Below are 72,089 nucleotides of genomic sequence, written 5' to 3'. Positions count from 1 at the left end.
CTCTACGTGGCTTCTCTGTCTCCTCCTCCTCCTTCTTTTTGCTTTTCTCTGGGATAATTTCTCCTCTTAAGGATTTAGTGCGCTCCTCTTCAGCCTTACCTTGAAGAACAAGCTACCCATCACCTTCTTAGCAAATCCATGTGACCTTTCCAGACAGAAACACTTTCCTGTCTTATCTTCTTGTTTTGAGCATACTTGCCTTTCATGGACTATTGCTGCATCCCTTCAAGACCATAAAGCCACTTGAGGACCAGGACTTTTATCCCTCTTAACTAATCTAACCACTGAATAAAACAGAGACTTGAGATCCTACCTAGAACACCCCACCAGCTCAGTGAACTTTCTCTCTTAACAAGATATGGAGGGGGAAAATCCTGAGACTTTAGGGCCTTGCTCTAACTCTTTGGAGACCTAGCAGTTGTTTGTGCAAATATTTTGAGCTTACCACTGCTCTTTGCGGCAAGAATGAATGTGTAGGTTACAAAGACATTTTGAATTCCTGGGCTCTCTTGGCAGACTCATACTCTCTTCCATCCCCCAGTTACTAACCGGCTTTCTTGTCAGTCCCTCAATATCTGAAATTTGTCTTTCCCCATCTCCCTCTAGGCTGATGCTGCCTCAGGGCAGCACTTGTTCTTAGCAGTGTCCCTAAATATTCTAGTCTACTGGTCTCCTAAGCCAAAGGGGGACTTGTCACAGGCGGTGTGCTTAAAAACCTCGTTTATTGACCATTTCTCCAATTTTCCAGATGAGAAAACTTGAAGGTCCAACGAAGTTAAGTTTCCCAACTTCTCTTAACTTCTAAGAGGTGGAGTTAAAACCTGGCCTTAGGTTCCTGAACTCCCAAATCCATGGTTTTCCTTTTGCATAAAAAATATGGTTCTGCTCTCAGGGCTCTTTATGAACACCACATGAGATGCTAACAGCGAAACAGCTTTGGAATCTGAAACGTCTAGATGCTGGGTTTTAGAAAATGTGGGCTGGGGATGTAGTTCAGTTGGTAGAATGAAAGAGACATGAAGGGCTGGGTTTGTTCCTCAGAACTGTACAAACCAGGTACAGTGGCTGTATCTGCAATACTAGCACTAGGGAGGTAGAAGCAGGAGGATCTAGAAGTTCAAGGTTATCCTTACTTATGTAACAAGTCCAAGGCCAGCCTGGGCAACATGAGACCTTTCCTGAAAAAACAAAGAAAAGCATTAATTAGCTTGTCCCCAATATGCAGTATTCTTTTTTACATTTTTTGTGTATATTTTATGTGCTTATGTGTGTTTGTGTGTTAGGCACATGCCTATCACCATGAGCTTATGGAGGTCAGAGAACAACTTTTGGTGTTGGCTCTTGTCTTCAGTTTTGTTTTAGGCAGGGTATCATGTCTGACAAACACTGCCCACTCCAGGTTAGCTGTCACTGCACTGCCCACTCCAGGTTAGCTGTCACTGCACTGCCCACTGCAGGTTAGCTGTCATTGCACCACCCACTGCAGGTTAGCGTCACTACACTGCACACTCCAGGTTAGCTGTCAGTACACTGCCCACTCCAGGTTAGCTGTCACTGCACTGCCCACTCCAGGTTAGCTGTCACTGCACTGCCCACTCCAGGTTAGCTGTCACTGCACTGCCCACTGCAGGTTAGCTGTCACTGCACTGCACACTCCAGGTTAGCTGTCAGTGCACTGCCCACTGCAGGTTAGCTGTCACTGCACTGCCCACTCCAGGTTAGCTGTCACTGCACTGCCCACTCCAGGTTAGCTGTCACTGCACTGCCCACTCCAGGTTAGCTGTCACTGCACTGCACACTCCAGGTTAGCTGCCACTGTACTGCACACTCCAGGTTAGCTGTCACTGCACTGCACACTCCAGGTTAGTTGTCACTGCACTGCACACTCCAGGTTAGCTGTCAGTGCACTGCACACTCCAGGTTAGCTGTCACTGCACTGCACACTCCAGGTTAGCTGTCACTGCACTGCACACTCCAGGTTAGCTGCCACTGTACTGTACACTCCAGGTTAGCTGTCACTGCACTGCACACTCCAGGTTAGCTGTCACTGCACTGCACACTCCAGGTTATCTGTCATTGCACTGCACACTCCAGGTTAGCTGTCACAACACTGCACACTCCAGGTTAGCTGTCAGTGCACTGCACACTCCAGGTTAGCTGTCACTGCACTGCACATTCCAGGTTAGCTGTCACTGCACTGCACACTCCAGGATAGCTGTCACTGCACTGCACACTCCAGGTTAGCTGCCACTGTACTGTACACTCCAGGTTAGCTGTCACTGCACTGCCCACTCCAGGTTAGCTGTCACTGCACTGCACATTCCAGGTTAGCTGTCAGTGCTCTGCACACTCCAGGTTAGCTGTCATTGTACTGCACACTCCAGGTTAGCTGTCATTGCACTGCACACTCCAGGTTAGCTGCCATTGCACTGCCCACTCCAGGTTAGCTGTCACTGCACTGCACACTCCAGGTTAGCTGTCACTGCACTGCACACTCCAGGTTAGCTGTCATTGCACTGCACACTCCAGGTTAGCTGTCACTGCACTGCACACTCCAGGTTAGCTGTCACTGCACTGCACACTCCAGGTTAGCTGTCACTGCACTGCACACTCCAGGTTAGCTGTCACTGCACTGCACACTCCAGGTTAGCTGTCACAGCACTGCACACTCCAGGTTAGCTGCCCACATGTTTCCAGGGATTCTCTTATCTCTGCCCCCATCTCACTGTAGAATTTCAAACATGAACCACCATGCCTGACTTTTCCATGATCTCTGAGATCCAAACTCAGTATATCAGGCTTCAGAGTAAGGTCTTAGTCACAGAATCACCTCTCTGGCCCCTGTCCATATTGTTTTTTTAAAGAAATGTTCATTTTATTATTTTGTGTGTATGATTGTTTTGTCTGTCTCCATTCTTAAAGGAAAACAACGAAGGGGAAAGATTATCTACTCATGATAACAAATCAGCAGACAAAACAATGAGAAATTAATATGCTTCACTTCACCATTTTCAAATGCTCAGAATGAATGCCAGATTTATAAAATACTGTTTTGGTGAATGCAGACCTAAATGATGAGAGTCCAATACTCTCTCTCTCTCTCTCTCTCTCTCTCTCTCTCTCTCTCTCTCTCTCTCTCTCTCTCCCTCTCTCTCTCTTCCCCTCCCCCTCTCTGTCTCTGTCTCTGTCCCTCTGTCTTTCTCTCTCTTCCTCTCCTTCCTTCCTTTGCTGTAAAGCTGAAATGCAAACAGTCAAGTCATTGAATGAAATCCAGACCTAGAGTCCAGGTTTTTCACTCCGAATGCAAACTCTTAATACTGCCCCACCTTCAAAGACCCAAGCCCTCAGTCACAGCTCAGCATCTGTGGTGGAGGCCTCCTGCTCTGCTTATCAGTTGTGCTGAACGAAGAATCTCTCTTAATTTTTAAAAATGTATGTTCGTGCTCTAATCCTTTCTTCCCAAGGGCAATTATCTCTCAAAATCAACTTATTGCTTGTGAAAATATCTTCATTCTTAGTAGGAAGGAGATTCAGACTGTTTGGAACCTGGAGCAAATGAAGTAGGCAGCTTGGAATGTTAAATTTCATCTCTGCAGGAGAGCAGCTCAGTGTTTGATTTTGATGTATCTGGTTTTCCTCATTATTCCTCTGCTAGTCCAAAGGACTGCCTGGAGCTAATTTCTTTCTAAATATAATATTTCTAATCAGATTTTCTCCCCTATATGGATCGCATATGAAAATGATCCCTATCTTGAAAATTAAAAACATCCCTCCCCATCGACCACATCTCAATGTGCAGTGGAGGTCACAGCTTAGGAAGCCTTAAAACAAAAGACAAAATGACAGTTGATTCTTTTTAATGTTTTACAGCAGATCAGCAGAGAAAGCTTCCTATGTACTAGACACAGCAAGAGTGGGAAGAGAGGGAGTCAGATCTTGAATTAAGTGCTCAGGATTTGAGGTTAGGTTTGGTTCATGTGTCGGTAGTGACACTACCAACATTGCTACTCTAGGCAAATGGTTTTTTTTTGCAGTCTTTCTTTCTTTCTTTCTTTCTTTCTTTCTTTCTTTCTTTCTTTCTTTCTTTCTTTCTTTCTTTCTTTCTTTCTTTCTTTCTTTCTCCCCTTCCTCCTCCTTCTCCGTTTATTTCTCCTTCTCCTCCTTCCTCTTCCTCTTCTTCTTCCCCCTCCTCCTCCTCCTCTTCTTCTTCCTATTTTTTGTTTTTTTTTTGAGACAGAGTCTCACTATGTAACTCTGGCTGTCCTAGAAATCTATGTAGACCAGGGCAGCCTCAAAACTACGTAGACCAGGCTGGGCTCAAATTCACAGAGATCTACCTGCCTCTTCCTCTAGAATGTTGGAATTGAAGGTGTGGGTCACCATGCTCAGCCAGTGAAGTCTTCTTAAATTTGATGATTTTAAAGTCTGTGATGGTTGGTTTCAACCATCAACTTGCCATACTCTAACATTGCCTGGAAAGAGTCTTCATGTGGAAGTACCTAGATCAAGCTGATCTTTGGGCATGCCTGTGAAAGATTTGTTTTTATTTGGGTTAATAGAAGTAGAAAGAGCCACCTTAAATGTGGGCTGTGCTATTTCATGGGCTGGACCATGAACTCTGTGAGTGAAAAAAGTAAGTGGAGAAAATAAGCACACATACATCCAGTTCTCTCTGTTCTTGAGTATGGATATGATATGACTGATTTTTAAGTTCCTACTACTTTGACTTCTAGCTACAGTGGAATTGTGAGCCAAAATAAGTCCTTTCTTCCTTAGTTGCTTTCTGTGAGGTTATTTATCACAGCAGCAAAAATAAAATTACAACACAGTCCTGTGGGATCATTGTGAGAAATGAAAGAGATTAAAAGTGGCGGCAGTTAGTGGGACCTTACTCTGAGTGGGACATAATATTAAGTCCTTCATATGCATTATCTTATTTAACGATCACAACAATCCCATCAAGGAGTAATTGTGATTCATTATTTTATAGATTGAGAAATTAAAGCTTAAAGCTTAGGTTAATTAACCTACCAGTTTGTATAAAAATTAAGGTTTGGGGAGTAAGAACAGCTTCTTTTTCTTTCTTTTTTTTGTTTTTGTTTTTGTGTTTATTTATTTTTTTTTTTGAGACAGAATTTCTTGGTGTATCCCTGGTTGTCCTGGAACTTGCTCTATAGAGCAGGCTGGCCTTGAACTCACAGAGATTCACCTGCCTCTGCTTTCCAGGTACTGGGGTTAAAGGCCTACACCACCACTGCCCAATTCAAGACATGAACTTTGATCTGTTTGACTCTAGAGCCTGTACTTTCTCTGATTCTCTGAAAGTTTATATCTTTATATACTTCTGCCTCTAGACCTACTCGAATCTATATCTACACTGTTATCCAGATCCATAGTTCATCTATGTGGCCCACTATTCTCTATCTATTTCTCATAGCTCTTGTTTTAGTTAGGGTTTCTATTGCTGTGATGAGACATCATGACCAAAAGGAAGCTGGGAAAGAAAGGGTTTATTTCATCTTACAGCTTGTAGTCCACCATCCAGGAAAGTCAGGGCAGGAGCTCAAGGGATAACTTTGGAGGCAGGAACTGAAACAGGAGCCTTGGAGGAGTTCTGCTTCCTGGTATGCTCTTCATGGCTTGTTCAACCTGTTTTCTTATACCATCAAAGACCACCTGCCCAGGCATGGCACCGCCATCCTGGGCTGTGACATCCCACGTAAATCATCCATCAAGAAACTGCTTGGCAGATTTGCCTATAGGTCAATCTTACGGAGATATTTTCTCAGCTGAGAGTCGCTCTTTCCAAATGACTCTAGCTTGTTTTGAGTCAACAAAAACCTAGCTGGAACAACTGCCATCTCTGTTACAGAAACTATACATTAACACAATGCATGGAAAAAAACCACATTGGTGAGATAAGACTTCAGAGAAGAGAGAACACAGTTTGAAGTTAGGGGCTCTTCAAGGAAGAGATGGAAGTAGTGCCGAGCACCAAAGCTTGGCGTGACTAATGCAATTCGTTGTTTTCTTCATCATGATTTTTCTCCCTCCCTCTTCAGTAGCAGAATGCCCAATCAAATGATATACCTGTCAGCCTCCCCGTGAGCTAGGGAAAGTAGCTATATGTGATTCAGTTTGGTCAGGAATACGATATACAGAATCTCAGGAAGTCTGTTCAGAGAAGAGAGTGTGCTACTCTTGATTTCTCCCTCCATCTTGCTGCTTGGAATTTAGACAGTGACCCAGGATTGTAGCAATATCTCATACCCTGAAGATGAAGAGGATAGGCAAAAGAGTTGTTTGGTTATAGGTTCAGGACATTCTGAAATTCTATATTATCGTTGAGCTACCTGCCTTTGTGTATTTTTTTTATATGAAAAAAAATAATGTCCAACCTCCAAGTGGTTGTTATTTTGGGTCATATATAGCCCTAAATCTGATATAAAAGGGATTGGATTTGGTAAGTGAAGGCACACTAAGTTGAGGAACCTATGAATGTGAGCAAGATAGAGAGAAAGTGCTTTTGGGATTCTTGATAAGTCGAGTTTCCTTGTAGTGGAGATTTTAATCACGTACTAAAATGACACTGGTCTCTGGAATGGGATATATCTGCGTGGACATTCAGCTGCTCCCAGCACTGTCATGTGCTATCGTGGATGAGGCCCTTCATTTGCCCGAGTTTAGTTTCTCAGCCTGTAAAGTGAGGACCGTCATAGCTGCTGTGAGTGTTGTGAGCTTGGAAGAAAATACCTAATCTGAGTGGAGATCCTTCCTTTTCCAGCATCTTTGGAAACATTGGTGCCATGAATTGGTGTCTCATCATTATAATACCCATGCTAGCCAAGCCATCTGAGACAAGAGCTAAAACTTTAGTACTTTGGAATTACAGTTAGAAGATTTAAGTTTCTTTTTTTTTTAAAAAAAATTGCTATATATTCGCTATTTAGCTTTAAGCAAGCTAGTTTTTTGAACCTCGGTGGCTTTATCTGTAAAATGGACACAAGAAGCCTTCCCTGCCTTTAATGAATCTTCTGTGAGCTGTAAAAGAGCTCATGGAGAGGAGGTAAAGCTCTGGATGGGGTGGTCATCCTCACCATGACTCATGTTCTCAATTCTGCCGGTGCAGACCGTCCCAAAGCCCTGCCTTGCTCATCCAAGAGGAATCAGCACCAGCTGTAGCCCATCTCCAGCTGCCATTAGATTGAGGAGGATAGATAACTGGTGAGGTTAGAACCAGGGGCCCCCGCTCTCCTGAAGCATAAGACAGTAAGGTCTTACTGGCACCTGCTTGAATTATGAGGCAGCAACTCTTGTGTTTAAGAAAATCAGACTTCATTCTGAATTTAATTCTACTCTAAGAGCTACACTATCACATTGTGAAGCCAGAAAATCTCCTGATCAATTCTCAAACCTGAACTTTATTTCCCCAACTATGAAATAAGGACAGTGGTTATCACTCTCCTCTGTTCGCCTGAGCATTAGATAAGTTGGTGCTAGATGCTGCTATAATAAATGGAGTGGGGTTAATTTGATGTTCCTTCCTGTTTTCCTCTTGTGACTCAGCTTTTATGTGGACCCTGACTGAGATATACCAAGACTTAACCTGCATATTGGCTCATATACAAGAAACTTTTAGGAGGGATGCTGTTTCTATAACAACCATTTGTTGACTCTCCTGGAGATTCAGAAAAAGGCCTGGGATGAAGGGAACAGCTAAGTGATGGGGAGGAGCTGTAATAGGGGTACAATCAAAGCAGGAAGTCAAAGCTTGTAAACAGCTTGAGGGGGTCAGGAATATTTTCTAGAGGAGAGAAAGGGTGGGGTCAAGAGCAAAGTAGGAATTAGCCAGATGAGGAAGGATAAAGGTAGAAAACAGACCAGTGGAATAGAGTACACAAAGACCTGGATGGAGAAGACAGAACATTGATGCTCTTTCTAGAATTTAGAACAGGTTAGCCTGGCTGGATCAGAGTGTGAAGAGGAGCAGCATCAGATAAACCCAGAGAGGAAATGGCTAAGATCTAGATGAGAGAGAGCCTTGCCAGTCACGAGAAGTGACTCTAATTCCATTTTGTGGTCAGTTGTAACACAATTGCTAAATGGTCTTATTAATAAAAACAACAAAAACAAACCAGAGCCAGATATTGGAGTGAAAGCTGAAAGATCAGAGAAACCGAACAAGTCACAGCTAACCTCACCTCGCCAGTTCCTCAGCCAATCCTGTTTCCTCAGACTGAAAGCCTGAGTCCTCACCCCAAAGGATCTTAGCTGAACTGCCATTGAGTTCCTGTATCCTCACACCTTATATATAATTCTCCATCCAGTCATCACTTCCTGGGATTAAAGGCTCATGTGCTTTCCAAGCAAAGGCATGAGATCTCAAGTGCTGAGATTAAAGGCATGTGCCACCACTGCCTGGCTCTGTTCCCAATGTGGCCTTGAACTCACAGAGATCCAGATGGATCTTTGCTTCCCGAGTGATAGGATTAAAGGTGTGTGCCACCATTGTCTGGCTTCTATGTCTAATCTAGTGGCTGGCTCTGTTCTTTGATCCCCAGATGAGTTTATTATGGTACACAATAAAATATCACATTTCCCCTTTTTTGTTTAAAATAATAAAAGGTTATAACTAATATAAGAAAAACTATATACAATAAGTACAATAAGGATATACAATATATACACTTAAGAATTACATTCATTAACAATGTCTAGTCCATTAACATTTGACAGATTCAGACAAAAACCTCCATTATTTAGCCTATTTTGGTGAGTCTAAAACGTACCTAATTCACTTTCTGCTTGTTTTTATCTTATCATATGGGACCACTATTTCATGGCTTTGCTTCAAATTTGCTTTCTGAGAACTATCTTTATTTTTTTATTAGACTTGACAGCTACTTACAAAAATGCCTACATGTTTTATAGATCCAGATAAAACAAATATGACTAAATATTAACAGTTCTCAATGTTTTCTTATGTCTGGTAGGCAAACAGATGTTCATTTTATTATTTGGGGCATGAAATCTTTTTAGATAAGAATTAAAAAAATTAAACTGTAAGGCAAATAATTGGTTTGTTGCATTGTGGCCTTGGATTGGGTGGACAGTAATAGTCCATGGAGCTTCTGCGCTGTGTTTTTTCAAGGGTATGTCTAATAATGTTTTTATTTTAAGAACCTGAGTTATATCTTACAATTTTGGAACCTCCATCTTGTTTTAGGAAGAGGGACGAAGATAGCACATTAGATATGGCTTCTGCCCTCAGGAGAGTATTGCAGTTTACTTTGAGTGATAATTAGGTGAGGAAGTCATTTGAATACAGGGGACAAGCACACAAACTATACTGTTGGAGCATATGGAGAAGGCTGTTGATTAGAAGAGCTCTTCCCTGTTCTGGGATCCTTGTCATAGACATGCTGGGTGACTGGAGGACAGATGCTTGATCTTCATTATTCATGACAGTGTGAGAACCTTTTCTTTTTCCCCCTATCAAAGGCAGCTAGTATGGCAAGAACTCCTATTTCCTGAACTTCCACCCTCCCCTTTGAGATCATCAAGCCAGATTGTGAAGTAGAGATCCTCTCCTCAGATGAGATGCAGTCACCTCCGTCAGGGATAAAGGGCAAAGGACATCATGGCCGTGGGTGCTTGCTGGCTTGCTTTTGCTTTGTCTGCTGTTCCTCTGTGCCACAGTGAAATGGCTTTCTGTTTGTGTTTAACAATAGCAATTGAAAATTCCTATGTGAGCCTCTGAAATATGTGAGCCTGAATTAGTTGGGGCATCAACTTAAAAGTGAGAACATACGCCTTTGACTAATATCCTTCTCCAAACACAAAGCAAAAAAAAAAAAAAAAAAAAAAAAAAAAAAAAAAAAAAAATCCCTAATGGCAAGCTTGCCTCTTCTGTAACATCAATCTAATGATTTATTATGGGATATAAGTTGTTACAGAGATACAAGATGGGTCTGAGTTGAAAATATTTTAATATAGGCAGTGTGAAACACATGCAATTTTAAAATTCTCTGTAAACGGCCTAAAATGGTATTCTCTCTCAAGGTGACTGTGACTGCTGTTTTTTTAGGGCAAAATAAAATTCCTAACCACCAGTGAACAATTATGGAAACAGGCATAGAGGTGGGTAGGGAAAAATAATGACGCTTTATAAATTTTTTTATTTTTCAGCTCTTCTTTAAATGATTCCGGTGCCAAAGTTAAGCAAGTTTCTTACAAGTTTTTTTAATCAGTATTTTAAAATGAAGGGTTTTTTTTTATAAAAAATATTTTGTTATCGTTTAAGAAATCCATTTTCTTAATTGATTAAAAATGGGAAAAGAAAAAGAAAGAAGAGAAAGCAAGGAGATTCTTAAAGGTGTTGAGAAAACCATAGAGGTCCAGTTAGCTGCATAAATGCTCTTCCTTGAAAGAGGCATGGACAAGGTCAAGAAGATGGATAAGATGCAGCAGCTTGGGAGGAGCTACAGAGAAGAGCAGAAAATGTCAGAGGTCAGCAGCAGCGTGCAAAGTAGCTTAATGTGGAATTGCTTGAAGAGAGCTGTGTACATTGACAGAAGCTCTTTCCATAAAAATTAGAGTTTGGAAAAAAGAGGAAAGAAAAAAGGGAAGGTGAGTTTCCCTACGTGAGAAAGACCATCTAATGGGGAATGTTTCGCTCATCTTGCCTAGACGTAGCCAGTTCATCTATTTTTTGTTGCTGTGCCTCTGGTTGGATCAGAAACCTGCACAGCAATGTTCAGATGACATATCCATTACTTAGGAAAGAAAACTGCCCTTGAAGCAGCCAGAGTGGCTCCCTCTGCATCCATCATTCTTTAGCAATTGTTCAAGGTCAACAAGCCAATGATTCACTGGGGCTAATTTTGGAAAGAGTGCACAAGGTGCTATGATGGTTGTCCTTGCCCCACAGGGGAACTCTAACTCAGCCAGATGCTCATGTAGAATGTTTGGCTGTTTATTAAGAGATTATGAGAATTTGGAATGTTTCCAGATGGGGTCATAGATGTTCATAGGAATATCAAGCATTAAGCTGGCTATCAGGTGTCCTGCTAGCTGGTTTTCAGAATTGTACTATTTTACCATGGGTATTGACCACTCCATCTTGTACAGATACATAGAACAATAGCAATGTCTAAAGGTTCTGTCATCTTCAAAACCTGATAAGGCCAGTTGGCTGCAGTATTTTAGAGGCCATACCAAATAGAAACAGACATCTCAGCTTGGCCCTTTGCATATGTCAGTACCTAGGTATGTGCCCAAAGGTGAGTCATGGATACCTCTATGCCCACCAAGGATATCTGTTCACTAAGGGTGGGATCAGGTCCTATGAACCATTGAAATCATGCAAACATCCCCTCGCTCAGAATCTACACTGGTCAAACATTCTGATTATGATTCAGATGTTATATGGGGTCCTGAAGGTGAGCTAACTAGCTTATCTTATCCTCCAGCTAGCCATGCTTTCAATGTCTTTTAAAAACCGAGATTAAAATACACATAGTATAGAACTTGCCACTTTAAAGGGCACAGAACATTACTAAAAGACACGCTAAAACACAGGGCATTCCCATCATTCCCCCAAAGAAGCCTGAGATTGTTAGAGGTTTCTCCAAACTGTCCCTTGTTCCCCCATCCCTGGACCCTACTCATTTTACTTTCTGTCTATGAATTTACCTAGCCTGAACATTTCACACTAGTGGAATGGAATGTGGTACTTGGAATGTGTCTTGCTACTTTTGATTATTCTGAAGTTTCAAATTTTATTCACATTGGAGCAGATTATTGGTATTTCATCCACATGATGGAATATTATTAGGTGATCAATCTCATTTTAATTTATTTAATTCAGTTATTTTAAGTTATTTCCTCAGTTGATGGACATTTAGAGTATTTCTACTTTTGACAGTTACAAATAATGATAGTGCAATCATTTGTGTCCACGTGTTCTCAGTTCTTTTAGGAATATATCTCTCAGTAATTCCTGGGTTATATAGTAATGCTGTAATTTAGTTTCCAATCAATAAGTTTGCAGTGTCATTATTTTTGGTTTTTTATGAAGTTATTTGTGTAAATGCATCCCACAGAGATGGGGCTGTCTGGTGAATTGACAGAATTAAGCTCCAAGCCTTTAAGGAAGATGAAATTTGGGGCCCTACATTGGGGTGCCTCCGTGAAGATCTCTTAGGGCACTGTCCTTGATTTCCGAAAACTTTCGCAGGCACATTAAAAATGATCATATTGCCTGCAAATTGCCCTTCATAGAGAGAGAGAAAAAAAAAAAAAAAGCTTGACAATAACAATGCTTGTTCCCATGGAAATACAGCAGCCAGATTTAGCTTTGTGCAGAGACAGGCCCCGGAGCGTGTGTCTGAGATTCCTCCAGATGTTTGCTTTTACCACCTCACAGAAGCAGATGTGACCTAGAACACGGTGCTGTCAGTTTCTGCACAGGGTAGAGTCACCTGCTTTCCTGTTGTCCCTTCCTTAACCTTCTGAACACCCACTGCTTATTCAGCCTCCCCACTGCCTGTGTCCCCTGGCGCTCCAGGGGACAGAGTTAGGGCCATGGGAACACAGTGGGCCGTGACTAAGGGAGGACCTCATGGGGCATCCTGGAGCATCTGAGAGCAACACAGGATGCAGATGACCTTGAATGATTAAAAAACAAAAAAAAGCATGTAACTGTGGCTGCTGGAGAATTGCTCACTCTCTTGGGTACAGTGTACTGATTTTCTAAATTTAAAATGAAAACAGAAATACAGAAAGGACCAAGTGAACCCAAAAGGCCATCCAGCTCCAGATATGAACATGGCTGACATTCCAGGTGCGTGTTCTCCCTTCCAAGCAAAGAAGATCATTCTGTAACACTGTGCAATTTACATCCCGCTTCTTTTCTTGTTTGCAGTTCTGTACCCTATTCAGTATTCCTCAAAAACCTCAGTCTAAATAGCTGGATATGCAGTTTTGTGCTGGCAGTTTTACAGGGCTACTTTCTGAAGACTTTGTAGGTTTCAGAATGAAATTCCAACTTCTTTGTCCTCGGAGACAAAGCCTGCTTACTGTAACACGAATTGTTAGATGGTCTTATTAATAAAAACAAACCTGGAGCCAGGTACTGGGGTCAAAGCTGGGAGATCAGAGAAGCAGAACAAGCCACAGTCACCTCCCCTCACCAGTTCCTCAGCTGATCCTGTTTCCTCAGACTGGAAGCCTCTGAGTCCTCATCCAAATGGATCTCAGCTGAACTGCTGCTCAAAAGCCTAAAAGCTTAACCAGGCTCTAGTTCCTGGACCTCATGCCTTTATATACCTTTCTGCTTAATGCCATTACTTCACCATGCCTGGCTATTTCCAGTGTGGCCTTGAACTCACAGAGATCCACATGGATCTCTGCCCTTGGAATGCTAAGATTAAAGGTGTGTGTTTGTGCCACAATTTTCTGGCCTCTCTATCTAGTGGCTGTTCTGTTCTCTGACCCCAGATAAGTTTATTAGGATGCACAATATGTTAGGGAACACAATATCACCACAGCTTACTAGGTCTAATGCAATGGGCTCAGTATGTGGGGAGGAAGTTGTCACTAAAGGTATCATTTGCTTGGTTTTGATGTGGTAGCCTCACCTAGGCAGCAGCTGCCATTTTTTTTGATAACAATTTTGCCAATCTATGAGCACAGGACATTCTTCTATCTCCTACTGTCTTCTTCAAATTCTTTCCTCAATGTTGTAAAGTTTCATCGCAATTTTCTTCTTCTGTATGCTTATCCCTAGGCATTTTATTTTATTTTATTTTTTTGAAGCTACTGTGAATGAGCTACTCCTTTCTCTATTTCTTTCCTAACATGATCATTATTGGCAAAGAGAAAAGCTAATGATTTTTGAATGTTGATTTTATATTTAACAGTTTGAATTAAGAATGGCTGCCCTTGGATCCGTGCACCTGCTGCAGCTGTGGTCTGTGTTGATGTCTGTGGCTCCTTGTACTGTGGCTACTTTTATTTTAGTGAGAATACAGATGCACATATGCAGAGCTGGCCCTGCCCCTCACTGGCTGCAGTGCTAGGGGAAACTGGCCCTGTTCTTCACCAATTGTAACACTCTGGGGAGTGGGCCTGCACTTCCCCAGAGCAGCACAGTAGAGCTGTCCCTACTGGCCGGGGTGCAGGGGAGCTGGCCCTGAACACTGGACAGTGGAAGAGCTAGCTCCACAGTCTGTCATGCAGTGGTGAGGGCGAGGGAGAGATACCCCCCTTGTCCCTTGTCCCTCGCCACATAATGCAGGTGGGAAAAGTTGGCCATCAGAGTGGGAGGGCTGATCTCGCCCCTCACTGGTGGAGAGCTGGCCCTGAGGTCATGACAGTGGGAGAATTGGCATTGCCCCCCCCCCAACCAGCAGCACTTGAGAAAGCAGGCCCTGTACCTCACCTGGGCAGCACAGTAGAGCTAACCCTGTGATGGGGATGCAGTTGATTGGGCCTGGAGGGCATGAGAACAAGAGAGCTGCTCCCTCTCCTCCCTCTGGGACATGAGAATGGAATTGCTGGCCCTGCCCCTCACCAGGTGCAGCAATCCAGGGAGAGCACCATGCACCTCAGTTGGGCAAAAAAGTAGAGCTGGCCCTGGTGGTGTGAGTGCTGGTGAGCGGACCTGAGGGTGGGAGAGCAGGAGAACTGGCCAGCTCCTTGCTGTCTGCTGCATTGGGTGCGTTAGGCAGGCCAGTGCTGGAGAGCTCACCAGGTGGTGATGATGGGGGAAAGCGGGCAGAAGCAGGACTCTGAGGTAGCACACCCCAACACCTACCTCATCTGTGAACTGCTGGAGCATATAGAGGGGTGGGACCTGCAGATCCAAAGCTGCAGGATCTCCATGATATAAGGCAGCAAGAAGATACCCAAGAGGAGTCCCAGTGAGGGCCCAGTATCAGGGGTACAGCAGAAGCCAGAGCCTTCAAACCAGACCAATGACACATTGCAATGAACATTTACAAGTAAAGATGGATGGACTAAAGGGTAAACTGTGTGACTCACTGGGCCACATGAGAGAGCTTCCATGCAGATTTTTTTGTTTTTTGTTTTGTTTGTTTGGAGGAAGGTTGCAAGGGCAGAGGTCAGAAGCAAGGGGACAGGGAGATGAGTGGGACTCGGGTGCATGATGTGAAATATACAAAGAATCAATACAAAATTGAGAGAGAGAGAGAGAGAGAGAGAGAGAGAGAGAGAGAGAGAGAGAGAGAGAGAGAGAGAGAGAGAGAGAAACTGCCCTCATCCACTGGTTACCATGGAACAAGGTCTGGCTGCTCTGAATTTCTAGGGATGAATCAAAGATGAAAGGTTAAATTTTCTCACCTTTCCACCTTGGACAGGAATCTATCTTTTACACAAGATCCGGACATTTCTAACAGAGAATCTGAAGACAATGGGAAGCAATGTATGGTGAAAGCTCTTACTAGGGAAGGGATAAAGAAAATTAAATAAGGGATCAGCAAGAACCAGGAAGGTAACAGATTAGAGAAACAAAGAGAGGTTTTGAAAAGGAATCACGGGCCTTTAACTTTGTGTTGTTTGGGTAAATTAGAGTTTCCAGTTATTTTGAAATGACTTTTAGCAATATTGACTATGTATGCTTCTTCACTATACATGCCATAAGGAGAGGCAGGGAAATCCATTAGCAACCAATGAAGAGACTCCTCACAAAGATGTAGTTTGGGGTTGGTTTCTTTGATACTGCTAGGAACCCTGAGAGAAACAAGAATGTCGTCAGGACCAGGGCATCCAATATGTGTAGTCCCCCTTTGGTTGGATGATGGGAATTTTCTGGTGAGTGAAGTACTAGGAGATAAGACCCTTAGCTTCAGTACAGCTTGATCCATGACCTCACTTCTATGACTTTATCACAGGTGAGGCCCTTTGCTGACCATCAGGAAGTGCATTTACAACTCTTGAGGATACAGTAGTACTGACGGTGATAAGGCACTGAAGCTGTCTGGGCCAGGCAATGCAGGAGATGGTGACGGATGCAGTGACTGGTGAGGCAGAATGGACTTCTGGTTTATGTCACAAGAAAATTCAGTATATGCCCCTCTGATCTTCTGCGGCATACGAGGAACTTTCCAGAACAGGCTCACTGAAATGTTCATGATTGATGTTTTTAGTGTCACTACAGTACATGGTTTGATAGTTTCAAAAGAGAAATGGTTGATATAAAATTAGAATTTGGGGGCAAATAGAAATCTCTGGGAATCATAATTTATCTGATTTCTAGACAACAGTAGTAAGTTAAGCTGTCAAAATCCTTCAGCATAACTATATTTTGGTGTTATTAAGCAAGTCTCCCTGTCTAGTGCTGGAAACCAAATAGCTCACTAAAGTCTGTGTCTCTGTTTATTCATCATATCAAGGAGAGATAAAGGGGAATTTAGAACAGGGATATTAAATGGGGAGGGAGATGGGAGAGCAGGGTAGAGGAGGGGATGAAGGAGCAGCAACTAATGCTTCAGGCCTTTCAAAGAGCCACATGGAATCCTACCATTGTAGAAGCTTCCTAAATATATACATGCATGAATTTAAATGGAGTCACCATATAATGGGGAGACAATGCCCCAACTAGACATCTTATGCTACCAAATAAAACCTCCAGTGCCAGGAATGGGTTACATCTTGTTGAGTCATTGGCCAAAGGAGCCCTGTGGAACTCACCAAACATCATAAGCTAATGGTTGTTCTCCACAACCTGGTGGTTAGGCCCTATTGTTGAGGACAACACTTATTTATGTCATTGAACACAGAGAAGTTGAATTGATGACCAACTAGATGTTTCACCCTTGCTGACCAGCATCCTTGAAAAGTACTGGAAAGTACTCTGCACGCTATCAGAGGAGAAAGGGACTTGACAGTGCTATAGGAGCCTGCTGTGGGATGGTCTGTATGTCAAATTACTCTGATTGGTCAATAAATAAAACACTGATTGGCCAGTGGCTAGGCAGGAAGTATAGGCAGGACTAACAGAGAGGAGAAAAGAAAGAACAGGAAGGCGGAAGGAGACACTGCCAGCCGCTGCCATGTCAAGAAGCATGTGAAGATGCCGGTAAGCCACAAGCCACGTGGCAAGGTATAGATTTATGGAAATGGGTTAATTTAAGCTATAAGAACAGTTAGCAAGAAGCCTGCCATGGCCATACAGTTTGTAAGCAATGTACGTCTCTGTGTTTACTTGGTTGGGTGTGGTGGCTGTGGGACTGGCGGGTGACAGAGATTTGTCCTGACTGTGGGCCAGGCAGGAAAACTCGAGCTACAGGAGCCAAGAACCTGAGACTAGGTAAATCATGGGATGGAGTGAATAGCTGTTTTCACCATGCCCTGAAGCACGACCCCTAGTGAGGTAGCAAGTAACTGTTACACCTGCCATGACCTTCAAGTACATGCCCCCGGGCATGGCCGCTGGTGGGGGAACCCTTAAGACCTGGGATACATGTACTTTGGTGCTCTTTTCACTACCTCATGGTTTTGGATGCTGGGGTGGATTATGGCAGATCTCGCCAGAGAACAGTGTTTGACCATGCCTCACCCTTCTAGTATCCTGCAACAAATTCCTCTATTTTTGTTTTGTGAGTTTTTCTTTCACAAATAAATTCCTTTGCCCATTAAGCAGACTCCATGGATTGCTAGCGGTATAATCCCATTAATGAGCCTAGGAAAAAATTTATTACTATTATTTTGCTAAAGGATTTGCAATAAACTAACTCCTAATGACATTCTGTTGTACCTATAGACTAGTGCCTTACTCAACCCAGAGAAGCTTCTTTTTGCAGTAGATGATAATTAACACAGAGACCCACAACTAGACAATTTGCAGACAGTGACAGATTTTGGAGTACTCACTCCTAAATGGGATTGTAGATGTAACCAACCGTCTTATTAAATAAGAAACACAGAACCAATGTAAAAGAGAAAGCCAAGAGATCAGAGCTCAGAGCTAAAATCTCACCCTTCCTCCTGCGGTGGTCTTAGCTTCCTGAAAGAGAGCTACTTCCCTGTGTGTAAGTCGTTTCATTGTCATTCTGCCTTCTCATTGGTTGTAAACCCAAACACGTGACTGCCTCGTCACTGTCTGTATGTACAGCCCCCCAGGTCTTAAAGGTATATGTCTCCAATGCTGGCTGTATCCCTGAACACACAGAGATCTATGGGGTTAAAGGCGTGTGCCACCACCACCACACTCTGTCTATGGCTCTAATAGCTCTGACCCCCAAGCAACTTTATTTATTAACATACAATCAAAATCACATTTCAGTACAATTAGAATACCACCACATGGGATCTCTTCATCAAAGCTCTCCCCTCCAGGCTCAGGGATCTATTCAGAAGTGTAGGCAGAAGGGTGTAAGAGTCAGAAGTGATGGAAATAGTGTCTCCTACACACATCAGGATTGGTGCAATACAAACTCATAGAGACTGTGACAATGTGCATAGGCTCTGTATAGGGTCAAGCCAGAAGGAAGGGTTCCAGCACCGAGAAGGGGAAATGCACATGGGGTCTGTGATGGCTATTCTTGGTTGTCAATTTGACTATATCTGGAATGAATTATAATCCAGAAATGGAGGGCACATTTGTGATCTGGATCTTGAGGCAAAAAGCCAACATGCCTTTGCTGTGGGATGTTAATGTATGTCCTGTGGGAGCCCTTCTTGGGTTCCTTGTGGCATTACCCAGCAGGTTTGCATAGAGGATGATTAGGATCATGGGCCTGAGTGCAGGTGTCTGAGATGGTCTGCACTTGGCTGTACTGGGGGATGGTCTGTATGTCAAGTTGCTCTGATTGGTCAATAAATAAAACCTGATTGGTCGTGGCTAGGCAGGAAGTATAGGCCCGACTAACAGAGGAGAAATAAAAGAACAGGAAGGCAGAAGGAGACGCTGCCAGCCACTGCCGGGACAAGCAGCATGTGAAGATGCTGGTAAGCCACGAGCCACGTGGCAAGGTATAGATTTGTAGAAATGCGTTACTTTAAGATATAAGAACAGTTAACAAGAAGCCTGCCACGGCCATACAGTTTGTAAGCAATATAAGTCTCTGTGTTTACTTAGTTGGGTCTGAGCGGCTGTGGGACTGGCGGGTGACAGAGATTTGTCCTGACTATGGGCAAGGCCGGAAAACTCTAGCTACATGCCTTTGATCCAGATCTTGACACTGGATGACACACGCCTTTAATGCAGACCTTGAGGCTGGAAGGCACACCTTCAATCTGGGCCACCCTTTCTGCTGGAAGAACAATGGAAGAAGGGAGGCTACATTTGTTCTTTGTCTGCTTGCCATCACCTTGTCAGCACATCCATTCCTTCACTGGCATTGGAACCTACTTTGGGATTCCAGTATATACAGATGACCAGCTGAGACCGAGAAGCTTCTAGATTCCTGGACTTTCCATTCACAACTAGCCATTGTTGGTCTGCTGCCTGTAAGTCATTCCAATAAATTCCCATATACATACATACACATACACACACACACACACACACACACACACACACAGGGAGAGAGAGAGAGAGAGAGAGAGAGAGAGAGAGAGATTCATTCCATAAATTCTGTGACTCTAGAGAACTCTGACTTAATACAGGGTTCTACCCATAACCAAGAAGTTATTTGCAATTGATATCTGCTGGCAAAGAAAATTTAGTTACCTTTTTTTCTCACTGGGTATATCAACCACAACCACACTCCAGGGCAGGTCCATTCCCATGAGTAGTTATTGAACACAAAACAAACTCCATGGTTTTTTTTGTTGTTGTTTTTTCTTTTTTTGTGTGTGCTTTTTTTTTTTTTTAAAAAAAAAAAAACTTTTTATTGATTCTTTAACATCATGTATTCATCCTGATCCCATTTATCTCCCCGTCCCTTTGTATCCGCCCTCTGCCCTTCCAACCTCTCCCCCAAATAAAATAAAATTTAAAAGAAAAACCCAAACCCCAAACAAACAAACAAACCGAACAAAAACAAACAATAACAACAAAAGAACCCCCCCCCCCAAAAAAAAACCCAACAGCAAAAACAAAACAAAACAAAACAAAAAAATCTTGGCATAGAAGCTGTCGTGTGGCTCCGTGAGTCACAGTTTACCCTTTAGTCCATGCGTCTTTACTTGAAAGTGTCCATGGCAGAGTCATTGGTCTGGTTCCAGGCCTCTGGCTTCTGCTACACCATCAGTACTGGTCCCTCACTGGGACTCCTCTTGGATGTCCTGTTGTTGCCCTGTGTCACAGAGATCCTGCAGCTTTGGGTCTGCAGGTCCCAACCCTGCACATGCTCCAGCAGTTCATAGATGAAGTCAGTGTTGGAATGGGCCAACTCATAGCCCTGATTTGGGGCCTGGTGGTAGCTGGGTTGGTCAGCTCGCCAGCTTTCCCTCGTTGTCACCCACCTGGGCAAACTCTCCAGCACTGCCTCAGCTAGCTCACCAACGCAGCAGAGAGCAGGGGAGTGGGGCCAGTTCACCTGCTCTTGTGCCCTCGAGTCTGGCTCACCCACACCCATACCACCAGGGCCAGCCCTCCTGGTTTGCCCAGGGGAGGTTCAGGTCATGCTTGCCCAATTGCTGCAGTTGGTGAGGGGCAGGGCCAGCTCTCTCACTCTCATGGCCCCAGGCCAGCTCTCCCACCTGCCAGAAGTGGCAAGGAGTGGTGGGAGGAGGGCATCTTTCCCTTACCCATGCCACCACATAGCATATGAGTGCTCTCCAGCTCTCACGACCTCAGGGCTGGCTCACCTGCAGCCTGCCAGCAGGGTCAGCTCTAGTGTGCTGCCCAGGCAAGATGCAGTGTCCACTCTGCCATGTGCTGGAGCTGGTCAGGGGCAGGACCAGTTCTCCTACTCTTGTGACCCTAGGACCAGCTCTCTTGCCTGCTGCAGGCAGCAAGGGGTGAGAGGTGAGGGCATCTTTCCCTCATCCATGCTGTGTGTGAGCTTTTCTGTTTCAATTTGTTTTGTTTTATTGTCTTATTGGTTTGTTTTGTTTTGATTTGATTTTTGTTGTCTACAGGTTTCTTTTGAGAGAAAGAGAGAGAGAAGTGGGGGTAGTATAGGGGAGGAGGGAGAGAACATGACATTGAGTGGATAGGGAGGTAGGAGGAGCTGGGAAGAGTGGGGGAGGGTATAACATGATAAAAACATAAAGACAAATGAATACAAAGCACTGTGAACACTCATAAAGGAAAGGGCTGCGGTAGGTGTGAGCATGCAGAGAACTTAAACAGTTTCAATTTCTTGTTTCCCGTTATTCATAAGTATAAAAATATTACAGTGAGCACATGATATGCAACTTCGGTATGAGGTTTACACAGTATAATTTAAAGACTGATTTTCGTATCTCATGGAATTGTACTGCTACAACCTTACTCCATAAAGACGATTATTACTCCTGTTGTACAGGTAGGCAGTGAGTATAAAGTGATGTGGTATTTTCAGGGCACACAACCTCAGGTGCTAATGTGGAAGAGCATGATTGGTTTGAATCTAAAGATCCTGCTCAATATGATTCCATCAAGAATCCCAGCATGCCTTTGCAAGAGAATGGACACATGTATCAAATAAACTGGACTCCAAGTAGGTAAAGGATAAAATAGCTTATTTTATTTTCCTCAACAATTCACACATGTCAAAGCTCTTCTGGTTTGTTCAAGGCTTAGAAGAGGCCAGCCCAGTCCATTTCCAAACTCGTATCTCATCTGGGTTAAAACTGACCCTATCAGAACTTTGCTCAGTTCTTGTGACAGGACCGTAGCTAGAGTGGAGGTGGAGAACAAGGCTGTTTCTCCTTGTATTTTCCTCCTCTTGTACCTACGGCTGGCGAGGCCTCATATGCGAGGAGCGCTGGAGGGGAAAGCATGTGGCCAGTGAGCGTGTCATCAAAGATGGAGTCCTTCTGTGTTGGCTGCTGCTGCTTGTGAGCGCACAGTCTGAACACAGCTGCCTCCAGGGAGCTAAGGAGCAAACTCTTATGGGGCCGGAGGAGTCTTCGCCTGTTTCAGCTATGACTCAATTGCAGTCCCATCTGGGGCAGGTGTGCCACACCCCCTGGCCTATTTTTCCAGTGATGTGTTCCATACAGACTCCCCTATGGACCCCTTTGTAACCTCTGGTATGTGCTAGCTGACCCAATGTCAAGCGCCTTCCAGTGGCTTCTGCATAGTACCCGATTTGATGGTGGGCCAGGCAGAGCTCTATAGTGTCTGCCCGGTTCTGTCCTGTGAATACTGCTGCTCCTATGGCCGATGGCATGGTACCAATAGAATTCAGTACACAGCCTGGCAGAAGTGCTCACGATAGGCATGAGGGGACCTCAAGAGCATGTATGGTACCAAATGAGCAATGAAGTAACAATGAACTTTGAGTGCTTATGACTTTAAACTTTTAAATTCTTTCACAATCTCTCTCTCTCTCTCTCTCTCTCTCTCTCTCTCTCTCTCTCTCTCTCTCTCACACACACACACACACACACGTACTGTTCTATCGAAGCCCTCCCTGAGCCATTATTGTCTTATCTGTTTCCTCCCAGACCAGATCCCTTCTTCTCAAGTCTCTTTCTTCCTGTCATGCTCTTTTGCCCCCTCTATGACCTTCTGCATTTAATTAAAACTGCCTGCATGACCGTGGGTGGGAGATTGTTTACTTGAGTGAGGGCAACATGGCCATGGCCACGCCACTAGGAAATGATCCCACCTCTTTCACCAACCTTGAGCTGCTTGTGGCTCCTCTGGGAGAGGTGGGGGTCTTATGAGTCCCTCCCCCACCCCATGGCAATGTTGCCAGGCCCAGTCTTTTGCATGTCTTGTTTCTATGAGTCCATAAGTGCAATAGCCATGCCATATCCAGAAGACCGGCTATTACAGCACTCCTTCCTATCTTTTAGCTCTTAGACCCTCCCCCACCCCCACCCCTGCCTTTCTGATGTTCCCTGAGCCCTGGAAGGGTAATACTGTTGTCTGACTTAAGGCTGAACATTCAACAGCCACTTGTTTTTAGCACTTTGAGCATTTAGGAGCCCCTGCATTAACTGTCTCCCCTGCAAACAGAAGCTTCTCCAACCAAGGTGGAGAGCTGCACTTATCTACAGATACGAATATTTAGAGAGCAGCTTGGCATCCTGTCCATTTAGCAACACGATAGTCCGTTCTCCCGTAGGGTCTCCAATCATCTCAGCTGTGGGCTCTGGCCAGCTCTACAGTGCCAGGTCGGAACTCCTCTTGTGGAAGGCCGTTGCTTACCCCTATAGCAACGGCTTCTGTTGTTAAGGTAGCATAGTATTTTACGTTGGTAACGTTAAGCGTTTAGAAATGCTTGTATTTGACAAAATGGCTTTGACAACATGAAATATGACCATCAGATTTGTCAGCTGGCTCCAACATGGTACTCAATGCTCCTGCCTTGAACTTCTTCAAATTTTCCAAGACTTACTGCAATGTGAACATGTGTTCTGGTTCCTGCTGGAACACTGATACTCTTTCCATTTTCTCATCTAAGTGTTTAAGTGTTCTGTCAACTCAGGGAGAAGGATAGGTACGTAGGACTTGGTTAAGTGGAAACTGAGGAGGGGAAAAGGAGAAAACTGGCAGACAGGCCAAAGCGGGAGGAGTTTACATGGAATGCAGACCCAGAGCATTTAGGCTATTTATGGAGTTGATAACTAGAGAATCAGTTACGGCACAGAGTACATGATGAAAATCAGTATGGCTTAGAGTACACGGTGAAAAACACCAGACTCTCACCTGGATTCAGCCTTTAGAACCAAATGAAGAAACAAAAGAAATAGCAAATAAAACTAGGAAGTCCGTTTATTAGATTACATTTGCTTAATTTGAAAGTGTGTATCTAGGGGGCTGGGGGGGGGGGGAACAAACCCAAACCGAATTTAGTGAGAACAGGAAATACAGAGATCCTTGAATGCAAACCCAAGCCACAGATGTTAAGATTCTTCACTCCAGCAGGTGAGTTTCAGGAGAAGAAAAAGGCTTAATGCTTCCACAGAAACACAACATTCATTTTAAAAGTCTCTGATTCTTATTTTTTTTATACTCTGACTGCATGTGCAATGGACTTTCCTGTTTCATACCTTGAGACACAATTTTCAAATTCTCTTTTCCTTGGATGATGCTTACCTTTCAAATATCAGCTCTGATAGAATTTTTTTACATTTATTTACTGTGTGTGTGTGTGTGTGTGTGCGCCACGCGCCTGTGTGCACACCATGGTGTGATGGTGTGTGTGTGGGGGGGGTGGGGTGGGGACAAAGGACAACTTGCAGTAGTAGGTTCTTTCTCTCCTTCCAGCACGTGAGTCTCAGGGATTGAATTTACGTTCTCAGGCTTGGCGACAATTACCTTTACCTGCTGAGCATCTCAATGGCCCAGAGAGAAGGTTTGTAATGAATTCCAGTGGCAGACTGACCACACATTTGGAAATTGAATTGCAAGTGTATAGACTGTTCTTTCACGATCCATGCACACTGGGGGCATCTCATTTGAGACACTCTACACAGTCTATGGTGGAAAGGGGGACTCCTTGGGAGTAGCTCCTTGGGAAACTGTGGCCTCTTAGTAAGTGATTTTTGGAGGAGGAAGACTGTAGACTTTCCAAAATTCAAAGCTGGAAGACTGTCCTCTGAGCCAATGTCAGTAATGGTTAAGATCACCGGTCATTTCTAGTAACAGTTTACAACATGGTGCTGCTAGTAGAATCTGAGATATGTACTTCATGCAGCAACACAAAACCCCTGGGACACCAAAGTGCATGGAGGGAAGTAGATTTATTCAAAGCTGGCCATGAAGAAGACATGAAGGGGACCGTTTCAAATCCATCCCAATCTCTCCCTCTAAGCTTTAAGGTTCAAAGACCTTCTATGGGAGAAAAAGGGGCACAGAGAGACAGTCTTTACCATCCAGAGGTATGTTGCCTTTCCTCATCTCCAAAGGGAACCTCACAGTGCCTTTGGCTTTCCTTCAGCTGCTACCAGAGCCAAGAAGGACTTCTTGTCAGCATTAAGGATGTGGGAGGGAGGAGAGATAAGGATGAGGGAGGAGAGATAAGGATGAGGGAGGGAAGATAAAGGAAGGAGAAGGCCCAGGGCTACATCCAAATGAATCCTGTTACACTATCTCAAAATATAGCAATCTGTGTGCTGAACATTTTTGCTGTTATTTTTTTCTGAGACAGGGTTTTTCTGTGTAGCTCTGGCTGTCCTGGAACTAGCTCTGTAGACCAGGCTGACCTTGAACTTACAGAGACCCAGCTGCCTCTGCCTCCCAAGTGCTGGAATTAAAGGTGTGGGCCACCATGGCAGGCTGTGTGTGCTGAACATTTTAGGGTGAAGGCATTTGGATTTGAGAAATATATGGGCGGACTGTCTGACCTTCACATGAAGAAATTGAGATGCAGATACATTTGTCTCAGCAGGCAAGTGGAGCTGAGACTGAGAAGGGCTTCTATATAAACCACAGAAGTGAGGGGGAACCCTTCAAAGGGAAGAAGTAGAAAAGTAAATAAAATTAAGTAAATGTAATTAAGAGCTCTGAACTAAATTTTAATATTCTAAGAGACTGCAATGACCTAAACATGTTATTTGAAATCAAGGCCAAACATGAGCTCAGGAACACGCCCATTGGAAGAGACCTGTTGACCAACCATTCATTGGACAAGAGGAAGCATGTTTTGAGGGGTAGAACACTGGATAAGGAAGCCAGACTCAGTTCTTCTCTGTCTGATTAGATAATCTTGAGAAAGTTATTTCTCAACTGGGGCTCCCTGAGTTGATTTTTCTCTTGTTTATAAAATATAGGGATTTTCCAAATTTAATAACTGGTAGAACATGAGATCTGTAGTTTATGGTACTTGGTATGTATGCATATTTGTATAACAAGCTACTCAAATAGTGGCTTGAAATTCCAATTATTAATTGCTTTTCCAGGCTTTCTGGGCTGTTTGGCTTCAATGGTGTCGTTTTATGCTGAGTGTGGGGCTTGGGTTATATTGTGAAGCCAAAGCGAGTTGGAAAGGAGGTGATAGGTAGAATATGCAAGAATTCTCTGTTGTGTTTGGCCTCTCCTTGAATGACTGGAACAGCAGGATATTAGCTGGCTTTCTCTTCAGGAGGATGAGAGAGAAGAATTCAACAGACTCCTAAGGGCTAGATCTAGAGGAGGCGAAGCATGGCACTTGTCATGATATATTGTCACAGTTTCAGGGACATGTGAGCTTGGAGAACTTGAAGGGCTTTTGAATAGGAGAGTTTACCACCAAGTTGTTGAAATGCTAGTTGAATGTCAAGAAAGACAGAAAGACAAACCAACAGAAGGAAGAGAACCCAAGAGGAGGCACAGGAATCAGAGACCCACTTATTTGCACACTCAGGAATACCACAAAAACACTAAACTGGAGGCTATAACATATATGCAGAGGACCTGGTGCAGACCTGTGCAGGCCCTGTGCATGGGGCTTCAGTCTCTGTGAGTTCATATGAGTGAGTTTTGTTCATGTTGAATTACAGGACTGACTGACTGACTGACTGACTTCCTTCCTTCCTTCCTTCCTTCCTTCCTTCCTTCCTTCCTTCCTTCCTTCCTTCCTTCCTTCCTTCCTTCCTTCCTTTTTTTAAGACAGGTTTCTCTGTGTAGCTCTGGCTGTCCTGGAACTCACTCTGTAGACTATGCTGGGAAGCAAACTGACAGAGCACACCCGTCTCTGCCTCCTGAGTGCTGGGATTAAAGGTGTGTGCCACCACCGCTTGACTTGGGTTTTGTTTTTCTAGTGTCCACCATCCCCTCTGGCTCTTACACTCTTTCAGTCCCCTCTTTCATGAGGTTCTCTGAGCTCTGAGGGGAGGGATTTGTTGGAGACATCCCACTTAGGGCTGAGGGTTCCAAGGTCTCTCACTCTCTTCATAATGTCTGACGGTGATCTCTGTATTTGTTCCCATCTTCTGTAGGAGGAAGCTTCTCGGATGATGGCTTAACAAGCACTGATCGTATTTGTCTTTCTGGGTCTGGGTACCTCATGAGGGGCTCTCTAACAGGTCCAACACTGCGGACATGGCACTGACAAGTTTTATGCCAGAGGCAGCTCCCGACCCCTGCTTATTTCTCCAGGGTAATAAATCTCTTTTGTGCTGAGAACTTGGTGTCTGGGTGTTTTCTGTACTGACTCCGAGGCTCTTACACCTCACTCAGAACAAGTTTTCTTTTCTAGTTCCTTGCATTTGTCTTCAAATTTCATGATCTCTCTCTCTCTCTCTCTCTCTCTCTCTCTCTCTCTCTCTCTCTCTCTCTCTCTCTAACATTCGATGTATCGTTCTTTGCAGGGATGAGATACACGGCACTGTAAGACAACGGAGCCTTTCCCCCTGTTGCTTTGTCAACATTAGCCGCCTCCTTTCCACGGGGCAGCTCTTTCTGCACAGATTTAAGAGAAGGCTTTTTGAAAACTTTGCAAGCGTTTTTCTGCATATTTACAAAAGCTTTGTTTAGTCCGTTAACTTTTCCACTATTCATGTTTATCTTTAAGATTAGCAGTAACTAGTTGTGCCTTGTTTTGAGCCTTGAAGGTTTTTTTGGTTGGCTATGTGGAATACATTCCTGTCCTTTTCGCTTGTTCTTGGCCATTGTTAAACTCTGGGAAGTTCACACGGCTGCTCAGGTTCCCAGCAACACCATCCACAAACTCAGAACACAGGAAGTACATGATGTCATTTTTTTTTTTTTAAACAACTGAATAATACTCAATACTGCATTTTATCTATTCCTCTATTGAGGGATGTGGTGATATTTTATTTGTGCTCTAACGTATAAAGCTTGCCTGGGGATCAGAGGACAAAGCCAGCCACTATATTAAACACAGAGGTCAGGCAGTGGGTAGCACACTGCTTTAATCCTAGCATTTGGGAGGCAGAGATTCATCCGGACTGAACAACTACTGGATACTTGGACCTTTCATTCATAGGCAGCCATTCTTGGATTATCTGGACCACAGCCTTAAGTCATTCTACTAATTCCCATATATGTATGTATGTACACACACACACACACACACACACACACACACACACACACACACACACACACTCCAGAGAACCCTGACTAATACAGATCTTGGTGCCAAGATAGTGGGTATTTCTGTGAGAGATCTGACCATGTTTTAGGGAAGGTTGTGGAAGGATTTTGGAATTTGGATTTTTTAGAAAAGCCATTGGGTGTTGAGAGCTCAGTGCACTGATCTGTAGGAGCCTGAAAGATAACAGTATTGAGGGCAATGAGGATTATGGAAGTCTGACTTGTGACATTTCAGAGGGAAGTTTAAAGTCTTTATTGAGGCCATTGGTTATTTTTTTTTAAGCTGGGGCTGAATACAGCTGTAATTAACAAGATACTAGAACCACTAAAGTAAAACCTTTACTTTGCTGGGATACTTGATGCCTATCAGCTGGAGCTGAGAAATTAGCCATGATTAAGAAGAAATCAGCATCATTGAGTGAAATCTTCTGTGAAGTGTTTTCTGAGAGTCAGAACACAGAATCCATGTTCCAGACACGGCCAAGGTGATACCTTGTGCTGGCAGCTGTACTTGTAGTGTGTTTTGAAGGTGTTGAAGGAGTGATGGGGAGCAGCTGAGACTTGTTACTGTGTGGCAGCGTTGGAGTCCCTGAAGAGAGCCCAGGAGAGGCTATTGGTGAAAGTGCAGCCCAGCTGCTGCAGGAGACCCTAGTATTTTAGGGATGCCAGTTCCATGGGAGGATCACCAAGAACAGCAGCAGCTGTGGAGCAGAGCCAGCTGGAGCCTAGAAGTCTGAGTCAAGAAGATCGTGAGTGAATCCCAGGTTATTAGACATTGAGTTATTTACACTTTAGGAGTTTGTATTTGCTTTGTTCAGATTGTTACTATGTCCTGGTTCTTCCCCTTTGCAGTAAGAAAGTATTTAATTGATTATTTTTATTTCAATGAAGCCTACAGTTGAGAGACTTTGGATTTTAAAAGATACTTTGGATATTAAAAAAAAGAGAGACTGAATTTTTTAAAAAAGTGTCTGAATTTGTAAGACTGTGGGGCTTTTAAATTTGAAAATATTTTATGTTGTGATGTCAATGTGTAATCTTGAGGATGAACAGGAGAGGAAAGGTTGTGGCTTAACAGTGATTTGTTTGTGTGTTGAGTTGACAAGGGGTCAGTTGTGTTGGATAATTTTATGTCAACTTGACACAAGCTAAAGTCAGTTGAGAAGGAACCTCAACTAAGGAAATGATTTCATAAGATGGGTCTGTAGGCATGCCTGTAGGGGCATTTTCTTAGTGATTGATGGCGGAAGGCCCAACCCATTGTAGGTGGTGCCATCCCTGGGATGAGGGTTCTGGGTTCTCTAAGAAAGCAGCTGAGTAATACTTTATTGTATAAATGTATTTCATTTTCTTTATTCATTCTTCAGTTGAGGAGATCTAGATTGTTTCTAGGTTCTACAAATAAAGTTGATATGAACATAATTGAGCAAGTGTTCTTGTAGTATGATCAAGCATCCTTTAGGTATATGTCCAAGAATTGATTCCCAATTAGGCTCTCTCTATATATGTGACAGTTGTGTAGCTTGGTCTACTTGTGGGACTCCTAACAAAGGGAGCAGGGGCTGTCCCTAACACTTTGCCTGGTTCTTGGAAAATTTTTCCTCATACTATATTGCCTTGCCCAGCCTTAATACAGGGGGAGGTGCTTAGTTTCACTACAACTTGATATGCCATGCTTTGTTAATACCCATGGGAGGCCTGCCTATTTCTGAACAGAAACAGAGGAGGAGTGAATTGAGTCGGGATGGAGGGGAGGCTGAGGGAGGGAATAAAAGGACAGGAGGGAGGGGAAACTGTGGTTGGGATATAAAATAAATAAATAAATAAATAAATAAATAAATAAATAAATAAATAAATAAATATTTAAAAAAAGAAAGAAATCTGAACAAGCCAGTAAGCAGCATCCCTTCCCTAGCTTCTGTATCAACGCGTCACAGGTTCCTGCCTTATTTGAGTTCCTGTCCTGACTTCCTTCAATGATGAACAGTGATGTGAAAGCTTGAGCCAAATAAACCCTTTCCTCCTCAAGTTGTTTTGGCTATCATGATCCATCACAGCAATGATAACTCTAAGAAAATCAATAAATGATTTCCTGAGCCAATTCCCTGTTCACTGAGAGGAAAATGGTCCATGTGTGTTGCAGTTACCTGTTTTTTATTCATTCTGTTTTCATAACAACAAACCTCCATTTTCTTCCCCCTCCCTTCTACCAGAGACATCCTCTCCAGTCCTTCCTACCAGGGAGCATCCCCTCTAGTCCATCCCACCAGGAAACATCCTCTCCAGTCCTCACCACAAGTGCTGCTACAGCTCCTTCTTCTCCAACTTTGAGCCGCCCAGGAGTCTCCCATAATACCTTTCTTGACTGAGTTATGGGTCAGAATTTTCGCATAAAATAAAATTTTAGCCAGGCAGTGGTGGTGCATGCCTTTAATCCCAGCACTCAGGAGGCAGAGGCAGGCACTTCTCTGTGAGTTCGAAGTCAGCCTGGGCTATAGAGTGAGTTCCAGGATAGGCTCCAAAACTACACAGAGAAACCCTGTCTTGAAAAACAAAAAACAAAAAAAAAAAAAGAAAGTTATTTCAGCAGAACCTCAGAATTACAATACTTTGAAACATTTCTTAAAAGTGGAGCTTACTCTCCTTAGATGAGAATTCTGTCCTTCAGATTCCTTACTATAGTGATGCTTCTCTCCATGATAGTGTAGTGTCTACATCAATGGAGCAGGATATGGCTTACTCTATCAGCTTGTCAGTGGGAAGAAAAGTTATCCAGCTTCACATGGTATCCTTGGACTATTCTGGATTTCATGATGACACCTTTTATCCCCTTGAGGGATGCTTGGCCTGCTGGCATTTGGCTCTGAAAGTCAAAGCTGGGTTGGCTTCCAGTCTTGTTTCTCTAAGCATGATAGAGCCTGGAGTGCTTCCTTATACCAACCTCACTCATCCCTTTTGGCTGTAAATGTCCCTTGAGTGTCTATGTGTCTATCATTTTGTCCTGATGGAAGGTAAGATGGAGATTTGGGGATAGGGCCCAATCCTCTGCTGAGTCACCCCTCATCTCAGTAGACCTGGTGATTGGAATGGTGACTCTCAAGTTCGGCTGGGTTTGCTTCCTCTTTTTTTTTTTTTCTCAAGACAGGGTTTCTCTGTGTAGCTTTGTGCCTTTCCTGGAACTCGTTTTGGAGACGAGGCTGGCCACGAACTCACAGAGATCCGCCTGCCTCTGCCTCCCGAGTGCTGGGATTAAAGGCGTGCGCCACCACCGCCTGGCTTGCTTCCTCTTTTTTAAGCTAGTGGTGGTTTCTGGCTGCACTTGATACTGAAGTGGGAAGATGGAAGCCCGGAGAAGGCTGAAGTTCGGTTGTCGCTCTCTGCCTGTCCTATGGCACCAACTTTACTTTCCTGTGTTCTTAAGGACTTGTTGGAGTAGGTGGCCCACAAGGTGACCACCTCTGGAACATACTTTTACTGGTGTTTCCTCTCATGTTTTCAGTACTTTTGGGCTATAAAGGATGGGTTCTCTTCTGATTTAAGTTATCTTTTCTATTGCTTTTAGTTTTATGGCTCTCTTATCTACACCATAGGAAAAACCTGAAATATTAAAAGGGAACAAAAGAAATTTAGACTTTCAGAGGGACAAGAGAGGGTAATGGGTCATGTGAACATGGCCAACACATACTATGCTCATGTATGAAAATGTCATCATGGAACTCATTTGGACAATTATACACAAGAGTAAAATCTGAAAAAAAAATGGACTTTCTAATGTGTTATAGTGTTTCAAAATATCAGTTCTTAACACACACACACACACACACACACACACACACACACACACACACACACACACGAATGCTGGAGGTCAATAGCAGCCACCTCTTATCACTTTCCACTTATTTTTTTGAAATGGGACCCACACTGAAATCAGAGCTGTCTGATTGGGTAGACTGGTGACTTCTGAGCCCCAGGGATCCTCTTGTCTACACCTCTATTCACAGGAATTACAGGCGTGTGTCACAGTGCCTGGCTTTCACGTGGGTGCCAGGGATCCAAACTCAGGTCCCCATACTTGTGCGGTAAGTACTCTAACCATCTTGCAAACCTTCTCTATTCCTTCTTCAGCAGCCATCTTTGCCTCTTTGCTTCTCATTCCCCACAGGTGGGTTACCTGGCTGATTAGAGAAGTAATGTAAATACGAAGCTCCAACAGTATTATTCAAGTACTTCTGTCTCTGCCTTTGACTAAAAAATGCTAATTGATGCTGGCAGCCCATTACAGACCCAATTTGCCTGAAGATAACTTAATCTCTCCTGCTTGCTGAGGCCTTCCTTTCTAAGTATTACCTAAAAGAGTGTTGGCTGGTTCTATGGAGAAAAAGAGAACCATTTCTGAGTGGGAATAGGAGACTTAGGCCACACTTGGGGAAGGGAAACTAAGCTTATCTTTTGCTGTCAAGAAATGATAGACATCACCCTAGATACTTATTTTTGAAGACAGTGGGGGCAGAGTCAAGGAGTCTGACAATCAAACGGACTGGACCCAGACATGGCCAGGAAGCTTTTCCTTTATGAGGAAGCTGAGGGCCAAGAGTTAGACTGAAAAAATAGAGATAACAATGGAGGCAATGTTACCTTCAGTTTTTTTTTTAAACAGCAAAATTTCTTTCATATGAAGTTGGATTTCTTGACCTTTAAATCAATTATATACTTCCTGATTGTCTTTCTTGTTCTGATGTGTGATACCTGGGAAAATTATAACGGAGATGTTTACCATTAAGTTTAGAAGGAAGTAGCCTGGGCCTGAGGTAAGTCCGAGAGACTAAATGCTAAAACGTAAGAATAGTTCTGAAGGCTTTTTGTTTGTTTGTTTGAGTTGGTTTTGATTGTTTTGAACTCTTTTTTTTTTTTAAGTTTTTTGAGACAGTATATGTCTATTATGTATTTCTAGCTGTCTTAGAACTTGCTATGTAGAACAGACTGGCTTCAACCTCAAAGAGACACACCTGCCTCTGCCCCCTGAGTGCTTGATTGAAGGCATGCTGGGCCCTTGAATATTCCTGAGCAGAGTTTCTCACCCTGAATCAGCTAGTCAGAAATAATGAAAAAGATAACAAAGTAATGCCCAGCATTCAGTTTTTCTCTCTTGGAGCTGTAGGTTACAGATGAACAAGAGGAGGAGAATGGAACCATTATCTATGTCTCTGTGGGGACGGCTTGAGTGAAACACCAGCATGAGCTCATGTAGAGCTTAACACAGATATGAGAGACAGAACGTGGAAATATCTTTGATTTTTGATATGTATTTACCAGTTAGTGAGCTGAGAGGGCCTAGAAGAAATGATGCCATAATAGTAAAGAATATACCTAGCACCCAGATCACAGTTTCCAACAAAAGCAACCTGGATGCTTTGGAGAAGAGGTTGTCTGTAAAACTCCAGTAAGAAGTCAAAATGTGACTAAACTTTTTGTGGTGTCAGAGAATAAAACAAACAAACCAAAGAACCCCACAATGATGAGGGATGCATCAAAGGAGCCCAGGAGGTAGTTCTCAGTGGCAAAAGGTGAAGTTGGGTAATATGATAAGATGGTGTTGGATTATTATTCTAATTAGAAAATAAACATCTCAGTAGCTTCCCATACAAAACAGTGACTGAATAAGTAAATTTGAGACTGCACACATTTCTCACATAGAAAACTCCCAAGTAGTTCATGTACCTGTTTTGCTCTAAAAAATGAGAGGCTTACTATGCTACTCCTTAAGTGTTGGGCACACAGTGTGATTTCTTTCTAAAAAATGGATTCTGAAAAAGGGGAAAGTGACTAACTTCACAGTGGGAAAGTTTGAAAAGCACTGACCAGGCCACGTGATCGAGGTTAACGGCAGCAGCGATTTGTCACTGTATGCTTGATGGAGTGAGAGCACAACATTGCCTCTGTGGTCTTCTTGCCCACACGCATAGCCCCAGACTAATCACGGGAAAAACATGACAAAACTTCAGAGGGACATTCTTTAAAGTACCTCACTGGTGCTCTGCCTCATGGCCATTAAAGAAAGGGAAATGTCACAGGCGAAAGGAGCTGGAGAAGACACAGCAGACCAAATATCATACGGTGTCTGATGAGACCAAGGTGAAAGTGAAGAAAATGTGGACTTTAGCTGATAATAACCTGCCAGTATCAGATCATTAATCCCGACAGGATATTGACATTGGGGGTTCTCTGTGTTGTTCCCCGCCACCCAGTTTACCTTCTAAGTTCAAAACCTTCTGCATAATTAATGTTTAAAAATGTGTCAAGGTGGAAAAATGTCCCAGGAAGCTATAGTCATTTTTGTCTCTTTTGTGTGATAACGATGTATATTTCTTTAAGTCTCCATGTCTTTTTACTTACTGTGTGGAGGTGATAATGACCACACCATTGATGAAATAAGCTGATGCAGCTCAAGTTCTGTGGCTAGCCCAGAGTTACTCGCTAACTTCCTGTCTCATTGTTTTTTTCTTTCTCTGTTCTGATCACTTGCCTCACGGGGTAGAAAGACTTCCTCTTAGCTGCACTCTGAGAATAGGCCATCCATTCATGTCGACTGTTTCTTTATTCCTCTGCTCTAGCTTGTGGCATTTGAAAAGCTAATTCATGCATGTGTGATTGCTAAGAGGGCCTTTCCAGAAATCTGTTTGACGGAGCAGTGCCTTCGCTGAGACATGGCAGCAGATGATCCAGGGAGCTGGCAGATGGCTGTCTGCTTCTCTGTTGGGCTGGCCTCCTGTCCTTTCCTTGTAATCGCTGCTCTCCAGATTGGATCGCTGCTGACATTCACCAAGCCTGCCGGCACAGCCCTGCAAAGACAGTGAGCCAAAGGAGCCCAAAGCAGACTATGCCATTCCTGACACCAGCAGGACATTCTAGAGAGTCACTGCTACCCTGGATTCTGCCACCCTCATGTCTGGGCATAGACTCAAATGCCTTTCTATCTCACAAGATTATTTTGAGGACCAGCGAATATAAAATATGAAGGATATAAGTCCTGCTGAATGTTGCCTTTGAGCTGCATGATTTCCTCGTCTTCTCAGGTTATCTCTCTGAGGCAGATGGTAGTTTTTTTTTCTGCTTTTTTATTTACATCCCAGCTGCAGTTTCCTCTCCCCCTCTCTACCCAGCCTCCCCCCCCCCCCCCCCGTTCCCATCTCCCAATCCACTCAGTTTCTGTTTAGGAAAGGGCAGGTCTCCCATGAGTATCAACAAAACATGGCATGTCAAGTTATAGTAAGACTAAACACCTCCCCATACATTAAGGCTGGGCAAGGTGACCCAATATGAGGAGTAGTGTCCCAAAAGCCAGTAAAAGAGTCAGAGACAGCCCTTGTTCCCACTGTTAGGAGTCTCACAAGGGGACCAGGCTACACAACTGTAACATATATGCAGAGTGCCTAGGTCAGTTCCATGCAGGCTCCCTGGTTGTTGGCTCAGTCTCTGTGAGCTCCAGTGAGCCCAAGTTAGGTGATTCTGTGAGTTTTCTGGTGGTGTCCTTGATCCCTCTGGCTCCTAGAATCTTTCCGTCTCCTCTTCTCTGCAGGATTCCTTGAACTCAGCCTAATGTTTGGCTGTGGGTAGCAGATGGTATTATTGCATCATGTTTCAGTAAGAAAATTTGTCTTTGGGGTGTGAAGTCTCTTTGTTGAAGTCTAGTATAGAGTGAAGTCAGGATTTGAACCCAGATCCCTTGCTTCCAGCCTGGGGCTCACCTGTGACATTGTATGTTGTGCCATCACATGACCATCCTTTGAGAGTGATGTCAAGGACGGCCTCCTCACTCAGTGACACAGTGAAAACAATCAACCTTGGGTTTAACTTCTATCAACTCCAGCCAGTGAATGATGTCTGGGCTCAGTGTGTGGGTCTTGTAGTGCCTCACTGCTGTTCCAGTGTGATGTTTGCAGTCTGGGAGCAGCAGAGGTAGGCTGCTCTGGTCTTGAAGTCTTAGGACGTGGCTGATAGGATCCTTGTTCGCTTCTGTTCTTCGATCCACCTTGTTGGTTCCTTCTGTCATCACGGTCAGAAAGTTAGCTCCCCTGTATAAGAAAATATTTTGTCTAGTGTTCCTTTCTTCACAGCTGTTGGTTCCATCTTGTGAATAAGTATGTTTATACATTTTAACATATAAGGAGTCACTGAGGAATCTTGTCAAAATGGAGACTAATTCAGTAGGTCTGAGATAAGGCTTGGAATTCAGCATTTCCAGCAAGTTCCAGGTCCCAGTCTTAGAACACAGTTTTAGGGGAAGTTGGTAGTCTGCCTGTTCATGATTTCACGGGACTGGTGGACTCTCCCACTGATGCAAAAACCTGTGTGAGCAGTAAACAGAAGAATGAGGCACCCAGAGCCTGGGATGCCTCATGAAGCTTCCGGGTAGACAGGCATCAGGCTGCAGCCCGTGTGGTACTCTGAGTGAGCTCTCTCCATGTGGAATGTGACAACAAGACTGAAGTTCCCCAGGCCGGGAGGCACAGCACATTTTGTGTCCACCAGCTATGGTGTGATAAGGAAGATGACTTTGGCAAACTAAGAGGGGTGAAATTAGACTTCTCTGGTTTGCTTCAAATTGTTGGCTGAGACACAGACACAGCTTCAGTGAGATCATAGGCAGTGCTCACATTGTCCAGTCTTGTTCCTTCTCACATTCTGTAATTCAACATGATGCATTAGTCATGGACTTGGGGAGAATTTGGAGCCACAGTGGCTCTGGCAAAAGCCTCCTTGAACATGATGTGATTAACCAAAAAGAGGGTTTGGCTCTTACCTATGAGCTCCAATTCCCAGAACACTATTGGTATCAAATAACTACAGTTTATCCTACAGGATCACCAACAACTACAGGCATATCTAGATTTTCCTTTCCAACAATCATAATTTGTAAAATTTAAAATGCTTCATAGTAGAAGTTGATTGCAAAATATAGGGACATAATTGTCTCAATCCATAAATTCACATGGTTTTAAAACAAAAAGTTTAAATTCTCCTTAGTTCTTGAGTATTCTTATTTCTTATTTAAGTCTCCAGACCAAGGAACTACCACCATCAAGGGATTATATTATATTCTTATGTTTCTAATTAATGTGCTTGCTATGTCCCAAACTGTAATGATAAAAAAGATCTCATTGTACAATTTTATTTTTTTGAATGGAGACATAATTAATATTTGTGCATCTTCATTGAGCAAACTGTAGTAATTCAATACATGAATGCAGTGTGCCAACAAATAGTGAAGCTTTTGGAGTATTTGTCTGGCATTTTAACTGAACATATTTTTGGGTTTGGTTATGGAAGAGTCATGATCTTTTGGAGGCGTTACCTTGCCTTCACTTTTTTATGTTTCTTATGCTTCCAAATTGTAATTTGTGCCTTTGTTGGGATGGGTACCTTTTCATTTGAAGTCAATTATTATTATTAGTAGTAGCTTTTCCAAGCAATCAATCATCAGCACCATTCAGAGCAGAGATAACAGTGCTGCAGCAGCCACAGCACTATTCTGGCTGATGTCCTATGTGGGTTGAAAGCAGTTGTCAGCTTCAGGTCTGCATTTACTTGATAAGTTTTCTGCCATTGCATACTGAGCTTTGCAGCCTATGGACTGGGCAGGCTTCCACTTGCTCCAGAGACCTCCCTTGTTGTACAGCCAAAAGCACACACGTCCATGCCAAAGGATTTCCCTTGAGTACACCAGGGATGGGAAATACAGAACATTTGGGATCTACAAGTGGAGGTATGTTGGAGCCCAGCACTCTATCTGCCAACCTCAGTACTTTTATATTCTGCCCAGTTTACAGAACCACACAGGAAGGAGGGGCCTGTGGAAACAGCCGTCTGCCAGGCTTGGACTCAGAACTCTCAGCCCTTCTTGACACTGAGACTAGAAGACATTTCTAGAGGCTAAACAGTTTTGTGGCTATGGGGTTGGGGGTTATCAGTCTCTGAATTTATCCCCAGCAATTGCCACTGGTTCCTTGCCACAGAGAGTAGGTCTATCAACAACTGTGAATAATATTACCCAACCCAGATGGATTCCTGTTCACCACAGTTCTTCCCTTTTCTACAACTGTGACTGTCTCCCTCTAGATATGGTGGCAGGGTAGCTTTAGGTTTTCTAAATTACAATTGTTCCTTGTTTTCAGGTTTCAAGTACACCTCGGTCTCAAACAGAAGTTCTCATTTCAAGATGTCATTTAGCACTCTGAGATCAAATGCATTTCTTGTCCAGTTGTTTGCCTGTTCTTCAGGAGATTTATTTGTCACATTAGATCCTTCTGCTGTGGGCTTGTCCTATGGCCAGGACTGCTCATTTGTTTGCTCCAGGACTGCTTGGCTCACCTGTGGTGGAGGCTTCAACCTCTCCCCCACCTAGCTAGCCAGGCCTGGAGCTGTGGGATCTTTCCCATTTTTCTGTGAGCTGTTCTATTTCTGTGTGCTGCCCTGTCACCTCTCTGCAATCTCCGATGTTCTTCCTCTTTCTTCTTTTAGAATGAAGTCTGGTTTTTGTTGCCCCAACTCCACTCGCAGAATCACCGACTCTGCTTCTAAAGCATCTGACCTGATATCCATTCTGGTTTGAATTCTTTGGATCATTTATGAGACTGAGCATTCTTCCATATACTTGTTAAAACATTTTTATATCTTCTTTTGAAAAGGTATCTATTCAGATCTTAAGTCCATTTTGTATTGTATTAATTATTTACTTTTTTTGAGTTCCTTAAATAATTTTGATATTCTGATCCCTTGAATAGTACACAAATGTTTTTCCCCATCTTGTCTTAATTCTTTGATTTTTTCCCTTTTGTTGTACAGAAGTGTCTGAGCTTGGCATGATCTTATTTAATTATTTTGACTTTTTCTTATGCCTTTGTATCCTATCTAAAAAAACAAAAACAAAACATGGTCTTATAGCAGTATATTGAAGTGTTTTAAACTAAGTTTTCTTCTAATAGTTTTATAGTTTCATGCTTTGCATGGAATTTTTTGGTCTATTTGAACTTATTTTGTGTATAGAGGATAGAAATGGTCTAATTTAATTGTTCTGAATACATGTATCCAATTTTTGAAGCTCCCTAGTTCAAAGGTCCTATCTTTATCTACTGTATGTTGGAATATTTGTCAGAGATCAGTTGAGAGGTTGGTGCATGGCTTATGGAGTAAACATGACTATTGCCAAGCCTGACAACCTGAGTTAGGTCTCTGGAACTTACACGGTATAACGAGAGGACTGACTACCCCAGTTTGTCCCCCAACCTCTAAATTTACACCATGGCACCCATGCACATGCGCAAAGAAATATACAAAGTAATAATAAATATGTGTTAAAATGAAAAAAAAATCAATTGGTTGTGGAAATATGGGTTGATTTCTGTATTGTCCATTTTGTTCCATATGTGTGTGTTTATGTGAACCATGCTATTATAATTATTATAACTTTGAAGTATGTTTGAAATCAAGTGTTGTGTTTCTCACATTCCCCCCTCCCCATTTTCAGGATCACTTTGGCTATTTGGGTATTTTGCAGTTACATATGAATTTTAGATTTGGTTATTTTTTTCATTTTATTTCTGTGGAGAAAATCATTGATATTTTGATGAGAATTGCAATGTACCTGTAGGTCACTTTGGATACCATTAGTTCTTTTCTTTGAATATGGGATAATGTTCCTCTCATATGGGTATCCCCATATTTTCTCTAGTCAGTGTTTTATACTCTTCATTGTAAAATATAAAGTATTTGGTAAAATGTATTCCTAAATTTTTGCAGCTGTTGTTATTTTCTGTCCATATGAATCTGTTCATTGTTTAGCTATTTCCTCAGAATTGAAACATTCCTCTGGAGGTATGAATGAGCCTTATAAGATTCAGGAAATAAACAAAACTTGCAAGGACCAGGAAACTCTGGAAAATTAAAAGATTTCCAAGGACCACCCCCAAAGTTCAAATATCATTGAATAAGTACTGGAGAGGAGATGCTTCTCAATGAGTCAAGCTATGGGCAAGTGGTTTAGGGAGACACTGAGGTTTTTATGAGTTGTCTCCTATGCCTGAGTGGGGAGCTGCTTCAGAGTAATCCATGCTCCTGTATGTAACCTCAATAAATTCACTGCTTTTATTAGCTGTCTTTGGTCCATAAGGCTGCTAATGAATCAGAGTTAGTTAACTGCTAACTCGTTGTATTTTGTGGAAGTCCTACAGCAATGAGCAATGCATTTGCAGACTTATTATGACTATCTGATGAAGGCTGTGTTGGAACCTGCGGTATTCCTTAACTGGCGAGCTGCCTATAATGACCAGGTTGAGGCTCAGGCTTGTTATTTATTTACTTATTTATTTATTCATTCATTCAGTTATTTATTTATTTAATGCCAAATGCTGTTTATTGAAGGAGGGAAGAGGTCTTAAATACAGGCTTACAGCACAATGGGAGAAGTTTACTACCAATGTTTTACAATCTTGCATCTAAGCTGTTAACGCCCATTATGCAGGATACACAGACAAGGAACTTCCCTTAAGCATTCAGGAGGGTGGAACCTGGCAGGGGATTAGCACAGGGAGGATATCAAGGTCAAGGTCAGTAAGCAAGGCAACAGTTACCCAAAACGGGGGCCAGGGACCTACAGGTCTCCCTTTCACTAATAAATGAACTTCTGACTTAGGTTGCATGGGACATCAGCAGGTCACCTTACCTATCATGGAGACGCCTGCCCAGGCCACACAGGTGCTCTGTCTTAGGTTGGTGAGCGCCCCCCAGGCATTACCCGTCTCTGAATACTCATTGTCATACAGGCTCAATCATGCATGAGCTGCAGAGTTAACTGCTGCCAAAGATCTCAAAGTGGCACTGGGCTTGTAATCTGTGTGTTTGACACAGAAAAGACCAACAGAAGTCCTTACTCACCCATATCCAGTAGGCTAAAGGTAACTGAGCCATTCCCTTCCTTAACGAGCCTTACTGCAAATTGGAGTCCTTGTAAGTTGGTATCCCAAAAGCAAATGGAACTTGAGTTTATAAATTTATAATTTTCAAGGCCAATCGAAATGTATATAACTACTGAATTAAATTTATCATGCCCAATAGAATGAAAGATTAACTAACTGTGGTAGCTATTTTTGCTGCCAGGGTCTCCACTGTGCTAGCTGTAGTAAGCAATTATGAAATGGTAATCCCAGAAAATAGTAGCAGCGGTGGCCACCACTGCTATAACAGCAACAACGGCAGCAGCAATGTCAAATTCTCTTCTGGAGCACGTGGGTATCCACTGGCATTGAATACAACTCCAGGAACACAAACCGCTAAGGCCCATTTTTCTTAATCCCAGCATGGTTTAAACTGGCAGCTCTGCAAAAGAACAACTAAGAACCATAAAGAAAAAACAGGCAGCTCATAAGGAGCATAACTAATGGTTTTATAATGGCTACATTCAGGCTCATAAATTTTAAGGTATCTTCAAAGGGGGACTAAATGAATTTCAGGAGGCCAATAAATGTTGCACAGGGCCACTCCTGAAAAGTAGGTACTACACCAGCTTGAAGAGGATTGTGAAAATGAAAAGGCTTAGCTGGTATGCTACTGTCAACAAATGGAGGTCAGTGACCTTCAGGGTTATCCTTAATCTCCAAGATGTCTGGGTGACACATTCTCAAACATACTTGAAAAAGCAGTTACCATACATTACCTTCTGGAGAATCCAACTGCATGGCTACAGTTCCTAGGCTTACTTTAATGCTTGCCAAAGCTGGCCATATTGGGCTCTCAATTCCCATTGGCATCAGAAGGGGAGAGTTTTTCATGAAGGCCCAATAGGTCTCTGCCATGTTGGGCTTCAGCAGCAGCCACAGACCACACACAGTGCTCAGGAATCCAAAGAGGAACCTCATTGTCCTGAGGAAAGACATAAATAGAACCCTGGGCCCACACTAACACCAGATTGGGTCTCCTCCAAGTGCCAGTAGAAAGATCCTTCCATTGCTCCAGAGGGTTATTTGCAACAGGAGCCCTCCAGTGCTTATCTGCAACGGATACCCCAGCAGAATCCACCGATAAAAAATTTAAAATATATAAAACAAGGGAAAGAATAGAATGTGGAGAGGAATGATGAGTCCCTAGTTCCCCCTTTTTTTACTTTAGTAAAATATGTTTGTTTTTTTTTAATAGTTCAAATTTTTCTTTTCTTTTTTATTTTTTTAAATTAATTATTTAATTTATTTTTCTATTATCAGCTTGATATAGTATAAATTCTTATCTTAATAGTGAAATGTTTTATTGAGGCTTGCTCAGTAATTGAGTAAAACCAAAACTTATTATAAGCCACAGTCATCCTAGGGTCCCCCATACTATATATATCCTCCATGGTTCTGTGGGTTGTAGTCTGATTGTTCTTTACTTTATATCTAGAATCCACTTATGAGTGAGTACATACCATGTTTGTCCTTCTGGGTTTGGGTTACCTCACTCAGGATGATTTTTTTCTAGTTCCATCCATTTGCCTGTAAATTTCATGCTGTCATTGTTTTTTTCTGCTGAGTAGTACGCCATTGTGTATATGTACCACATTTTCTTAATCCATTCTTCAGTTGACGGGCATCTAGGTTGTTTCCAGGTCCTGGCTATTACAAATAGTGCTGCTATGAACATAGTTGAGCATGTATCTTTGTTGTATGAGTCCCGACTTGTTTTATATACAGTATAACATTGCTACTGCTCTTGTGATGCTCATGGGCCAAGGACCATATATTAACCCTGTCACATGAGCCCAAATTGGACAACATGCTGTTTTACCTGCCTCAGGAGACACCATTGCCCTTAGTGCATTGGGGGATCCCATCACCCTTCAATGGCAACTCCCTGCTCCCTTATTAACCCAGGGGCAAGGGTATGCTTGCATTTTCCCCCAGAATACCACCATGCCGATATGAATACCCTCCAGAGATATGCATCCAGCAACAGACCAAGTGACTTTGGCCAAAGAAGAAGCTTCAGAGGGGTGATATATGATTTGCTCCACTACTGCGGCATTAGTAAAGGCCATTTTATTACTGGTATTCAACCCTAGATACAAAGCAATTGCCTCACCCCTACAAGGTCGCTAATACATTACCAGAAAGACTTCAATTGGCACAATAAATATGACTAGGGTCCTACCCATGTCCTTGAGGCTGAATTTTTGACTAATCTTTCTGTTCAAATGTCTTCTGCAACAGGTTCACCAACAGAAAGCGGCCACAAAGGTGACTATATAGGTTTTATTGGCTTTCAGCTACTTAGAACAAAGTCCTCCTAGAGAGATAATGCATACATGGCTCACTGAGATACAGAAGGCTGCTGCCTAAAGCCCACCACCCGGACAATTCTACAGGATTGATGCTCTTTGAGGGCTGGTAGTTAATGATGGGTACAAACTTGTTTGAAAAGCCAACCTAAGACAGGCACAGTCCATTATGCTGAGCTCTCCTGAGGTGGGGTCAACAAGGTTAGGGCAATGCACTCTAGCTCCCACTGAGCATGTCCCATATAATAATAAAAAGTAGTGGATATGTGGGATTACTCATCCCTAACAGGCTTGAGGGCCAGCTGGCCCAAACCAGTAAAAAAGGTGCTTTTTGAGAGCCAACCTGGATCTGCCTAAAGGCCTTAGCAACAGCAGCTGAGACACGATCTGGAGATGACCTGGACCAATGAGAGGCAGCCATATCACACCAGCAGATGCAATTTCATCAGACCTTCCCCCAGGGTGGGGTGGAGGGTATATAAGGCTTGCCTCTTCCTGAATAAACTGAGCTTGTTGTTTCAACATTCTCCCAGAGTCTGTGTCATTGACTCTGCACCTACTTGGCCCCTTCCCCACAAGGGAACAACAGCACAGGACCCTGCCACAGTCTACCTAGGAAAAGTCATATAATATCAAGTATTGACATGTTGGATTCTATCTTTCCCTTTGGATCTAATAATATTTACTTTAATTATTTAATGGTCTCATGGTGGGTACATGTATTTTTAAATAAATATTACATCATCTTATTGAATTGATTGTTTTATTAGTAAATAGTGACCCTCTTTATCTTTTTTTTTCTTTTTTTTTTAAATATTTTATTTCTTACATTGCTAAAAGTGAAATCATTTGAGAAGGTTTAGACTCTCAAGGGTACATAATGTTCATGATCATAACAAATGAAATGTCTTCCAGTAGATGGTCACCAACGGAAACGAGAAAACTGGTTCAAGTGGTTAGGAGTAGGAGAACTTGTAATTAAGTGGAAAACAGTTTGAAAGGGATCAAGACAAAATTCACAGTAGCCAGTTAACAAATTATAGCTTTAAAAAAAGTACATTGGCTAGATTGGAAAAGAAACACTAATGAAAACACATCCTTAGCAGACAGAATGGCCTGGAAAATTAACTATTAACATATTCATTAACATTATTGTAGTACAAGAATAGACGTCATAGTAAAAATAGGTTATAGAAATATTTAGTGAAATTAATGTAACAATAATGTGGCTATATCTTAACACTAATTAATGGCCTCATATACTACTTCAACTGAAGGTTCCTTTCTTCTTTGGATTTTAATTACTCCTTCTTTTGATATTCTTTTGATGAAACCTCTTTTACATGCTCTAACACACTCTCTTTTGGTAGTAAAATTATTACCATTTCCCCCACATCCAGTGTACTTAAATTGGCGGCATTTCCCAATGGCTGAATTGAAGTAGAACCTCTTCTCATTAGCTTGACACAGTCCACTGTCTGCTGGACTAAGACACCAGGAAGGGTCATGGTATTCCCAGTGGCTGGGCACTTTGGTAGACTGGGGAGTCAAAGTGGTATTTACAGTATTGAGATCAGGTGTGTAGTCACTCGTCTGTAACTCATTCACTGGATCCTCACAGGTGCTCTTACACGCATCCAAAGTCTCGAAGTTGTTGAGGTTGCCTAGGCACCCGCCATACTTGAATTGTTCACACTGTTTTGACTGGTTGTTATAAAAATACCTAGTAATGTGGCTGCGGCAGATTCCAGGGTCCTCTTCTAAGAAGCAGAAATCTGGCTTTTCTGCTCCGGATGGTGTCTTTACAGTCTTCTTTTTATAACATTTTATGCATGTTGCCTTACACTTTTCCAAGGTGTCAAATCGGTTTTTGTTTCCTAGGCATCCCCCGTATATAAATTCTTCACATTGTTGAGTAGCCATATTGAAAAAATAACTCCGAATCATGGCTTTGCATGGCCCATCATCCATCTTCATGGCACAAAACGTGTGCTTTGGTTTCATCGGTGGCCACTCGGAAACTGTGGTTTCTGCATGTCCATCAGCTTCCTCAGGCAGAGCAGTAAGCAGCTCGGGGACAACACTAACCAACAGACACACAGATGCCCAAAGGGCATGTTCTTTCTTCATTATGTAAGCCATTTCTGGGTGAGTTGACAGTCCTCAAAAGAGTTCCAGGGACAAGGTTCCAAAATGAGACTGTCTTCAGAAGAAACCCGGAGGCAAGCCCCCCAAAGTGACACGGTCTAGAAATAATACGGCCTGGGAGTCTTGATTGGGTTCAGTTTTCCTCGGCGAGGCAGAGACGGGTCCTCCGGCAGGCGAAAAACCCGGTCTCTGGATAAATCCTTTTTTAAATCTTTACTATTGACATGATACTTTTTCTGAAATTCTCTAGCCTCCAGCACATTTCCTATCCATACTTTATTGATCTAGTTATTACCTTGTGCTAGAGGGCCTGGCAGACCCATATGAGATCCGATGTGAGTTGTATATAAGGGATGCTTCCTATACCTGATTATATCTATAAAAGCTAAAAGCTGTAAAAAAAAAAAAGGCTCTAGTTCCTGGTGCTCGTGCCTTTCATCCCAGGAAGTGATGGCAGGAAGAAGAAAGGTATATAATGTCCTCTTTATCTTTTATTCTTTTGATTTTTAGTATGTTTTATTTGATAGGAACATACCCATTGTTTCCATTTGTGTCTGGTATCTTTTCTGACCCTTTGCTTTAAGTCTTTCAATATATTTACTAGAGAAGTAAGTTCTTACAGGTATTATACATTTAGGGCTTTAAAAAAACTCCATTTAGGCCAGGTGTGGTGGCACACGCCTTTAATCCCAGCATTTGGAAGACAGAGGCAGGTGGATCTCTGTGAGTTTGAAGCTACCCTGGTCTACAAAGTAAGTTCCAGGACAGCCAGGGCTGTTACACAGAGAAACCCTGTCTTGAAAAACCAAAAAAAAAAAAAAAAAAAAAAAAAAAAAAAAAAAAAAAAAGAAAGAAAAGAAAAGAAAAGAAAAATCCATTTAGCCAGTCTGTGTGTTCTGATTGGTGAATTTAATTCATTTACATTCAAGGGGTATATATTACCTCATTTCTTTAATCTTTTTTTTTTTTTTTAACATGCCCAGTCAAAACAAGCTGACTCATCTAAACATGGGGTTTCCCTTTATAAACTGCCACTTGCCTATGGGCTGTGTCTGTCTCCTCTGTCTCCTCTATATCCAGGTACAGCCCTTATCCCTCCTGGGCAAATCTCCCTTGTTCCTTTCCCCTCTCCCTCCTGTTTTATCTCTTCTCTTTGTCACTTATTCCCTGCCTTTATTCCTGCAGGGCAAATAAATATCCTTTGTGGTGAGAACTTGGTCTTGGGATGTCTTGTGCCAACTTTAAGATCTTTTTACCAGTCCCACCACTGGAAGGTAGCCTGGTTACGAAGACAGCCAATTCAAGCTCTGTATCCTCCATTACTAGGAGTCCTCACTAGGGTCACCGTCATAGGTTCCAGGAAGCTCCCACTGTACTATGTTTCCACATCACCCTCTAAAGACCCCTCTGTTGTAGTTGTCTCTCCTCATACTCTCTCCCTTCAGCCCTCCCTCCTTGACCTGATCCCTCCTGTTTCCATCCCCACCCACCCCTAATCCACCTGGAAAAATCTATTCAATTCTATTTTCCCTTTCCAGGGAGATCCATGTGTCCCCCCTAGGGCCCTCCTTGTTACTTAGCCTCTCTGGGTCTGGATTGTAGCATGATTATCCTTGAACAGCTAATATCTTATAAGTGAGTACATATCTATCATGTTTGTCTTCCTGGGTCTGGGTTGCCTTGCTCAGGATGCTTTTATTCTAGTCCCATTCATTTGCTTGGAAATTTCACCATGTCATTTTTTTTTCTAACAGCTGAGTAATAATCTGTTGTGTAATATAACACATTTTTAAAAATCCATTCTTTGGTTGAGGGACATTTAGTTTTTTTCCAGGTTCTGGCTATTATGAATAAAGCTGTTATGAACATAATTTAGCAAATGTCCTTGTGGTAGGATGAAATATCCTTTGGGTATATGCCCATGAGAGGTATAGTTGGGTCTTGAGGTAGACCAAGTTGCAATTTTCCAAGGAACTGCCATATCAATTTCCATAGTAGCTGTAAAAGATTGCACTCCCACCAGCAATGGAAGAATGTTCCCCCCTGCTCTACATCCTCTCCAGCATAAGCTATTACTTCATTATTGATCGTAGCCATTCTGACAGGTGTAAGATCTGTGTCTTTTTATTGAGGAGGTGAGTCTTGAGAGATATCAAAGACCAAAAATTGTTAATTCTTTGTGTGTGTGTGTGTGTGTGTGTGTGTGTGTGCTTACGTTTTTTTGGTTTTGCTGGTATGAGCCTTATTTCCTGTGTCTTCATGGGTATAGCTAACCTTCTTGGGTTGGAGCTTTCTTTCTAGTATCTTCTGTAGGGCTGAGTTTGTAGATAGACATTGTTTAAATTTGATTTTATCATGGAATATCTTGTTTTCTCCATCTAAGGTGATTGAAAGTTTTGCTGGATATGGTATTCTGGACTGGCATCTGTAGTCTTTAAGAGTCTGCAGGACATCATTCTGATGGGGGAATATCTTTCTGTATGTTGCAAATATGTGTTGATCTGGTTAGTTGATAAATAAAGCTGTTTGGCCAATGGTGAGGCAGAATAAGGTTATGTGGGACATTCTAACTAGAGAGACAGGAAGAAGGCAGAGAGAGATGTTGCCCATCTGCCCAAGGAGCAATGTGCAATGGGATGCAGGTAAAGCCACAGAACATGTGGCAAAACATAGATTAATAAAAGTGGGTTAATTTAAGATGTAAGAACTAGCTAGAAGAAAGCCTGCCATGGCCATAGTTTAAAAACAATATTAGCCTGTGTGTGCTTATTTGGGCCTGAGTGGCTGCAGGACTGGGGGCTGTGGGAGATGGGCAGGACTAGAAAAACCCTTCAACTACATCTTTCCAGTCCCTTCTGGATTTTAGAGTCTCCATTGAGAAGTCTAGTGTAATTCTAATAGGTCTGCCTTCATATATTCCTTACTATTTTTCCCTTGCAGCTTTCAATATTCTTTCTTTGTTCTATATGTTTAGTGTTTTGATTATTATTTGGTGAGTGGACTTTCTTTTCTGGTCCATTCTATTTGGTGTTCTGTATGCTTCTTGTATCTTTATAGGCATTTCCTTTACATTAGGAATTCTCCCTATAATTTTGTTGTAAATATTTTCTGGGCCTCTGAGCTGGATTCTTTTTCTTCAATTCCTGTTATTCTAAGGTTTGGTCTTTTCATAGTGTCCCAGATTTCCTGGATGTTTTGTGTCAGGATTTTTTTTTATTTAATATTTTCTTTGATTGATGTATCTATTTCTTCCATCGTATCTTCAATGCCTAAGATTCTCCCTTCCATCTCTTGTATTCTGTAGGTGATGCTTTCATCTGTAGTTCTTGTTCATTTTTAGTTTTTCCACTTAAAGAATTCCTTCAGTTTGTGTTTTCTTTATTGCTTCCATTTCCCTTTCTAAGATCTTGAATGGTTTTGTTGATTCCTTCAACTGTATTTTTTTCCCCTTGGCTTTCTTTAAGGGATTTACTCATTTCCTCCACTTTTTTGGTCTTTCCCTTGATTTCTTTAATTGATTTATTCACTTCTTCTTTAAGGACTTCTATCATCTTTATAAAGTTGGCTTTAAGATCTTTTTCTTGTGCTTCAGCTGTGTTGGAATATTCAGAGCTTGCTGTAGTAGGATGGCTAGGCTCTGGTGATGACATATTGCCCTGACTGTTATTGATTGTGTTCTTATAATGGCATCTAGGCACTGGATTTGGATGATTATTGGTCTAGGTTCTGGTTTCTGGATTTGTCTTTTTTGGATGGGTGTTTTCTTCCTTGGTTTCTGTTTCCTCTCTGGTCTTCTGGCCTGTACAGCCTATGGTTGAACAAGGGGTCTCTAGAGGCCCACATTCAGGGCTTGAGTTCTGGTGGCCTGTGTGACTTCTGATCCAGCAGGGAGTCTCCACCTAAGTTGGAAGATAGTACACTGTAATAAAAAGGGGAGTAGGGATTGGGGATAGTGTTAGGGTGCACTGAGATAGTGGAGAAGGTCTGTGGGTTGGTAGCTTACCTGGAGTTCTGGTGGCTAGCTGGTGAGGCCTGTGGTCCATCAAGGAATCTCTGCCCAAGTTGGAGGCTGGGATATGGCAATGAGAAGGGAGTGCTATTGGGAATAGTGTCAGAAGGGGCTAACCAAGAAAGTGGAGAAAGTCTATGGGCAGGCAGCCTATCTTGTTCTCTGGCAGGCATGGCCTGTGTTTAGGCAGGGGGTGTCTGCTGGAATTGGGGGCTGGAGCACAGGGATGAGGTCAGGGAGGGACAACTGAGGATTGGGACTGTTAGAAGCTAGAGAGTTGGGAAGGTCTGTGGAGGGTAGAATACCTGGTCTTTGGCCAACATGCTTGTGCAGAGGGTTTCTACTCAAGAGAACCAAGAGAATGGGTAAGGTCCCTAGGTCACTGGCCTACCAGGTCCTCTCTGATAGGTTGACCTGTGGTTGGGTACCAGGTATCTGCTGAAGGGAACCAAGAAAGTGGGAAAGGTCCCTCAGGCAGATGGCCTAGCTGATCTTTGGCAGGCATGACCTGTAGTTGGGCAGGGGGTGTCTGCTAGAGTTGGGGAATGGGACATAGAGACAGGCATGGGTGACAACTGAGGACTGAGTCTGTTGGAAGCTAGAGCGTAAGGGGGGTCTGAGGGCAAACAGTCTAGTTGGTCTTCTGGTAGGTGTGGCCTGTGGTTGGGCGGGAGTGTCTGGCCGAGGGAACTGAGAGAGTAGAGAAGGTCTGTTGGTGGCTGGCCTACCTGGTCTTCTGGCAGGTGTGGCCTGGACATTTCTTTAATCTCAAGTATATTCTTAATTCTTTTCTGCCTCTCTTTATTGTCTTTGTTATGTGATAGCTTTTTGTTGTTGTTGTGATAAAGTTTGATTTTCATTTCTTTTTCTTGTGCCTGTTTGTCTATTGAGTCCTATGCATCTGTATGTTTTCTTTACTGGCAACAGGCTCAAGGTTTTGAGGAAAAGGAGACTTCCCTAGGTCCAGTGTGCTTGTTGGTGGTACTGGGGCTTGCAGTGCTGGTGGTCACTTTTCTGAAAATGTAGGGCCAAGATAGTACTTTTTTCAAGATCAAGGAGCAAACAGAAATTATGTTAGGACTCTGGGCACAAGAACCTGCAGTCCCATGTTCACAGGCTATGGAGGAGAAGTTCCTTATCTGTGGCTAGGCACATGTAGAGAACATTTCATCTTGTAGCATAGATATACTTGCTTCTAGATAATGTAGAATGTGGAGGATATCTTCTCTAGGTCCCATGGGTTGATCAACCCTGGAGTCAGGTCTTGTAGCTTTGCTATTTGTCATCTTGGAGCTGAATGATGTGGAAGCAATGTCTCTGATTCACTGGATCACAAATAGTTGTGGAACTGAGGCATGTAGCATTGGTTGGCATGATCCTGGAGATGAAGGTCATAAATAAGACCTTCTTTTGATTCAAGGGATCAAGTTTTTTTAAGCACTCCATAGACAGAACTTCAAGGCTGTGTTGGGGATCAGCCTTTTCCTAGTTCCCAGACTAAACATAGATGGTAGCAGAGGTTGGGACACTGGTGGAAGCTTTTCTAGTTTGTGGCAAGCTCCTGATATAAAGGGTTGAAGCCAAGACTTTTTGACCAGGGTTGCAGGGACCCATTTCTGATGGTTGAAGAAGACATTTTCCCCTACTTCTCACTAGGCAAGTGTTATTATTTTTCTGTTGCTGTGATGAAACACCGTGACCAAGGCAACTTATAGAAGAGTTCATTTGGGCTTATGTTTTTAGAGGGTTAGAGTCTATGATGATGCAGTGAAAGTATGATGGTAGGGGCAGGAAGCTGAGGGCTCACATCTTAAACTGCAAGCACAAAGTAGAGAGAATGAACAAACAATGGCTTGAGTCTTTAAGCTCTCAAAGTCTGCCCCCAGTGACATATTTCTTCTAATAAGGCCACACCTCCTAAGCCTCTCCAAACAGCACCACCAAGTGGGGACTAAGTATTCAAAGGTCTAAGACTTTGAGGGTGACCTCATTTAAATCAACATATTCCCATGGGCTGGACTTAATCTGTAGCTATGACTGCCACTGGATCTGAAGCTGCAGGACTGAACCAAACCATACCATACTAAACCAAAGCAAACCCAACCCAACCCAACCCAACCAAACCAAAATATACATAGTCCAGTGAGGGGAGCTACAAAATTGAATGGGGATGAGATGCACAGGATTGGCAGACTCAGGAATATAAGGGAAGAGACTCAGTTTAGAGCTTGACAAAGTGACACAGACACATGTAATCCCAGAACATAAGGAGGCTGAGGCAGGACTCTTGCTTATGAGCTTGCATCCAGCCTGGACAGTTATATAATGAACATCAGGTCAGCCAGGGCTGCATCACAAGAGTCTATCTTAAAAAATGGAGAGAGAGAGGGAGAGAGGGGGGGGAGAGAGAGAGGAGAGAGAGAGAGAGAGAGAGAGAGAGAGAGAGAGAGAGAGAGAGGAGAGAGAGAGAGAGAGAGAGAGAGAGAGAGAGAGAGAGAGAGAGAGAGAGGGGATTCATTTTTTTCTATAGAGACAAGGTTCCCCACATGTGTGAGCATTGGAGCAAACTGTTAGCATGTGAGTGAGTTGTTTCCCTTTCAGGGTTTTTGTGTGCTCACCAATTTGTTTCAGAGTTTCTACATTACAATGATTTTTTTCTTTTACATCTCTATGAAGGGAATTATATTCCTTGAGAAGACTGACTACTCTATGTATTTTGTTTTACATTTTACAGAGGCATGTAAATAGATCTGGCTGTAGGAGAATGTTTATTATTTGACCAAAAATATAAGGAATGATAATGATAAATAACTAAACACTTCAGCTTCTTTGGGAATTCTTTTTATAAGTTTGAATTTATTATCATTGTGTGTATATGTGCATGATGTGTGTGTGTGTGTGTGTGTGTGTGTGTGTGTGTGTGTGTGTGTATGAGCCCCAGTGCACATGTAGAGGTCAGAGGGCAACTTGCAGGAGTCTGTTCTCTCCTTCTGCCTTCAGGTGGGTTCTAGAGACAGAACTTGGTGGCCTGGCATATGTGACAAGCATCTTTACCCACTGAGCCACCTAGGTGGCCCTACTTGGAAAATTTTATTTATGCAACTGCTAGCTAGCCTTTGAATAAAATGTTGGCCTGAATACTCAATTGTGGTTTTTTTTTTTTTTAAATTTTGAGACAGGGTTCACTATGTAGCTCTGACTAGCCTGAAATACTCTCTATTGATCTGGCTGGTCTCAAACTCATGAAGATCCACCTGCCTCTGCTTCTGGAGTACTGAGATTAAAGGATATGCATCACCACCCCCAGCCTTAATACTCCAATTCTTAATGTGTCAACTGACTTCAGTTTTACACAAGACACACTTTTCTACAATCTTATACTCCTGATTAGATTGTTTGCTTTTCATGACCTATACCTGTGTCTTTAATAGTCCTGTAACCTGTCCACAGATTATGCTTGCTGCCATGCCCATTCACTGGAAGCTTTGATAGTTTTAACTTCTAGCTTAGAGCGCCGTCTCCACTAGGATTTCCAAGGCAGTACCTTCTTATAATCTTACCTAAATTACTTTCAAATCTGATGTCAGGCCCATGGTCTTTGTCTTTAATAGTTTGTGGTTTGAATTCTGACTACCTAAAATTCTGTGGAGTATAAAGATAATAAAACTGGTTTCATATTTTCATGGAATCAAGGACTCCCTCTTCCTGAAACTCTAATTCCACACTAAGGACATTTTTATTATTGTTTGCTTTTGAGGATCACAAGGAATTTAAACTGCCTCCTTGAAAATAAAAATACTTTCCCCCTTCTCTCTCCTTTTAGATGGATTGTAGATGGATGCTAGAGGAAATCTTGGTTGCGTTTAACCCCCGATAAGATTAGATTTTTACTGTGCAGCATATACAAACAGGCCTTAAAGAACAGATTCTGTTTATCAACTGATCAATTATCCAACCATACACCCAGAACTGGGAAGATAGGTCTTGGCTGTAAAGGTAGGAGGGAAGTGGTACCCTTGGCCTTGAGTATTGAGATATGCTCCAGATCATTTGTCCATTAAAGGTTACTGTGAAAAAGCAATCACAGTTAATCACAGTGAGTTGCTTCTATTTGCAATGAGTATGTGGAAGCAAAAGGGATGGAGATTACAGACAGCTCACCTGACGCATCCACTGCTGGGTCAGCTATGGACACAAAGGATGATTCTGCTGTAGCTATGTTGGGGAGAACTCCTGGGATGCTGGGGGAAAGATGGCCTTTGTCAGGCATGGGCACTAAACTCATATCATAGTTCAAATGATCATTTATTTCTCTTTGTTATTCCAAAGATTTAGCAAAATTCACTGAATTATTCTAACTTTGTCTTAACTATGCTAAGGGAATTAGGGACAGAACTTAGTTTTGACATAAGTTGTAAGGGAGAGAAGAGAGGTCAGTTTAATGATAGCAGTGCTACCTTCTGAGATGTCCTTAAGAGAGGGGAGTTGCAGGGTGGCATTGATACTATCAAGCTCCATATTTTCTGACCTGTGGAAAATATCCTTCCCTTTGGAGACTGTCTGGTTATATCAAGAAAGGAGATATCTCCCTCGACAAGTCTTCCTTGGTTTTGTGCCTTGGTCATTTATGTTCTATCACTGGATGGCTGGTCTGTGGGGACCTGTTAACAGGTCAGATTCTTAGCTAGACCCATTTAGGTTCAGAGATGTGCAGCTCAATTCTAGCCTTTGAGACTTCTAGAGTGAGCATGACATAAAAAAATGAAAGAGGACACAAAAGCCAGAGCCTCCTTCAGCCTTTTTCTTCTGAATAGACAGTTTCTATTGAAACTAATCTGGCTTTTGTGAAGAATAACATTAATAATAAAGTAGACAAGCCTGAACGAATATTAACAATAATTACTGCAACTGCAGGTTCCAGGCTGCACTGGTCTTGCAGCCTCAGCGTGTTAAACTGAGAGGCTGTTTACCACTAAGCGCTTAGGACAGCATCATTCATCATTCTTGTTGGCTCACAGAGATGGCCAGGATGCTATGATCAACTGAGCTGGATTCGGAATTGGTGTTCCAATTATGTGATAATGTATTCCATGTCATACTTGAGAGTGATTGCATTGACGGAAACATTTTCACACCTTCCATGGGAGGAGTTTGTTTTGGGCCTTCAACTCTAACACCTGTGTTACCTAAATGCCAAGATGGCAGAGTAGGTTTAGACCAGAGAATTTAGGACTGGCAGAATTAGGTTCCTTCACGTGACATTTTTTATGTGTTCAGCTCTTTGGTGCTGGTATATTTTGTGGCCCCAGTATGTATAGATGACATCGTGTCTCCAAATTAGGTCTTTCTTTGTGCTTTAAGCATTAGACAAAGGAGAAAAAAAACCCCTCATTCTTAGCATTTTCTATATTGGGAAATTTTTTTCTTCATATAAAGGTATATCCTAGAAAGCCTAACTTTTAGTACATTATTCATTCTTGAAAAATATTCTGATTAGAAGCAGGCAAGATTATAATCAAATATTTAAAAATATGCAAATGCAGCCCATTCAGTTCCTCTCAGTAGTGCCAATATTTTTCAGTGCAAATACACTCTAAGTGCATTTTAGCTCTGAAATCAGACATATTTGGTAAAAATAGAAATGAGTGAGTCTCTTATGAAATAACACAAACTATGCTCTGGGAGAATATAATTTTGCTATAAAGTAGGAAATGTTTTAATACTTATATAAGAAAACCACGACGTTTATAAACACTCTATCAAGCAGTTTTACAATGGGGCCGCCACTGACATGTGGAAACGCAATAAATACTCACGGACACACGGAGTATGAAATATACATCTTGATCTTATAATCGTGTGTGCTTTATTGTTTTACACAAATGGAAAGGAAGTGTTGAATATTTACACTTAACAGGAGTGTAAGCTGTGCAGATTCTCTGTAAACTCCAGCCAGGCAAGGAGTAATTCCACCTCCCCCCCTCCCCCCCCTCCTGCGTTCCAGCTCGATGGAGAAACATCCTGTCAGAGAAGCACAGAATTGTCATAGTAAAAGGATCTAATGGGTACAACCTGGTGCACTCAGAAGTTAAGATACACTTAGGAAACACAAATTTGAAAAGAAGAAAAGTTTTCCATCCTATCGGGAGTCAACCTTGCCATTTGGTTGTCTGTCCACATGAGCTGCGAGGGAGACACTGCACTCTTGTAGCTGATCTTTGTCTAAATTATCTGCCTGTCTTAGCTTGTCTTCAGCTGCTACAAGAAACTGCACAGCTGTACAAGAAATGATTTCTGAAGCACAGGTTTCAGTGAGGAAGGATATTTACAGACTGAAGTGTGTATGTGTTTCCAACCACGTTGAATCATACCTCATGTAATATGTATACATGGTATGCATACCATCTACACCGTACACTTAATTAATGCAGATCCACAGAATTCTCTATGGAGTGTCCTGGAAAATCTGTTGTCACAGGAGATACTCCACATGCTTTAAGGGAGCTGATGCCTCCCCAGGAGTGACTCATTAGTGTAATAAATTTAGGAACTAGCCTTAGTCCTGGGCTTAAATGCATTTTGTAGAAATTTTAGGCAGGACCAAGACAGGAAAGATGTCCTTCCACTAGTAAGTCCATCCAATCTCACCAGAGCAATCACCAGCTGAAAAGCAGAGGTGTGTGTGTGTGGGGGCTTCACATGGAGGTGAGAAAAAGAAAGTAGGGGGAATCTCTCTCTCCAAACCAGGGCGGTGTCATGGCTTCAGTGAGGTTTGTTACAATAGTTGTTGGGGCCAGAGTGTGCCTCTGTTAAAAGAAAGCGTCCTCAGCCTGGGTGGGGCTGGGAGGGAGTCCCTGGAGACAGGTCCAGGCAGAGGCTTCCAGGTGCCAGGGGCCCACAGCTCTTGCATCAGCACTGCCAGGACAGTGGTGCAGGCCGGCTCCAGGTCAGGGCCTCACACTCAGCTTTGCTTTCTGGGCTGAGTAAGTAAAATGGTGACCCCAAGTATTTGTGTCATTAGTCCATTGTGTGGACTTGCTGTCTGAATCAGCCATGAGCCCTTTATAGGACAGGAAAATGAAGGAGTGGGATGTGGCGATGATCAGAGCTATGTGAGGAGAGAAGAGAGCAGGTAAGTGTGGGAGGGAGGAATAAGGAGGGGAACAGGAGATGGTGGTAAAGGAGAGATGGACAGAGAAAGAAAGAAGAGGGAGGAGGGTCAAGGACCATGACCCAGGGAGGATAAAAGGAGAGGGCCAAAATGACAGAGCCGATGAGAGAATGGAAGTGGTAGAAAAAATGAGGGGACGAAATAAGTGAGAGCCAGAGGTGTACAGAGCACTCCTTGGCTCAGTCCTGAAGGGCTGGCAGTAGGATCTAAGACAGCTCACAGAGGCACCCGAGTGCAGCTTCATCTAGATGGCCTTGCCAAGTGGATAGAGCCAGCCCCTGAATTTGGGTCTGGGAGAAAAGGCCTTCAAAGAACAAATAGGCCATCAATCTCATGGAAAAGGGCAATCAGCAAATGCCTCAGCAATAATTGGCTGAAAGGTGGGATTTCGGTTTTGGTAAAGCTGAGACCCCCATGGTGCTACACATTGTACCAGAGCATGAAAAATAGCACCAGTGACACGATCTGGCACTTTTCCGAAAGGGCCCAGCATGTGAAGGTGACACTGTGCCCCCTGCGAGCCTTCAGATTGGAGAGAGCTCCGGACAAAGTTTGCAGTGTTAGCACCAGTCTGGCCCAAGGCTCCAGGTGCATTTGCACCAGATGTGATCTGGGTGACTTTCATGCCATTTCTAAATATGTCGTCAGATTTGCTGCAAAATACACCAGTTCTTTGGAGCCATAGAGACCTCAACATTGGGAGGTGCAAGACGACACAACAGGATGGATGTGTGACTTCTACAGGAAAAGACCCTCTCACCAATGTGCTTGGTGATTCTTCAAGCAAATATATATGTATATATATTTATATAAATCTACATAAAAAATCAGTGCTAATGCTAATCTGGAAGCATCTACACTGGGAAAATAAATAATTATATTACTACAAAACCAATGGTTTGTGGTTCAATTTGATTGTACTCAGCCACAGCAATACTATCCAATGGAAAGCACATCACACAACTGGAGAAAACATCTACTCATTAATGACAGTCCTCTAAGGTAAATGGTTGCATGCTCAGTGGAGAAACCAAAGAAGTTATCATGGCGGCCTATAAAGAGAGCTGGGATCAGGAATGGCATTCTAGTGGCAGAAAACTTCTGAGAGCAATATTGATGGAAGTTGGCCTTGACCTGAAACTGGTGAGTTGCAGACATGGACACGTCTTTTAATGTTTTGAGCCCTCTAAGGCTATCTCTGGAAAACTGAATTTTCATATGAGGGGGGAAAATGTATGGCTGCTTACTACCCCTTTCATTGGCAAAGGCAGCCTCAGAACTATAGGTAGATGCATACTTTCGCATTTTAATGTTTGTTTTGGTGACTGCAGCTAGGCAGACGATGGTATGAAGACCCTTGATTTTGGAAAGAGACTCTCGGTTTTAAGCCCCGATGTTCTAACTGAGAAGCCCCATCACTCTGATGGTTCTGTCTTTTGTTCTTGTACTCCAGCTTACATGCTGGTTGGCTGCACAGTGTGGCAGAATCCCTGCCAGGTCTTGATGTACCCCAGAAATAAGGCGATGGGGCTTAGTCTGGGCATGCATAGAACCCAGATATGAGTAGTTATTAATAACACTAAAAAGTCTCTCTCTGAACACCTTGGGCAGAACCAGTGCTGACGTCACCATCAGCGCTAAAGTGGGAAGCTAACTCTTATGTTTCAGCGTATAGGCTTCGGGAGGGTTCCCCCCTCCCGAATAATAAATAATCATTATTATAATTGTTAGAAAAATGAACTTGGTCCAGGTGCAGCCCTAAGGAAGGCAGTTCAATTGGTTGAGCTCAAAGTCATAATCATCCTTGCTTTGTGGTTCTCTTTACCCTATATTCTGAACCAAGAAAAGCGCATCCCTCACCACTCCCAACTAGATAACTTCTCTTTTTTCTCTTCCTCAGAGAAATAGTGCATCTTAGGACAGATCTCCCCCTGTAATGCCAACCTGGGCTGTTATAAAACACTCAGTTGCTCTGTGAAGCAAAGAAAAGATAATCCTAATGACTTATGGTTTGCCAGAATACTGAATGGTTCTTGAACTGTATGCAAGTGACTAGGAACAAAGTTGAATTTGTCTATCTCCATGGTTGGCTCAGGCTATTAAACTGGAGGAAAGCAATCGTTCCCTTTTGATGAATTGCATGAGTTTGTCTCTGAACAGCAATCGGCTTTAAAAAAAAAAGTAACAAAAAGTCTCTTTCAAAAATATCCATGAAGGTAACTTATTAAGATATGTGTTCCATAAGAGTGTATCGCTAGTGTGCTAGTGCGCATGGGCGAGGAGGGAGGTGAGTGAGGGGGAAGTCTTTGTCAGACCTGGAGGGAACTCAGATGTTCTGAATGGATCATCGGCAACAAAAGGGAGTGCAACCTCAGATTCTTGAATTTGATCGTCTGCTGAGAGTGCGTACATTTAGTCTTTCAATGGTATTTTAGTCTTTACAAAATAGTTCACAAAACTTTTAACCTATAGAAATTCATTTCTATACATTTAATATATTTTATTGTATAAATTATTCTCATCTTTAGTGCCTTCTTTCAGTTTATAAATGGGAAAATAGACAATCGACAATCATAAAGCTAGTCCAGGTGGAATCCCCTCCTCAGTAAGGTTAGTCCTCCACACAAGTCATCAATTTTACGGCACACTTATCTTTGCACATGCCAGCCAAGGAAGCTAAGCGATCATCCTCCCCTGATAGTATGTCGTCTCCAAAGTGACTCTTTTCTGGTTTCCTTATTTCCTTTGCTTGTTAAGAAATCAAAGGATGTGCATAGTTATAAAATTCCAAGTGTACCAATTACAGAGGTGGGGAAGGGGAAGGTTGGTGAGGTTTGAGTGCTGGCAACTTTTCTTAAAGCAAAAAACACAGAGAGCTCAGCAGCTAACGCAGCTCTGGACATCTGCTGGGGTGAGAAGGCTGCCCATCTCTAGGGCAGAGAGCTCTTCAGAGGTTCATCCCTACACCTGGTACTTTGAGCAAACCAAAGCCTTCCTGCATACTGCAATGTCTCTTCCGTCCCACCCTTTGGCCCCTCTGTCTCCTCATGGCTTCACACAGTTTGTGTTGTACATTCATAAGGATTCACATTGACTGCAAAAACATAAATGCAACAAAAACATAAAAGCCTCCAAGTATTATATTATATATATTTTGTTCTTCTAAATGCTCTTCTGTCGTTGTCAGAGGTGCAGTAGCTAATTTATAACTTTTCCTTTGAGGGAATCCAGATGAAAGGCCCAGACTGCTCTTCAATAACAAGCTTGCATTGGTTATATATATCTTCTAAGGTGTCTCCTTGAACAATAGCTGTTACAAAGACAAAAACACCCAGAATTAGGAGGCATTCCCTTGGGGGAAGGACAATGATCTCTCACCCAACAGAAGCTCAAATCAGTGACAGATAACTCATCAGGAAGCTTAATGTCCCCTTCCAGTGAGTAAGAGAAGTAAGAAAGAATGGTCACACAAGTGCAGTCATGTCAGTGATGCTTAAAAGGAGCATTCTCTCCATGCCCTAGGTCAGGAATCAATGTGTCCCCAGCTTAGTACTTTCTGTGTTCCCAGTTCTGGCAATCAATCACTTGTTCGTTGCATGGATGCCTACTCTGAGCCAGGCGCTGGAGCAGAACACACCACAGTTTGAGACTGACAGTTCCCTGTTTGGCTATAGAGGGTCTATCCTTCACTCTAGTTCAGGCAGAAACTCAGGGCTTGTAGACATGGAGATAATAAGAGTTATGAAGGAAAAGTTAAGTTAACCTTTTCAATTCCAAAACTTCTACTGAGAAACACTGTTATTTGGTAAATTAAGATTTTTACCTCACAGAACTATTTATACTGTGAATACCCGATAAGGAACATAAATAAGAGGAAACATAAATCGCTAAACTGTAAATTACGAAAATGCTCAGTTCCCAGCATAGATCTAAGCACATTTTGTTGTTTCTTTTGAATAAATACTATGTTGGAGTTAGGTCTCCAAAACATCAGCACTATCCATCTGCCACCAAGGCTTCAAGACAAGCTATTATGAAATAAGGTGTACATCTTTGTGATTCAGAAACAATCTTCAGATCATATGAGTGGTAATCTACCCACAAGTGCAAACTATGAGTCAAATAGTTGTTATTTTGACTTAATTTTCCCACCTGGGAACTGAACTTGGGTCCTCTGGAAGAGCAGTAAGTGTTCTTAACTGCTGAGCCATTTCTGCAGCCTTTTGATTTTTCCCACCTGGATGCTCTTTTAGACTGATGTATCACTCACATTACTGAGAGATACCTTAACATTAACTTTAGGAAAAATTGTTGCATACCACCTTGCTATTAGCCCCTTTGGTATTCTGAACATGATTCAAAACAACCGCAACAAAATCCATTTCATTTCATGTCAGTTATTCATAAAGGAAGTTGTTAGATTTCATGTTATTTTGGAGGGTGTTATATTTGGACGGGTCAAACTTGGAGCCTTGTACAAGTCAGTTAAACACTCTACTACTGAGCTATGTCTCAGACTCAGTATCTTGTTTATAAACCATTGAGAATCAGCTGCAAGATAAATTCCACCAAAGCTGGTTTCTCTCTGGGTTTAATCAGTGTTTCATGAGTACAGGGAAGCAGAGAGAATTCAGGACATACACAAGAAATTTATATTCTGTCCCCCAAAACAGCATGTTGCCAAAGACGTATTTAAAAATATCAAAGTCTATTAGTGGACTTGAAATGGCATTAATGGAAACATCTCCAAGTGTGTTCTTCTCATGTTGCTGACTGAGGAGATAGGCCTAGAGGTCTTCAAGGTAGAGACTGCTGCCCATGTTGAGCTTTTCAAGTTTTCTGAATCTATCAGGGAGATAGTTTCATGAGGTATCATGCGTAGGATTTCCTTAATAGCAGGAGATAGCTCAGGGACATCTGCCATTAGTGGTTTAGGGCCAGTGGAGAACTGGGAGTGAGCTAAGAGCTAACTCAGAGAAGAGAGAATCCAGAGCCCAAAACCAAATGGGCAAGGCAGACACCATTAAAAAAATTACTAGGCAATCTCAACTGGAAGGTTTGGGGGCCTAGATTTAGCAGCATGGAACCCATTCTAAGTACAGCAGCAGGCAATTTATCTTCTTGTCTTATAGTACCAGGGCCAAGGAAACTTACCTGTAAAATATTCTCCAAATTCTTGTTCTAGCTTAATTGCCCGGTCGTAGGTTTTCTTGGCTTGCTCCTCTGTTAGACGCTTATTCATCTCCCTGAGAGAACGAGGGTTTGATGTTAGGACACAAAGAGACTATACCAAATCCCACAAATTTTAAAATGCACAGCAAAAAAAGAACCCCTTAGGAGGCATAGTTTAATCTTAGCAGTTGTTGAGGCTCCATTGAGGACTCATTATTGGTGGAATCATTTTAGCTGATGAGGGCTCTTTGCCAGGGCATTCACTCTCTTGGAGGACAGGCATCACGTGCAATATTGGATTGAAGCTGAACCTGCCTCTTTGTGATCTGTAGTCCCTGGTTTGGTCTGTTTGGTCCCTGTAGTCCCTAAAGTGAGACTAAACTTCCTCTCAGGCAGGCCTTAGAGTATTTACATGAAGTGCTTGTGTGTCGCTGGAGGTTCCGCTTCATCAGAACAGACTGTCCTTCAACTACTTCTTTGATGTATTTCTGAACCTAAACTTCCTTTGTCTAACTTTGAGTAAATTTCCACATCTCTAAAATATATGTAAGACCCAGAATTAAAGACAGTTTTCCAGAAGCGGCAGAGGGAGGAAAGAGAATAGTTTCTCTTTGCACCTGGGTTTGTTAGACAGCGCTACACCCGAGAGAACTAGATTTGCTTGTTCTCAGGTCCTAACCTTACAAAAGGTTTAGTTTCTTGCCTTCATCCCTCTGGAGGTCTGCTCTTTACCCTCCATGCAAATCTGGTGAGCAAAAACACATAGAGCTTCTGGAGTAAAGCAGACCCTTGAGGTATTCGACAGCTTTAATTACTCAACTTCTACCAATGTTGAGGCATGCCTGTAGTGACTAGAACTCTAAGCTTCCTATTCTTATGACCAGATGACAGCAGAAGTGTCTGCTGAAGGTGGACACTTCAGTAGCCACAGAATAACTGAGAAGTGCTGGGGCCACAATATTTTCAAATAATACTGTAATCAAGCAATCTAGGCAAATGGTGAGCTAGGTTGGAGGAGCTTTGGTATGGATGGAGGAGCTTTGTATAGAAGGATCTCTAACATAGTAAGTGTAGGGTACAGTCAGACAGATGGAAAGTCTCTAATGTTTATTGACAGAGATTAATTGACTATTTCAAAGCAGCTAATAGGGATTTGGAATGATCTCAAGTATAGACTCAAGTGATAAATGCTTGAGGAGTCTGACTTGACCATTACATTTTGCATTTATGAATCAAACTATTATACCATATCCCATCAACACATACGATTACTATTTATAAATTATAATATATTTAAAAGGCAACACCAAAAAAGAAACTCTGATGCCTGCTTGATTTTTTTCAGATATGACTATAAAGGAATTATTAAGCCTTTTTCTATGTCTTTGATTTATCATTAACTATGTAGATGTTATTTGAACACATGATAACTTAAGTGCTACCTAGTTTTAAGGACAAAGAAGTTAGGAGAAGAAAGGATATTTTTCTAGTTCTCTCTACAATGAATTTATTAATTCCTAACCAGTATTAGTGTTATCTTCTCAGGGTCTCTAGGCATTGAAAGTAAAGGTTCAACCAAATGAATAGACATTTTGATTGGCTGCTTAGGTACATTTTTGAAAGCATCTGGGCCTTGCATGCCACTTAGGGGCCAGCGACCCAGGGTTGGAATGCTTGGGCTTAGTCAATCCCTTTTCTATTGCAAGGAGCTTGAAGTAGTGAGGGGACACCCCTAAGGTTGTCTGTAAAGTAACCAGGAGTTCTAGAGTGAGAACTTGAGCTGCTTCTTGCAACCATAGTCTGGCAGATGTCATGTTATACCAAAGCTTGGTATCCTCTGAAACATGGTTATGTGAAGACAGAGGTTGGACATGGGTTTGGATGCCACTGGGAGCTGAAGTCCAAAGTAGGTATTTCCTGAACCGTTGTTGCTATAAATACTCTCAATCTGTTCCTCAGAGTTCATGCCTAAGCTTCAAGTTCTTTGAGGGAGGAACCTGTGGCTTATTCATTAGGTTGACTCAATACTTGTTGAACGAGTGAGTGAAGGAATAAATGATAAGTGAGGCAAGTAAACATATTTATGCATAGATACAAGTAGGGGGTAAACACAATGCATCATGAGTCTAAAGCCATAAAAGACCATTAGTGGTGGTAGGCTACATGGGCACAGGCAAGCTTCTCTTTGCTATGGGGCAGGTACAGAAGTCAGGAGTCAGCACATTAGGAAAACATCTCTTTCATACATGCCCTTGAATTTATGTTCCTCTGAAAAGGCAGCTGTGTGCTTGCTAATAAGCTCTGTGAATGATGCGAGTGAGAAGTAATGTGTTTGATGGCGTGTCCCTGTCTCATTGTGACAGCTGCCATGCTTGTGTTCCGGCTGACCGAGCTTTGCCCCTTCCCGGGGAATGGGCAATTCCGGACAGCATTGCTCCTGAGGTAAAAGCTCCAGGAGAGAGTGAACCTTAAACAGCCAGCCTTTCTTTAGTAATGAGATTGCACAGGGCTGAGTGCCATTAACTGCAGTGGAGAGCCATGAATATGGTCGCAGCAAATTATGCCAAAGACACTGTCCTCATTGTGGCATCTAGCCTTTGGCATGCTTAATTTTCCTTGGTGATAAGTGCCTGTGACAGGGCCCCAAGGCAGAAACTAAATAAGTCATCTGGTAGTTATGGAAGGAGTAGATCTTCCACTGAGTACCAGATGGGCTGTCTCCCAGAGTCACACTGGACTAAATGTGCCGCGGCTCTTGGCCCCTTAGGCTTTACTTCCCTGGGTGGTCATCAGTCCTGCTGTGTGTTTATGATGTGGAATAATTTCTATTTCTGAAATGAGCTTTTACGATGCTGTTCCCAGGAGGTGAGCACTACTTTTCTCCTCTTAATGTTAATGTTGCATAGCTTTGTGTGGCTGTCTACAGTTTATAAATCACTTTTACATAATGACATTTGTGGTCATTAGCTAAGTTTATGTAATACCCAACACAGGAGAAGTTTAACATGTGCTGTCAGAGTAATAACAGGAGCACTCTTTTATCATGAATACACAGTTTTCTATGTGGTAATTGTGGTTAATGTTTTCCCGTTGGCCTCCTAATTTTATTTACTTATCTTGGCAAAAAACTTTGTTTACCTTTACTTCTGGGGATATACTCTTCTTTTAGGATAAAACTCTGGTGATTTCCCCAGAGATCAACTATGCATTTTAGGTTATGTTAATTTTCTCAGCTGCCATTCCAACTGCTGTGGCTCAATTTGCAGCTTTATCCTCAGAGGAGACCAGACAGGTAGCTGCTACCCTCAGAAAACAATAGCTTTCATCTTTGGGAATAAATACCTTCTATATTTATAATCTTTCCATAAGCATTATTTTCCAGGGTGTTCTGTATGGTTCAGTCCAACAAGATTCTCCTGAGGCCTGCCTGGAAGCAGCATTTGAACTAGGCTCTTGTAACTGATGTCATCTGGCAATTTTCTGGAATCTACTTATGTGTTTGATAATGATAAGATTGAATTAATGCTCCATAAAAAGTAACTGCATATCTTTTGCAATAATACTACTATTTCCTGAGTACTTATTGTGACGAGGACTCTATGAGCCTCTCATATTCAGCCCTCTTCCTACAAGGTACATGTTAATGTCTACTTTATAGGTAAACATCTAATCTTAGGGAGCTCAGGCAATTTGTGCTGGGGTTATATGAAGGATCATTGGCAGCACAAAGAGCTGGCTCTTTTTCACATCTCTGCTGTGGCCTCTCTGTTCTGTTACCATTCCCTACAGTAGTTTCACAGTTACCTTAGGTTGCCTAGAGGGGTGTTCTATGTAGGGTTGCCTAGAGGGGTGTTCTGTCAGATCATGATTATCTGCCTAGTTTATTTATCGTTCTTTGAAGAAAGGTATTTTACAAGACCTTTGGAAATGCTTTGAAAAAAAAATCAGAACCGTGCATTTCCCATGCTGATATATTTGTACAGATGTAGAGATGGGTATATTAAAGGATAGTTATAGTCATAGTCATGCGCCAGAAAAGGCTGTTAATAACCATGGTCTGTATGTTTTAACATAGAGTCAGAATTCTACTAAGGGTGATGGAAAATGTCAATGGAAAGAGTTAGGAAGTATTCTTTGTGCCCTCTATCAAAACAAAACAAAACAAAACAAAACAAAACAAAACAAAACAAAACAAAACAAAACAAAACAAAAAGTCCACATTTAAAGATTTACCTGTGAAACTGTTCTCAAAGTTAAGAGACAATATAAAAACAATGGTCACCTGTCATCTGCAAAAACCAAAACCAGAAACTCAAATAATTGCCCCCTCCACCCCCCAAAAAATTCTTGGACCAAATGAAGCTATCAACAAATAGAAAATGTAAAGGTTAAAGCACCTTGTAAGATGATAAAGAATTACTGACTCAAAAAGTTTAGTATACATATATTAAAAAGGGGAAATGCTTAATGATCAACACAGGCATTTCCTGCCCATAAGCCTCTGTGACAAACTGCTGCTGATTGCTGTGTAATTTGGAGCAGGGAGCTGCATGAGGACTTTGGTCCTCTACTTACATCAGAGGTTCCAGAGACTTGGGCTTTATGAAGATAGCAATGGGATAGAGCTGCGCGACTTGTAACCGCTTAATAGCATTTCCCGATACATCAAGTATACAGTGTTTGCCCTGAAAGAAGGATAAGAAAATACCAGGTTAAAAATATCAAGAAAAATGGCCAGTGTCCAGTGAAATAAAATAAAGCTTGTTTTTAGAGAAAAGTATGAAATGCTGGGTTTCTAAAGACTAGAAAAACAAAACAAACTCACTTCAAAGAGTCATTCTAAGTCTTTGAGGTAGGCATTACTGACTGCATTTTACAGGAGAGAAGACTAAACAATATTGACCAATGACGCAAAATTTGCCAGTAGGAAGACCAAAACCCAGCTCTTGAGCTTGGGCAGACTTACTGGTTGGAACAGAGCTTTCATCATTTTACCCTGAATCAATGTTAAACCTGTAAAAATGGTGATCACAGGAGCTCCGAGCAGTTCTATACATTTGCTCGGTTCTTGTATGTACTCTGTAGTGATACATATGTGTTGGAAGGCAGACACAGAAGCATTACCTTCAGTTACATATGGTTATATGCTGACTCTGCAGTGGATCTGTAAACTTGTTTGTTAGCAGATAAAAAGCCTACTCCTTTACAGCACACCTCATTTAACTTGGCTTCCAGAGCTGTGGACGCTCAGTGCCAGGAGCTACTTCATAACATATTTCTGGAAAAGTAGAATCATTTGCCACTTCACATTCTACCTCCTGGAGAGAAATGGCCTTATTACTCTGAGGCTGTGGGATCTTTACACAAGAAAAAAGGTATTTTTATGTAGATAGAAGCAGTCCTAAATCAATGTTACAGGGAAAATTCATGTTGTCTGTACAAAATGAAGAGTCCAGTGAACACTCAAACGCTTATGCGAAATACACCAAGATGCTTCATGCCTTATCACTTAAGCAATAAATTCCAAGTTTGTTCTCTGTGAAGTGCATTGCGTATACGGAAAGTGTGAGTGCTGTTTCATTATGTACTAGCCAGTATTTTTTCAGTAAACACAGGCCACGTTACATGTTCAAAGAGGAAAATAGACACAGCTTTCCAGATTACTGATTAGAAATGGTCCATAAAGCTTGACAGAGTTTTAACTGTTGGGAAGGGGAAACCAGATATCTTCTAGTATGTCATCAGACATTAAACTTCCTAATGTTGATACGTTGGTGAAGACATCAATTATATCTCTTAATAGGGTGCAGCATGGTATTTCCATAAATGCTTATAGTATATTCTTTCTACCCTCTCCTAATCACACACCTTTTTCTCTGTCCTTAGTAATTCCTCCTTTCAGGTCAATACTCTTTAACATGAGAGAGAATGAATATGTAGCACTTGTCTTTGTGTGACTGGCTTATCTCACTTGTGTAATATTCCTCATTCCATGCATTTTGCTGCCGATAATATGCTTCCATTCTTTAGGGCTGAAAAATACTTCATTGTGATTATCTATCTATCTATCTATCTATCTATCTATCTATCTATCTATCTATCTATCTATCAATCATCTATCTTCATCATCATCATCTATCATCAATCATCATTAGATTTTCTTTATTCATTTGCTATAGACACCTTAGCCATTACTGACATTGCCACAAGCACCATAGACCTGGGAAAATCCCTTTGATATGCTGATTTTACTTCTTTTGGATCTGTAGCCAGAATTAGGACAAATAGTTCAGGTAGATCTAGTTTTAGGTTTCAAGATTTATTATTATTATTATTGGTTTTTTTGAAACAGGGTTTCTCTGCATACTTTGGTGCCTGTCCTGGATCTTGCTCTGCAGATCAGGCTGGCTTCAAACTCACAGAGATCTGCCTGGCTCTGCCTTCCGAGTGCTGGGATTAAAAGCGTGCACCACCACTGCCCAGCAATTTATTATTTTTAATTATGTGTATGCATGCGTGTCTGTGTAGGGGTATGTGTACATCAGTGTAGGTGCTGGCAGAGGTCAGAAGTGTGGGATCCACTGGGGCTGAGTTACAGGTGGATGTGAACTATTCGACACAGTACTGGGAACTGGACTCAGGTTCTTTGCAAGAGCTGGAAGTGCATAAAGATCCCCAGCTTAATCAGTATCCTTTATTGAAGAAAGCATCTTTTTCAGTATTTTTGGTACCTTTATTGAGATGTTCTTTGTGTCTCCTTAGCTGGCTCCTCCCCATGTAGTGTCTTACTTTATAGTCCAGGCTGTCCTGGAACTTTCAATATTTCTAGAATGCTGAGGTTAACACATGTATCACCATACCTGATGATGTCTTTTCTTTTCTTAGGTTTTGTTTTTCTCTTTTTTAGCTTCTGTGAGGCTAGTCTAATGGTCATGAATACCTCAGTGTTTCCTGGTCTTGCTGGGTATCCATTTCTCCTTCATTTTTAAAGGCTAATCTTGCTAGGTAGGTTTTTATTTTATTTTATTTTTTAACTTTTAGACTTGGGCTATCTATCTCACTGTGTTCCCTCTTACACTGTAGATTTTTTGTTTGTTTGTTTTTGAGGCAGGGTTTCTTTGTGTAGCCTTGGCTGTCCTAGAATTAGCCCTGTAGACCAGCCTAGACTTGAACTCACAGAGATCCACCTGTCTCTGCCTCCCGAGTACTAAGATTCAAGTGTGAGCCAACAATGCCTAGCTTTACTTTTGGTATCTTGTGTACAATATCCTGTGGTAAAGATTGAATTTTGGTTATACTTATTTCAGGGCCCTATAAGCTACCCCTTCTTTTATGTGTACATAGTTTTCTTCTGTGCCCTGAAATTTTCTCTCCCCATCTCCTGTGCTTTTGAAATTCAGATATTTGTTCATTTAACAGCTCTGTAGATCTTTGATACTCTTGCCATTCTTCTTGTTTGATTTTATTTCTTTAGTTTGGGGTATTTTAAAAAACCGTCTTGCTGTTCATATAATCTTTGTCCATTTGATCTAACTGGCTGTTGAGGCTATCAGTCTTTTGAAATGTTTGAAAATTATTTTATGTATTTCATTATTGCCTGGTGAGCAATAGGTGTTTCCTCTGGCACTGTTGATGCTGTTACTATCAACGATCCAGGACACCACTGGCCATTGTGGTGATGAGGTTCTAAAGCATTTTCCTCTAATCAATGGTATGACCCCAGGTCTTGCATGGGAAGAGGGGATGGCAGCACTACAGAACATCCTCTGTGCTGTTCACTGCTAGTCTTGACAAGATGGAGTGGTGGGTAGCCGTGTGACTGTTGGGGGCAGTAGCAAGAATCACGGTACTCTTTGCTTCTGCTTAAGTGATGGTGTCTGCCCAGAAGCAGGACCTTAGCCAGAGTTAGCCAGTGTTCATCTTGAGGACAGAGTTGTCCTTTGGTGATGTGACAGCTGGGGCTTCTGTTGTTATCTTACTGTTTCGGGTCTAGTGCCTGCCCTGGAGTGAGGATGAGTGGGACACGAATATATCCAGGCAAAGTTTCTTCTTGGTGTCCCTATCCTTGTTTGCCTATGGTCAGTGTGATAGCGTGTCAGAAATTTTCAAGTACCGCACGGTGCCTGCCTTCAGTCCTGGCGCTATCATGAAGCCACACACAACACAGCACATCTCCTAATAGGGCATCATTCTCTTTCCTGTCTCTCTCAACACCTCTCCCTTACAGTGCAGGTTATTCAGGAGCTTAGGTCACAGACACTCTGCTGGCTTAAACTGCCTTCACAGTCCAGCCACCCCTAACTCAGCAAAGTAGAATGAATGTGGGGTTTCAAGAAAGGAGAATGTAAGATTTTCTGACCCCTAGGAGAGTCCATTCCAGACTGTAGCTCTGTTCTCTAAGTGGCTCCTGGGCCTGGCATGTTGGAGGTCTTCTGGGGGAAAACGTGAAATCCTTTTCCAAAACGAGGCTGTTGTACAGCTTTCAGGCTATTTGTCTAAATGGAAGTTTCCTGTAGTGGAGTTGTGAGCAGCTACAGTACAAGGGTTTGCTGAGAAGCTCCTTTTAACTTTAACAAGGACCCCCCCCCCCCCCCCCCCGCCCTGGCTTTGGAGATGCTGTTGCCAAGATGTTTTGTTTTTGTTTCACGCTATTGTCCCAGGTCTTTGATTGCATGGTTTTCCTCTTTCTTTCTGATTTCCAGTTCTCTCTTAGCCCACTCACCTTAAAATGAAACTATATACCTGTTACTTTAGGTCTCTGTGGAGGGGAATTGTTTAATTCATCAGTATATCAAAAGGGGGATTAATATCAAAAGGAGGGAATCACACTGAGTCAGACAGAAAACTGGTTTCCTCCTTTGGATTATCCACGTCTTTATATGAGATAGGATCCATCATCTACTGGGCAGATTTGAAAGCCACAGTGAAGTGGTTTCCTATCTATTCTCCCTTCAATATTTTCCTCTTTTCTATGCTCCTGATATTGTCAAGAAGGGAATTTCAGCATCAATGCCTCTTCTAAGTCAAAGTTTGGCAGCAACAGGCTGAACTGTCCTCCCATGAATCTCCCTTCCACAGGAGAATGTTAAGCTTTCAGGGAGAGAAAAACTCAACTTATCCAGGCAACTAAGGGTATCAAAGCTACCTTAAAAAAATTCAGTCTTTGCCGGGTGGTGGTGGCACATGCCTTTAATCCCAGCACTCGGGAGGCATAGGCAGGCAGATTTCTGTGAGTTCGAGGCCAGCCTGGTCTCCAAAGTGAGTTCCAGGAAAGGCGCAAAGCTACACAGAGAAACCCTGTCTCAAAAAAAAAAAAAAAATAAAATAAAATAAAATAAAAAAAAAATTCAGTCTTGTTAATCTGGGTCAGACAGTGAGCCAAGAATAAACCTAGTCCCCATAAGCCACAGGCTGTGACCTGTCTGGGACAATGGGTCTCCTCTCTTCCCTTCGTCTACAAGTCGGCCAGAATACAGTGATATTGCTTTAAGGTAATTCTCTCCATGGATATTAATTTGTTATCAGAAAAGAGCAATGACCAAAAAAATTTACTATGAGAACCTTCTTTAGGGAGTTGTAAGAGGATTGCCAAACGTACCCTTTCTGCTACAAATCTCACAGACTGCACACTGGTTCCATATAAATTGTCGTTGTACTGGCCAGCTTCTATAAATTTGTGCTCTTGGATATCTTTCTCCATTTGTTCTCTAGAAATGACAAAGTGATAGTCTCTGCCGTCGACTTCGTAGTCACGCTTTGGCCTCGTAGTGTCTTTATAAAAGAGGAAACAGTGAAAAAGTAAGATACATTTTTAATTATAAACTTCTTTTCCATCTGATATTTTCTTCAACACAGATACATGGATATGTGTCATATGTAGTATGATGGGCCATGACATAGTAGTGAGTGCCAGTCTTACCTTCCCATATAAGCAATGATAGAATAGGACAAGATACAAGAAATGGCTTATTTCAGATATCAGACAATAGATAAGGCACAGCTGTAATTATAACAAATGAGAAACATGTGAAGGAAAATTTGTATTTATCCTTCCTATCTGCCTTGTTACTGGTTCTAAATGGAGAGTCTAGAGGCTGCTTAGTGTTAGAAGATACTGTAGTCATATAAAATTGGACATTTTGGGTGGTAGAAAAAGCCACACCTCTAGCCATACCTA

At 42.3% G+C, this 72,089-nt stretch overlaps 1 protein-coding gene and 1 pseudogene across 28 annotated transcripts in view; both read right to left on the bottom strand.

The window, feature by feature from the left end:
- Positions 1-44,589: 44,589 nt before the first annotated feature.
- Positions 44,590-45,746, bottom strand: LOC143267762 (tissue factor pathway inhibitor pseudogene; annotated as a pseudogene).
- A 14,116-nt stretch (positions 45,747-59,862) lies between these two features.
- The window catches only part of Dlg2 (discs large MAGUK scaffold protein 2), a 1,859,766-nt gene continuing 1,847,539 nt past the window's right edge, over positions 59,863-72,089 (bottom strand). For all 28 annotated transcript variants that reach the window (XR_013043174.1, XM_076547134.1, XM_076547135.1 and 25 more), the window contains 4 exons: positions 71,511-71,683; positions 66,488-66,597; positions 61,895-61,986; positions 59,863-60,050 (listed from right to left, as the gene is read on the bottom strand). Coding sequence is in view for 27 of the 28 variants with exons in the window: in XM_076547134.1 (XP_076403249.1) it covers positions 59,944-60,050; positions 61,895-61,986; positions 66,488-66,597; positions 71,511-71,683 (482 nt within the window). In the remaining variant the exon portion in view is untranslated. The remainder of the gene's footprint in view (positions 60,051-61,894; positions 61,987-66,487; positions 66,598-71,510; positions 71,684-72,089) is intronic.

This window comes from Peromyscus maniculatus, chromosome 1, assembly GCF_049852395.1.
Source record: "Peromyscus maniculatus bairdii isolate BWxNUB_F1_BW_parent chromosome 1, HU_Pman_BW_mat_3.1, whole genome shotgun sequence".
Classification (NCBI taxonomy): Eukaryota; Metazoa; Chordata; class Mammalia; order Rodentia; family Cricetidae; genus Peromyscus; species Peromyscus maniculatus.
This window is presented reverse-complemented; position numbering and strand designations above follow the sequence as displayed.